At 31.0% G+C, this 72,089-nt stretch overlaps 4 protein-coding genes and 1 pseudogene across 4 annotated transcripts; 2 read left to right on the top strand and 3 right to left on the bottom strand.

The window, feature by feature from the left end:
- Nucleotides 1-26,329: 26,329 nt before the first annotated feature.
- LOC131849329 (macrophage migration inhibitory factor homolog) lies at nucleotides 26,330-27,859 on the top strand. Its single transcript, XM_059199368.1, has 3 exons — nucleotides 26,330-26,470; nucleotides 26,994-27,169; nucleotides 27,743-27,859. The coding sequence occupies exons 1-3, from the start codon at nucleotides 26,363-26,365 to the stop codon at nucleotides 27,807-27,809; spliced, it is 351 nt and encodes a 116-aa protein (XP_059055351.1). The 5' UTR covers nucleotides 26,330-26,362; the 3' UTR covers nucleotides 27,810-27,859.
- Nucleotides 27,860-28,254: 395 nt separating this feature from the next.
- Nucleotides 28,255-35,391, bottom strand: LOC131849144 (probable 3',5'-cyclic phosphodiesterase pde-5). Its single transcript, XM_059199141.1, has 14 exons — nucleotides 35,304-35,391; nucleotides 34,741-34,884; nucleotides 34,543-34,587; nucleotides 34,122-34,249; nucleotides 33,819-33,893; nucleotides 33,268-33,429; nucleotides 32,623-32,796; nucleotides 32,103-32,323; nucleotides 31,353-31,637; nucleotides 30,650-31,214; nucleotides 30,318-30,476; nucleotides 30,006-30,184; nucleotides 29,162-29,354; nucleotides 28,255-28,764 (listed from the first exon to the last, which is right to left on the bottom strand). Exons 1-14 carry the CDS (start codon nucleotides 35,389-35,391, stop codon nucleotides 28,306-28,308), a joined length of 2,877 nt encoding a protein of 958 aa, XP_059055124.1. The 3' UTR covers nucleotides 28,255-28,305.
- Nucleotides 35,392-41,240: 5,849 nt separating this feature from the next.
- LOC131849318 (mitochondrial thiamine pyrophosphate carrier-like) lies at nucleotides 41,241-46,132 on the top strand. Its single transcript, XM_059199357.1, has 5 exons — nucleotides 41,241-41,536; nucleotides 42,022-42,113; nucleotides 43,388-43,583; nucleotides 43,975-44,202; nucleotides 45,910-46,132. The coding sequence occupies exons 1-5, from the start codon at nucleotides 41,303-41,305 to the stop codon at nucleotides 46,129-46,131; spliced, it is 972 nt and encodes a 323-aa protein (XP_059055340.1). The 5' UTR covers nucleotides 41,241-41,302; the 3' UTR covers nucleotide 46,132.
- A 1,429-nt stretch (nucleotides 46,133-47,561) lies between these two features.
- LOC131849314 (mantle protein-like) lies at nucleotides 47,562-52,577 on the bottom strand. Its single transcript, XM_059199353.1, has 4 exons — nucleotides 52,518-52,577; nucleotides 52,264-52,328; nucleotides 47,943-48,260; nucleotides 47,562-47,685 (listed from the first exon to the last, which is right to left on the bottom strand). Exons 1-3 carry the CDS (start codon nucleotides 52,533-52,535, stop codon nucleotides 47,972-47,974), a joined length of 372 nt encoding a protein of 123 aa, XP_059055336.1. The 5' UTR covers nucleotides 52,536-52,577; the 3' UTR covers nucleotides 47,562-47,685; nucleotides 47,943-47,971.
- A 12,762-nt stretch (nucleotides 52,578-65,339) lies between these two features.
- Nucleotides 65,340-72,089, bottom strand: part of LOC131849303 (potassium/sodium hyperpolarization-activated cyclic nucleotide-gated channel 2-like) — a 10,157-nt pseudogene continuing 3,407 nt past the window's right edge.

The following is a 72,089-nucleotide window of genomic DNA, read 5'->3' as shown; positions in this document are numbered from 1 at the left end:
GTTGTGACTACGCGTGTACATACATCACTTGTCCTGTACTTTCATTGCCGAAAAACGGCCTGCAATCAACAAAGCTTTGTAACGTTTCAACGTTTGTAACGTTGCTGTTCTGGGGCTAAAATAGTTTAACCTAAAATACCCACTTAGACGACTTTTACAATTTTATAAAATTGTATTAATATTAGTATACATAGTTACAATTATGGTGCCGCTGCGGTCTCTTCGCTTATATCTTTTAAATTATGCAGCGGATTTTAATGTAGTTTTCGACAATAGATAGAGCGATTCAAGAGGAAAGTTGTATAAAACATGCGTTTGTAGTATAAAACAAAGGGACTCTTGACGACACTGACGATATGTCTTTGTAATGTATTTGACTTCGCTAAATCGCTAATTAGCTTAACGAAATTGTCAACTACCTGTACTACTAAAATCGATTATATTTAATTCTATAAAATTATAATTCTATAGTATTACAATTTTCAATTACTTATATCAAAATTGCAAAATATTAATACAAAATATAATGGTAAACACTATTGTGTATTCGAACTATTTCTGTAGTAGCCGCGGGTGGCCAGTTTTATACCATTTTTATGCCACCATTACGCATAACATTAAAATAAAAATGACAATTTATATAACATGGCGCCAGCGGCGTATTTTAACGTGTTCATGGTCTCATTTATTGACATTAAAAACTAAATTATTTATATTAAATAAAAACCGATTACATTGACCCAATGGCATATGGTAATTCAAATAAGATTTTTTAAAGATAAAAAATTAATATATAATATTTTGCCGAATTTGTAAATTTTTATGGGAATATATTTATTTATTGAGTAATCTTAGATATTCATTTAATTATTATAATGAGAATATTTTAATTAGATCTACATAATGTCTATTGCCATAGTAATTATATTCCATATATAAGGATTTCGTTAAAAAATCTAAATGTATTATTCTGGACTCAGGCATGATGTATGGCGAACCAACATTAAAAGATACATAATTAACATCTTGCTTAAAATCGCTCAATAAATCTATACAATCGTTAATTAATGTATAAAGGCTTTAATTTGCATTAATTGGAAATAAAATGTCGAGTTAATAATTGATTAACGAGAAATGCAATTCATATTGGTATTTAATGGGATAAAGCATTATAAGGTATTATTATATAATCGTAAGTACTGTATTTTACCATATTTTAAACATAGAGCGAATGTACCTACGAGTAAAGGTTATTTGCAACAAATTGTTAGAATGTGAGTTTGTATATGCACACTATTCAATTAAAATGAAAAGTATTATGAGATAAATTAGATGTCACACTAATAATATAAATGTAAAGTTGTGTAACTATCTGTCATTTTTGGCAATAAACGACTGAACCAATCATAACAAAACTTGACTTAAGTATATAATTAATTATAAAATTAAAATATATTTATTATAACATTTTGCAAAATTATTTTATAAAATGTACCCTACTCGTGTGTCGTTAATAATCTAGAATATTTAGTCAATTATGAGACTAAATGAAAGTAATATGAATATGCAGCTAAGTAAATAGGATTTTCTCTTATATGAGTAGTTATAAAATATCTGTCAGTCCTCTGGTCGAATTCTGTAGAATAGAATAGAATAGAAAATCATTTATTCAAATAAACTTACATTGAAGCACTTTTGAATAGTCATCACATTTTTTAATCTACCGCTCATTCGGAAAGCTGTCTCATTACAAGAAGGACAAATAAGAAATTTGCGTGTTGTTCTTTTAAATAATTTTATTCTTACTTTACATTTTTAAGTTTCAGTGTGTGAATACAAACTACCACAATTAGCACTAATTCTGTGAGGATAGAATGTAGTTTTTATGGTCAGAAAATGGTGCGTAAATAAAATCGACAGTATTTGTATGTGGTACTGTTGCAGTAAAATATTAACCCACAATAACTGAATTTTGTGTTCTCTTTTTGGGCATTATTTGTTTTTCTATTTCGCCATCCATATCCATTAGGTTTAATAATTGTTGTTAATCTATGTTTCAATAATTTATCACTTTAATACTGAGTCATATGAAAATGATAATGTTATAGAATTTTACATTGAAATAATATCATTTATATGTTATGTTTGGATTAAGATAGCATTCGGCACTCTCACCCTTAAAGGGTCCGGTGAAGCAAAGGCCTGATTCAGTGTATAGCATTACAATAGTTTAAAAAATTGCTGGAGTATATAAACAACAAAAATAGCCCTGTTGGTTTTCTAAAATGAACTAAGATATATATATCTTATATATTTTGTAGGGCATTTTGGCCAGTTTCACAAATACGTATCTACTACATATATTTTTTGATCGATTTGAGAAAGCTGTTTTGTTTGTTCGCCCTGTTTTATGCAATCTCATAATACGTAACTTTATAATTGCAAGCTTATATTATTACTTTATTTACGACATGTAGAAAATAAACACATATCTATTGTGTTGTGTAATTCATGAATTATACATGATTATTGTATAATATTTCGTCATTAACATGCAAATTTACGATATTGACCTCCTTATTATTATTAAAAATAATATTTATATTGCTTATGCAGTTTAAGGGCAAGTTCAAAACATGTATATATAAATTATGTACATCTTAGTTTACAGATAGTAAGTTAGAGGAGAAGTAAGCACGGTTGTTACGGTTCTTTGATTGTAGATGAATTCAATTGAAAAAGAAAGTGGGACAATATTATATATATTAGATATGTATAATTTTGTATTACATATTTTAATGTTATGCGTTAGAATGTTGTAAATGTTTCTATTGACACTCATCATCGCAAACAGGTCCCAATTTACTTTTTTCAGCACAACACTGAAATTCCGTGATTGAATCTTGATGTTTTAAGTATTAAACTTTTTTTTTAATACTTGCATTGCAACACAATACAAAAAATGACGGAATTAGATATGTTTACATTTTTAATTCTTCCACCGGCAGCTAAGTGCTATATTTTCGTAGGCACAATTAAGTATGCGAACAGTAAACATATTATACAAGTATTTCAAATTATGTTTTTAAGTATGTCGCGATAATTGTGATCGTAATTAGTCTACAATTTACATAATAAATTCAGAAATATTAATATAAGGATTGCAACTGATTTTGGTTATTAAGTCTGGATTTGCTATCGTATAACACCATTAGGATGATTCGTGGTCGTAATAAATTAAATATCGGAGGAAAAATTTATCAATATTAATATTTTACATCCGGCAACCTTACAAACGCAATATCTAGGACCCATCCCGCACAAAACAGAAAGAATTCTTGTTAAAATTATTGTATTGAGTTACACATGCACATTTAATGGGATTAACATATTATATTAATAACATATATATAACATATTATAGCATAACAGTATTTTATTTTAAAAGATCAATAATATATATATTTTATATAGAGTTAGAATGAAAGTTTAAATATATTAGGACTTAACCTTCGTGGTCTAGCGGCTTAGCACACCGCTTTCGATGGTCGCGGGTTCGATTTGCTCGTATAGTGCAAACATTTTATAATAATATAATATAACATAATTTTTGTGGAGAAAACGTAATATATTATTATTATTTTGTATCCATTTGTATGATTGTTTGTATCGGTCTGGTTGTTTTCTATGTATATTATGTATGTATTTAAAAAAAATGTAAGAATTTATATCAGTTGTGTTGTAGCACCTATAAAACAAGGTCTGCTTACCGTGGGTCCAAATGGCGCTGTGTCAATTGTCCAGGATTTTTTATTTACTATTTATTAATTATATATTAGAATGCTCGCATTAGAGAAACTTGGTTAATTATGAAACATATATTTTTAATTTTGTTATAATAACAGTACACTGACATAGTACTATTAGTCACATGGCTAATTATGAGGAAAAGTTAACAAAGTCAAATAAATACAATATCCAAAGTCTTTACACAATAATTTTGTTTAAAACTTATATGTAAACAAAATTTAATTAATGTTTTATTCAAAACATGCAAATTTTATTGCTGGGTGCGTCACAACACTAGACTATCTTTCAGCTAACGTGTGTGTCATATTGCTTAATTTGCATTTTAAGGTTAAACGTTAAAACAGTCTGTTACTTTTGTATCAATAATAATAGTTCGGTATATATGTATATATAAATTATTCGTTACATCCTTATTTTCTTATTTACTTACAATATTTTATTATTAACAGCAAATTATTCATGAATATGTTAATAATAAATGGAAAATAATACACCGTGGAAAGTTATGTGACACTTCAGATATGGTATAATTCTCTACTAGTTCAGATGGCACAATTATAAAACACAATCTAAGATTGCAATAAAATTATTATTATTTCCTATGTATTCATGAATTAAAACTACATTCTACATTCCCATTACTACTACATTCAGATTGTATGATAAAATTATCAAAGATCCATATACTTGATAGTTTTCTAATACATACTGAACCAATATAACAAGGTTATATCAAGCTATATTAATGAAAAGTTTCATCAAAATTCGTTCAATAGTTTTTGAGGGAGAGAATAAAAAATATCCATCCATCCATCTACCTACCTACTATATATATATATATTCAAATAATTATTACAAATCAGTTGATACGATTGCTCTTCTTAGACAACTTCATTGTTAATCTGCGCGAGTGCACTCGTTGCCAAACTAAATGCATTATAAAAGTATGATATAAGCACGTGGCTATGACAAAACCTTTCCACAATAGATACCCAGATACATTTATGGCCCATTTGTAACAAATTTCAAAATTACGTTACATGTCCACCAGTACATAACTAGGGGTCAATATGATTGTAATTGTTTGAAACATATTGAATGATGTATATCCCAGTAAGATTGTGAACTTCTTCAGTTTAAAATCTGTCTTGCGAGATAGTAAACCCTCAATCAATTGTGAACTACATAAAACGATAGGGATAGTAATAAAAAAATATGCATTAAAAATACATAAAGTGAATAAAAAAACATTACACACATTATCATGTATTTGACACACACACGAATGTAGGTATACTCTTTTGTTTATTCTTAACGTCTGTGATTAAATTGAGAATATATTAGTACGAGTATTATATCTCTTTAATATTAACTGTCTGCAGTCTTACTGAATGTCAAACATGACAATTATTAAAATTACTAATGGTCGAATTTCTAATGAGAAAGAAGTTACGATATAAGTACTTAAAATGACAAATCTTATTTCTACGAGTACGTTTTGTAAAAGGTTCGACGCTATGATTATAACATAATGCTGCCTGTATGTTAGTTTTCACCATTAATTGTGCTGTTAAGCAACTTGTTTGCATGCTATTTGCATTTGGGTGCACCTACGATGGTAAGGAAGTGACTCGTAAATCAGTAAAGTATAGCATAATTTTGGTTAGTAATTCTTCAATTTTGCAAAAATTTAAATAACCAGTTTATCTAACTTTCTCTAAGTATCATGATATAATGATATATAATAACATTAGGTATATAAATGGTGTGAGTAAGTATTGTATTATTATTTTGTGAAGATGAAATTTATATAATAATTATTAAATAAAAGTAATCTATTTTAATAACTTAATCAATTTTGGTACTTAAAAAAAGCAAATAATATATATATTTTTTATTTCCATTTTCCAATTTTCCATTTAGTAAACCATCTATGTCAATTTTCTACAGACTTGTTCTATTTTTCTTTCATTCTTCCTTTCTCTTGTACACTTCTCTCCTTTTCACATACCGTTTCACTTCACGTAACAATCGCAGGTGTAGCATTTTTTTTATTATTTTAAAGTGTGGGTTATATGCAAAATAATAAACTACTATCATTTCCCACTGAGCTGCAGTGACCCGACCCCTGAGGCCGCAATGCCGTAACGCCACCACGTGAGAAATTTAGCATTACAAATCGGACATTATAAAGTTGCATGATTTAGCGTTTATTAGATTATGCATGTGTTGTCTGTAAAAGCTTGCCAGTCTCTCGGCATCATTATCTTTGCTTTGTTAGACTATATGGGGTCAACACAGTAGGCATATTTTTCTCTTACATATTAAATTGTATTCTAACTTACGTAAAACTTCAATCCAATATAAGGTCTGAAAAGGCAAATTATGCAAGCTTATAATAGAATTAGGCACTACACAATCTGTGTAACTACTAGATAGCATACCGCCGATGGTGCCAGATTCGATTTTCATAAAGTCCAATCATTTTCGTATTAGTTTGATGTCTAGTTTTGCAGTAGATGTGTTATAGAGTGGATACCACGAATTGGCAAACGTAGCGTAGGACGCCCCGCAACAAGACGGAGCGACGATATACACAGGATTGTGTGTAAAAAGAGCTAGCTTTTCTTATGCACACCATCATTTTAAACTTACTGTGTATAACATATTGTATGTCTTTAAAATACAATTATACCTAAAAAATAACTTTCCTGTATAGGAAATTGTACTTGTTATGTTTAAACAAACCCTAGAAATATTAATTGATATGAAGTAATAATAGTTTATACAAAAGTGTACCTAATATATCTGTTCAAGTTTACTACAAGGTTGAAATAGGTACTATCAAGTAATAGGTAAACTCATACATCAATATTCGAGCAGGAGAAATTACGAATTTCATTGCTTTCGCATTAACTGATGCCAACGTCAGATGGCGTTGTACAAAACTGAAACTCGGTATATTTTCAGTTTGCGTGAAACATATAATACAATCCAATTTTACATCATGTACAGTATTAAATTATACCAAGCGGATCTATTTAAATTTTTGTAATTCGGCTTATTTATTAGTCGAATTCTATTGTACTTGTTATTACTCTAGGTATATACTATATACACAAATAAGTATATGTAGAGGTTTTCCAGTTATATTAATTGTGCCCACGTGTAAATGTGTTTGGTATTCTCTTACTTACACTAAGGTATATTTCGACTATCAAAAAACAAAATGGAGGTACTTGACATGCTAGTATACACCATATTCTAATGAGCTAGGTATTGAGACCCATCTGATCCGGAAGACTTATATAAAATACGTTTTGTTTAAACAGTTACTATAAATATTAAGTACATTACATCAAACTATAAGCTCTCAATATAACTTAGTGAAACATTAAATAATCAATTTATTTATACAAATTGAATTACTATGTCTCTTAGCCACGTTATAAGCTGACTGCGAATTAATCGATTTAATTTTTCTTATAATATAAAAGTTCGACAAGACAAAGTCTGTCGGATTATATAGGCTGAAAAAAAATTAAAGTAATATATTTTTATAACTCAAAGGTTTTTGAATTAAAAGCCTGCCTTTTGCTTTGCAAATTCTTTTAAAGTAAGCTTAGATATAGAAATTAATGTTTATTAATATTTAAGCTCACGTGAAGATAAAGATAATATAAATAGAAATAATCTTTATTCAGATAAACATAATATACACATTTTGGAAAAGTGTATATTTTTTTTATTCTACAACTTCAGCTAACATACTAGGTTTATTATAATATTTAAAAAAGTAAGCATATTATTTCAGTTTGTCACTGATATTTAATGAATAAAGTCTTCTTATCCTCATAATATACTAGTATTAAATAGATATAAAATTTAAAATCTTAAGTAACCTGCGATTGAAAATAATATAAATTACTAACCTATGAACCATCTACATATGGAATTATCTAGATGAGAAAGATCTCAATTCCGTTAGCTTTCAAACAAAAACTACCGCATCACAATCGGATCATTTCTTTAAGAGCTACGATGCCTATGTACAGGTACACTGACACGTTCAACAAACAAAATCTCTCTTCTTTTTATACCGGGAAGTAAAAATAAGTCCTGAGCTTCCTCCTCCTCCTTCTCCAATGTCCATGTATAGCTACAACATTTATTTATATTATACTGTTTTATTTGTGAATAAATTAAATATTTTTCTAACTTTTGAAGCCTTTCTTTATTTAATTATGCAACTTGAGGACTTCTATTTGGAAATACATATTATTTAGTATTGATAAATTATTCAAATTAGCTAATATTACATTACGAATTGTTTTAAATTGAATGTCAATGTAATGTAAGTACATACGAAAAATCGCGAGTTTTGTAGTGTTAGTTGCTGTTTTATGACAAATCGGTAGCTTGTACAAATGTTTTAATGGTTAAAATACACATCGAATATTTATCAACTTTCTACTGACTATAAATACACCATATTTATATAGTAATAGAGTGCAAAATTCTAACACCAATTGTTTGTTAGCCAAACCTTGGCCTAAATGACAGCACAAGATCCTGTTTAACTGAATGACATTTGAAATCTAAGCAAAGTATTAATTGGTAAAAGGCAATGAAGGTCATAGTGAAGAGGCTCTCACTGAAAGATTCTGCGCGTAATCACGTATATTATTATTTTATGTCTCAGTATCAAAAGGAGTGTAAAAAAAGTCACTAAACTGTCAATCATGCTGACATATTATTTTAACAGTCTTCATATAGTATTCCGTAATGTACTTTACCTGTTATTCAATGTATTTAATTAATTAATTAATATTTTAATAGTATATATAGGAATAGAAAAGTTTATAACAAATAAGTTAATTAATAAAGGTGACTCGATTTTTTAAGGATTCGAAAGGAAAATATTTTAGTAGGACGTTAATATAAACCAAGAAATTAAAATAAACTATGAAATTCATCATTTTTGTGTTCTCAAAATTGTTATCACTTTCGGTCACTTATGATTTAAATTTTTTATTACTATCCCCACGTCTTGTTCAGCTAATTATTTCGGTTGAGAAGAACTGACAAGAAATGAGGTGGTACAAGTGGTACATTTATTTACGTTATTATGTTATTTATTAAAATATAGATCCAAAATATCTTTTGGCGTCTTAATTTGTTGTAGAGTTTTCCATAAAAGAATTACGCTTATCTAAAAGCACTATGATAAGAAAACATCTAATATTCATCATTAATACAACAAACTACGTGTTGTGACCAATTTGTACGGTTTCACTGTAACGATAACTTATGTATTTCCTTACGATAAATGTAATGTTTCCAAGCTCTACATTTTTATTTAAAAACAGCAAAAATAAATGAAGTACTGGTATGATACATGATGTATGTATGTATATGTACCACACCACACACCTCCTTACTTCCGATGATAGCGGGATTGATTTATCGTATGGAACACACTTTTGAGTATATAATTACGATACAATGTATTTAGTACCATCTACTAGCATGTAATTAGACTTAACTAAATACCATTGTGAAAATTGTCCCGAGCTACCATTAGTATTGTTAATTATATATTTTTAATACCATTAATGTAGACATTGCCAATCTTATGACACGCGCATTCTTAACACCTTCACTGTAAATTTTTAAAGTTCCTAATTACAAACAGTTAAAGTGGGAGGTATATTTGCTAACGGCCGGCTCGACACTATCACTTAAATTCTCTCATTGACATTATGTCGACACCTGGCGTTACTCGACTTATGTTTGTTTATGCTGAACACATTAGCGCGCACATGCGAAATGTTTACTGACTTCCACAACCCAAACATACATACATACATCAATTTGCTTTATCAATAAAACATTCAAACAATGCTTTATTTCTAGAAATTGTATGTAGATTTTTCATAAAATGTACGTAATTCAGCGGTAATTATGACTGCCAAAGCAAAAAAATATATTAACAGTTTGCTTTGTCCATCTCTGCAGTGGCGCCGAGGCGGCATCACATTAGGCAACCAAAGATTTACTTAGGTAGCCCGTGTATTTATTTTTTATAAAACATGTATATTTTCATAACATTTACATATCTAACAGACATCTACGAATATAGTCCAGACAATAATAGACAGATAAAAAGCTTTATATTTCGAATTTTTACTTTATTTACAATACTGTTCTGCAAAACTTTTGTCAGGGTTTGTCTGCAGACATATAGTTCTCTCTTACCTACGTACTAAATAGGTACATATTTATATATATTATTTTAGACAGTATTTTAACGCACACATAATATAGTATTCCGTTTTACAATATTTATATGTACAGAGTATTATATTCAATTTGGAAAATATTTTTTATGTATGTTAAGTAATTAAATTTATACAATAAACAATATATTATATAGATTCTAAAAAAGCATGCTATTGTATTAATCGATTTCAGCAAGTATCGCCAATTGACTTACAAGTTAAGCACATTAACATTACAAACGCTTGCGTTTCATTACTTAGCATAACTTACTTAACTATTACATACTTTATGCATCGTGTTGTCGATCAGAATTAAGTAACATTCCAGTAAGTCTCCAATGTGCAATAAGAACTATATCATCAATGATCGCCATTGTACCCTTTGTATATTTATGAATACCTACGCAAGTTCGTCTATATGGAATTTGTAAGCAAAGACAAGAAGTTCAATCACGTTTTACATTTTTTTTTATGTAAATGAAAATTGATGGCCTTACTGATGATAATAGCACCTGATGGTAGAAAGTCGTACATGGACAGCACTACAAATATCTCGTTATACGAAGCCCGTGATACTACTTACGCGTTGACATTTTGGAGAACTAACATGTCATGTCTCTTAACATGGTATTTCACTGCCTGATCTCATTCTTCAACGGAAACATAGTTACAAAGCACGAATATACCTCGATAAAATGTGATGCTGACATACTGGATTGAAGGAACTATAAATTTCGAAATGGGCTATACAGTTGTGGATGTATTTCTATATCTGTAGTTAGACTGTAAAAAGTTGTAAACAGTCACCTTAGTCTCACATTTTTTAAATTTAAGGAAATCCGTCATGGAGATCCCGGGCGGATCTTCTCCGTCTAGCTCAACTTCGACAAATTGGGTCGGCAGAGATAACAATTTCGCGGTCTCTCTCTGTCGCCTCCTTTCTGGCCATCACCGACTTGCAGTATGCGACGACGAATATGTTACCTTTTATGTTTTATATATCTTTTAGTCCAAATAGACGTTATTTTATAATACGTTGGTGGCAAAATGGTCATCTGATGATATACGGCTACCGTAGTCTGTGACCGGGCGAAATTTTGGTCTCGATCGGTCAAGCCGTTTCGGAAGAGTATTAAAGTTACTAAAGATTTGCATTCGTTAATCATCTCTCAGATCGCGCCGAGCTTCACGCTCCGCTCAATAATGTGTACAATTTTAAACAACCATAAAAAAAGTTTAAAACCTTGTCAAAAAGTGCCTTATAATTGATATTATTGGAGGATTTTCCATGAATAACTTTTTTTAACATTTACAATGAACTACGTTATTCTATATCCTGTTCGTAATTAAAACAATATTACATAAAACTTAGACTTATTTGATAACTTATGCTCTAAGTTTTATATATTAACTTTCAATAGTTCCCAGGTAACATCCGAGTGTGAGAATATTTATTCTACGTGGTCGTATTGTTTATAACTGTATATCAAAATTAACATTATCTTAAAGTATAATAATAATTAATACGTCTGTTATCCGAAATGAGGTAATCAGACATAGTGTCATCTGTCAATAAAAAGGTAACAGCAAGCAGAGGTATCAGTATGCTCAGTCGGTACCTATATTGAAAATACAATGTACCTACCGCCGTCTCTTAGACTACTTTAGTTTGTTACCAGTGTTACCATCACCGGAGCGTCAGTCAAAAGCCTGACGCTCCGGTGATGTTATGATAAAAATGATTAACAAAGATTTTGAGTCGAGTGGCCTTTCAGTGTAAGCTGGGTCATTATCAACTAGGCCTCGACGACTCTCTCCCATTAATGACCGAGATATTTTGCAAGACAAAAAAGATTCGATTTACTATGAAAATTCATAAGAATATAACAATCCGAAATATAATGCAATACGCTTCTTACTACATATTCATACAAAATTAAAACATTCGTATCAATAATTTAGTCATACAATGCAGATATGACGCCACTAATAATTGAGTCCCCTCATCGGAACGTACTATAATCATCGAATTTCACATGATTTCATCCGACGATGGAAAAAAACCGGGTCAGATGAGATGTAGTTAATAAAAATAATCATTTTGTATTTAGCAATCGGCGTTACGTAACAGACATAGTCGTGAACTATGTGCTTGTTTGGCTATTGAAATAATTGTACAGGTCAGCCACAGCAGTAATTAAACTTACATATACTTTTAAGTAACATAAAGTAATCTTAGACGTCAATGTTTGCACGAATTTCAGGTTCATGAATCAGGAAATGCTATATAAAATTTAGAAAATTAATTTCAAATATTTTTGGTAAAAATAAATAAAACAAATAGAAATATAATGTAAACTTGATATATGTTAGCACATTTGAATTAACATTTTCTTTATATTATTATACACATATATATATAACATTACTCATTCGAAAAACTGATGTACTCATAGATACGAGGAATGAGCAAAAAATGAAAGAAACAAAGCCTAATAATGGTTTTTAAATAAATGTTGATCTATTACAAATATATAACACAAAAACTTAGTAATTAATGCTACTTGAGGGAAAGTAATGTACCAATGTAAATGACGTCCCACCTGGAAACTATCGTAGTTAGGTGCCGGCCAGTCATGATAATAATAACTGAACTGAATTAATACTCATTCTCTCATATTTTGTAGTGGATCCACTAATTATGATAGGAATATTATGCTACCTAAGTAATGTCCTGTCGGAGTATGCCGTTAGTGCAAGTACGTCAATTATTCTATTTATGATATATTAAAACATATAGGTACTTATTTTTTCTTTATCCGATAACAGATTTACATGCTTTTCACGCCAGCTAGTCATGCTTTTTTATTTATACATCGTTACAAAAAAGCATTTGGGCCATCTGATAATAAACGGTTACAATAGTTTGTTTATGAATAAAACACCAGGGATCTTTAGTGGGTGTTGCTGATCTTTAAGAAATCTGAATGTACCACATACCTTAATTACCTTGTCTAAGACCATGTTGTAGAGAATATCTCGGAGGTAGTTCATTCACAATCCGATGCGTGGTAATAAATATCTCTCTGAAATTCCTCTGTACTGATCACTTATGTTCCAAATTAAATCAAGTGCTATGGAAGAAATTAACTCTAGACTAGATATTATATGTCTAATAGTTACTTATTGCCTTCTATGTCTAATGTTATATGGCAAAATTGCACGAAAATCTATGGTAATTAACTATGGTTGCAACGGGTACTGTCAGTAGTAAAATACAATCGCATAGACAATTAGAATATTCTTAACTATTTTGAATATTACCGAAAGCTTGTTTGCTAATTATCTTCTATGGCTCCATACATACAAACAAAAAGTTGCCACACTATTAGCCTGGTTCCGTACAATTCTCACATGTTTTGGCAGTTCATACGTCCTTGACGCCTCCAGTGACATATTGGTTATTTACTATTAATTGTAAATTAACTATTAGAATAGGCATTGTAGTAATAATATATAACTAGTGAAGTGTATAGAAAAGAATAGTATGGAAAAATATATTTACAATGACAATTATTGCTATTTGTAATTATTACGTAATACTACAATATATGTACTATAACATTATCTACATTATAGTATGACACAATAATATTAATATTCTCCACTTTAAATTTTCGCCCACTAATTGTTATGAGTTATATATGAGAAGGTGGAAATATCTATCCATTGTAAAATCTGATAATACAAAACAAATTTCGGTCGAACGGTAGAAGTATAACATACATTTTATTAGTTTTAAAAAAATTAAAAGTCCTTATTAACTATTGAAATTTGATTTTGATTTGAACAAGGACCAAAGAAATTATAAAAAATGGTGATTCTGCTGTTATGTAGCAGATATATCTACCAAGAAGCCTACTGTATGCTATGTTTGAAGGATAACGTTTCTTCAGATAAGTAAGTAGTCGGTCTTGAGATCTCAGAAGAAGATATAGTGCAAATAATGCCTTTGTATTCTAAGCGATCATTAGCAACGGTGGTCGTTTGCTTGATTATTATCCTCGTTTTATGAAACAATAGAGTCATCAAACCTACTGCTAGACAACAAGATGCAACCACAATGCCTATAATTTAGGATGCTTTTCATTTTACATCATTATCATCAACATAAGAATCCTTTGTTGTAACTACTGCTGTTGTAGAATCATCAATCATACAAGGAAAATTTAGAATAGTTTAATAGTCACTAGTTGGCCAGGCGGCGTAAGGCTAGCTTTTATATCATGGTTTCATTCCGTTGCCCAATGTATGTGTGCCTGGTTACTCCAGTAACTTCTGACTGCTCCTTTTTGATGAAAAGAAGTGATGACACATACTAGTCTTTCTACGTCACCATAGACAACCATGTATGTAGCTATATATAAACGTAAGTAGGTGAAACAAATTTATCTCGATTTCCAAATCTCGCAATAATATAAGTTCATAAAAGAAACACGGAACGCATCTAATATTTTGTCGGTAATAACACAATTGAATTGAATTGCTTAACACTTGACCTAGTCGTACTGATGTGTCTATTTTATTTAAACTACTTGTATCATCTTTACTATTGCCACATGATGACATATGTATACAACATTTTGTAATAAATCTAAGTACGTAATATCAATCATATGAAATCAATAAATTGTTTACATAAACACTACCATGTCCTAATTGCATTTAGAAGGTGGTTCTGTCCTTGCAACGTACTTTGATATTATATACAAAGAATAACATAAGGTCTCCTATGTACAAATACGTTACTTATAAAGGCTTTTGTAACATCTTGCAAAAATATTAACATAGTAGATTTAATTTTATTATACCTAAGTTCAAAATATGAATTTATTATTTAATAACGATAGTTATTAATATTATGATTTATTTTAATATAAGAAATAGTTTAATAATAAGCAATTATAACAAATTTATATTACATTGATATATCATCAATAGGTGATTAAGTCCTGTTAATGACAAAATTTGTTCAATAAAAAAAGAATCTTTAATATACTTAATACATTATAGCAGGAATGAGCAACACGCGGCCCGCAATCCGCTTGCGACCCGTTAAACTTGTATATGTAGCCCGTCGAGCATTTCTAAAATTAATTTTATTCAATCGACTCTCTTTCGAAAAACACCATTGAATGAATGGTGCCGAATAGACTGTAAAAAATATACATTGACATAAATTTTTTTTTATTGTTCGTCAAATGAGAAATTTATTCCGTTTTTTTCAATGAATTATTTATTGGGAAAGGATTATTAATATTTTCGAAAATATATTATAAAATTTCTAAAGCAAGCTCACGTCACAATAAAGGTATCGTTTGAAACTGGCCTTTATAGACATAATGTCAGTTTCAACATTATATAATCCTGCTGCTTGTTTGCGCTCCACAATTAAACGCTGATTTAAACCTTAGTTCATAAAAATGACAAATGTCTCTTGAAATTACTTACTGTTTTTAGCAACAAACCTATTACCTACATTCATTGATATGTTTTATAATTTTCCTCCGTACTATTTTCTTAACGAGATTGAAAGTCGAGGCATCGTGTTAAGTTTACTTTCGACTGGCGCTAATTAAATTTTCTCACGATATTAATATTTGTATTCATGAGTATCATTGTTTGTACTGATCTGTGTGTTTTTATGTCTACTTATGTACCTAGATTATGTGTATAACATCATTCATAATAACAATAATGTATTGATATTCATTGTGTGGTACTCTGACATAAATAGTGTCTTGTCCTCCCCCTAGGAGGCTGCAGTTGTGTTAACTCTCGAACCCCTTTCCCCGGCAACAAACCTTCTGAGACCATAAAATTGACAATAATAAAAATTATTTACAGCATGTTACTAGTAGCTTGTCCACCATTATTTTTATAAACTTTGTATTTTTTATATCTGTTTTTTATATGTCACTTTAGACTTGTTACTTCTTTGCTATGAACCCAATGAATTAATTAACTCTGTTTAGTTGAGGAAGATAACTCGGTAAGAATTGCTGTTATTATTATTCACTATATGTTTCGTTACTACAGAATTTTTATGTTACATATATAATGTTTAGTTTGTAATTTTGTTATTGTCATTATTTATGTGTACCTACTTTTAACTCAAACCTTATCGTCGTTCTTGATTTGAGAAAAATACAAATAGGGTGGATACACTACCCCCTCTGAGTTATTTATATATATATATATACATATTTATATATATAATATATACTATTTAAGAGAAATAAAGATAATTGTTATTATTAGTATTATTTATTACACTATAACACTGTAAAAATTAAAATCATCTAATCATACTTTGAGAATAAGAGTGTTTGATTATTCTATAGCACAAATATGCGTATATTCGGATGCATTGACGATGCGTAGAGGGCATATAAAAATACAGCAAATACTCTGTTTTCCAACAAAACAAAAGGTTAGTAACCAGTGTGAACTATTTGTGTCACAATTACATAACAAAAGAACCACAACTCACCGCCAGTAACCGCAAGTGTTATGTCTAAAACCACTACCAGCTTACCGTAATAGCAGGTAATAGTCGTACTTCACGCATGCTTACTTAAACTCATGGAAAAATATTACTATATAGCCGTAATCCATGTCCAATTGTTTACAAACAGTGAATTGTTTACAAAAAGAAGTATTCGCTACACGAATTATACTTGCTAGCGATAAAAAAGTAAATAACTTTTTAATAATCTTTAGTTTTCATTTATAACAGGAATTAATTCTATTACCATTTTAATTGGGTAGTTAATTTCTCTTATTTTGTCATAATTAACTACTAAAAGTAGGCGTTAAAGATTAATTATGTTAATATAATTTTGTGTTAAGGAGATCAACCTTTAAATATTTTTTGTTATATCTAGATTGTCTACGTAATTAGATTAATCATTATCCTTCGTTAACTAACTGATAAACTCGTTCCCAAACACGCGATCTGCTTACGATGCGAACAAAAATAATAATTGCCTTGTCATTCGGGGCCGAATTCCATGCTTATATTGTATTACTTGTAAATACTTCAACAAATGTTAATAGCTACCGACAACTATATAACATAAGTTATATTAGTGACCATCCTAACCGCTAAACCATCTTGTTCAACTTGTCGTCAATAATTCACATTACAATACCAAAATAACTAGTCAGAATTTGATTTTAAATCTAATTACTTTCAGTGGTAGGTTTGCGCGTGGTTACCGCTTTTGTAGACCTCCAGAATGGTAGCGCATGGTATCAAGAGCGTCGTATGATAACGGGATACGGTGGTGTGCCGTTCATGTGTATAGGTGATGGTGACCACTCACAATCAGGCCCTGAATTTATTTTTCATTTACATAAAAATACATCACGCGGGTTTCTCTAAAAATACATGAATTAAGAAGATTTTAACATGTTGAAAATCCGTAATTGCTAATCCTTTCTTAATCTAAAAATAAATGTGCTCAAATAAAGACTGTATACAACCTTAAATAAAGATCTTACACAATCTTCATATTCGTGAAGCAAAGGTTAATTATCTGCCATAGCACAGGGAGATCACCTCAATACGTAAGGGCATCGAACCCAAGACATTTGAGAAGAAAGCGCGTTATGCAACATTATGAACATTTGTTATAAGACCATACAGTATGAATAATGATGGAGGTAATGTTAAATTACTCGTTTAATATGTATGCGACCTGGGCGACCATGCGTATTTTTATTTTATGTAGTATGACATTTACTAAATGTATACATTCTATCTACCGGATTACTTTTATAACTTACTATCTGACCCGCGTAATTTCGCCTGCGTCACATTACCATTGTTATTGCTACATTTTTCATTGCAGCTCCACTTCTATTCGTCGAAGCTCGATGATATATTTATACATTAAAATAAGTTATCAAAATTCTAATCTGCTTTGAAATTAGAGATTGTTTGATGGTATAAAAAACAGAGCACACGGTTCTTTTCTAAAAAATATATTCCCATAGGAAGGAAAATATTTATGTACTGTTAAATTAAATTGATAAAATTAATCGGTATTAGATGCCCTTTATGAACTGGATGCTAATTTAGTGCAATGTTATTTATGGATTTCAAATTTAATTATTCTTTTTTTAGGATATGAGAGTATGTTTGGAACCTTCCTGCTCTGTGCTGTGGTTTACGCTGGCTGGACACTAGTGGAGATCTAGGATGAGGATGAAGGCCTTTGTGAAAACTGTGTTTGATTATTATGTTCGACATCCCAACTGTAATTTCGGTGGGATGTAAATAACTAATCATCATACTTAACTATATGATCAATACGTTATTACAATTATGCAAGTCTTGTATCCATACTTGAATATTTCGTCAGATCATTTGCGTTTTATGCAATTGAATCCGCGACTGATCATAAAACCTACGGTGCATTACATAGGTGCCACCCAGACGCAAATAGTTGTGTGCCAACAACCTATAAGATGTCATTAGTCGATTTTGAAAACAAGATTTTGTATTATATAAAATACTAGTTTCAGCCCGCTGCTTAGTCGGCATTACATAATATTGATTGACTGGGATGAAACATAACTTTTGCCCTTCTCAGTCCCATACGTACATATGTCAAAGTTCATGACGGGTGGTTGAGCTGTTAAAGGTAACACAAACAAATTCATTTGATTTCAACCTATAGAATCCTGGGAGATACTACTTTTCTATATTTTGTATTACTGTCAACAAACTTTGTAAAATCTTCGTGAGTACCTTATCCTTACCTGTTTCACCCAAGCAGATGCTTGTGTTTTGGCACAGATAAGATAGTTTCGGTAAACAGTGAAATTATTGTATAAGAGACACAACATGTGTTCCGGAAAAGCAACGCTTGAATCAATCGCTGGCTTAACAAGATAGCGTGATGCCCGTAATGATGTTCACGTATATAAACGACGGTGATCGCTTACCAGGACTTGTTGATGTTGTTATTTTTTGCCCCAGTAATAGTCGCCTTTGTCCGTGATTTTTTTTTATTTATCAAACCTAATGAACAAGTTCAACAGAAAAAAATATAATGAATAAGAACCAATTACTAATACACGCTATAAAGACATAGGTCGCGCGGTTTTTCATAGATATTAGCGGTCAGTTCCTTTTTAAATTATTACAATCGGCTAATTTATCTGAGTTTGTCCTAATCCTTTTACACAAGTCTGATATGAAAAAATGAAACCTGAATAAATTCTCTTTGTTATTAACTTTTTTCACCTAAAAAGATTGGAATTTGGGAAATACCAATAATAGACTTAAGTAAACTAAGACAACGTGCACATCACAAAGTGGAAAGATATCTACCACTACTTTATACTATGCCTGCGGTTTCACTTGCGTGAAGGAGTACCAAACATCCAACTATCCATATCATAAGCTTCTGCATTTGTCTTTACTTATTCTGTACAGTAAAATCATAAAATCGTTACGATGCGAAAACTTCCTGTATGTCTGTTATTGTTTCAAATAAAGTCAACAAAACTAATTTTCACACAATGTATTGTTGTCAAGATAGAGGTTAAAGAAATTTTTGAAAAATACTCCCCTAGAGGATTAACTAATATTACCTATATGTTAATTATCTTATTAATATATTAATAGTTGGCGTTGCATAAGTACTTGACTTATTTTTGTTCTTCAATGGAGTTTACAAATGTAATCTCCCACGAAGCAGATTATTAATAACGTAGTAGATTGAGTCGTATAAATATTTAGTTTATTGATATTGTTTGATTGTCAACAAAACATGTCGTCTACAAAATAATGTAATAATGTAAATGCATACAAAGTCGCGGGCACAACTAGTTATACAATATATCTGATTGCAGACCAAGAAGTTAACTCTTTATGTTATTACCCGCGCATCTTTGTAACCCGGGAAGCGCAAGCCGGTCAAGTTATCCATCACACCACTATCATCTGCGCATCGACTTCCTACTTCTACATTCCCACAATTATGTTATTTCTGTCATAGATTAAGTACAGAACAAAACGGACACATTACCATAGGATTAAGACTTCACATGTCAGTTTTGATTAGTATCATTCAATCATTCGTATTTCGGATTTGGTTCCAAATCCAAAATCTGCAATAGATATCAAATATGCAATTCTGTGTGTTTGTAACAATAAATTGATTGTGCATCCAAATTTATTTAAACTTTGATTCAAATATATACTGTAAAAATAAATAACCATGTCAAATCAAATCAAAATATCTTTATTCATGTAGATCCAATATAGATTCTTGTAACTGTTGGCGTTGTGATAATTTTCTATTGATACATTATAGAGTAGACATTTAGAGCACATTCAAATAATACTCCAAGCAACACACGCAATACACAGAAACAATTTGAGTGCCTAGTTTGGCGCATCTGTCTGTTTGTGTCTCGTCTAGTCTAAGTGCGGTCCATGAGAACAGTACGTACTTGAACTTACATTGGGATTGTCACACAATGCTGAGAATAGAATCGTCTTTAGAGATCTGCAGAAAGCGTCAGTAATTGGAGTTATTCGAATTATTCCTGGACAATGGCGGCACAAGAAGTCATCACTTTGTAATGTATTTTAGCCAATTACGCCATTGTGTAATGCTTATCATTTTTTTGTATCTGATTATTGACTAGATTATGAAAATATGGGTATACAATACAAATATTTTGTTCCTGGACATACAGAATACAATGTCGATTATCATTAACATTATTTAAAACGTTTTGACGTTTACTTTTTCCTGGTTCATGGTTTTACAATGTGATGAAAACAAAAGTTTTGTTCAGAAATATATATATATTTACTTCTAAACTTACTCACACTCAGTCACTTCTAATTCATATAATCAAATACATGTAAATACAGACTTTGTACTTGTATAAATCGGATTACGAGCGTGTAGGGAGATGAAAAGCGTAAGAGCAGAGTTTCTTGTCAGTTCTTCTCATACATAAATACAGATATTGTGATTTGATTTGATATTTTCAATATGTTAATGAAGAGTGGTAAACCCCAAATTGTGTATGCTGCATAATGTTGAAAAATATATAAGCAAATTATGTTTTCACCATAAAAGTGTCAAAGATCATGTATGTACATATGTGTCCAATTAAGAATATTACTTAAAGCAATATCGTTATCCGGGCAAGTGCTAGTGTCGTTATCGCAATCGAACCGGTTACAATAACCGGTATATCGCGCCTCGATGCGGTAATAGGCCTGCCATTATTGACTGATTTGGGAGCATCGGGGGTACGCTGGGGCTGCGTGGGTGTGAAGACAATGAAGAAGATCTACACTAATAAAATAATATTAATATTTTCTTAATTTTGTCTATTCACGTACATTCTAACTACTCTACATCAAATATAAATATTTATATTATACCATCGGTCATCGTCATTGGAAAAGTCTATTCCTTTGTTTTAATAAAAATAGTCTCTTCGACACATAAACTAACTCCATGTCCTACTTCATTCAGATCGCTATTTATTCATGGAAAGTATATATAAACTGTCGGACACATTTCAATATTTACAAAATGAATATAGAAGTATGGAATCTGTTTTTTTATAGATTACATTAGCAGTGGCCTGTAAAATAAAAAGAATCTAGTATTGTGGCATTTTAGGATACCTACTCGACGGCTGATATTATTTGGCTACCGAATTATTATTTTTTTCTAAAACGCTCGCAACACACATTGCATAGGCCTACTACTCTTTTATTTCACCGTTTAAACTGGAAAACGGCTTACAAAACAAACTTCTGGTAGGCGGGAAAAACAAGGTGAGGGATACCCACGTAGACGACTGAGTACAGTCTGTCGATTTTTATTTACTAACTGGTTCTCGCAAGTTCACAGGTACACATGTTTTGTTATCTGTTACAATATTTACAAGTAGCCAATGTGAAGCTATCAATTTAAGGTAAGTTTTTACGAGAAATTCCAATGAAAACGTCATTGGAGTTTCTCGTAAAAACATACCTTAAATTTCCACAACATCTTTTCAAATGGAGAATTTAGATTCATGATTAGTTTTTAACATCTCAGTATCCGTATTTAATATTGAGGAGAAAACTTATACATTCTCACTTAAATTCACGATAGAATATTAAAATATAACACTCATATAATATAAATATAAAACACAATAATGGCTATAAAAGAAGATCGTAAATAAATAACTCTTGACAATTCACACAGCGCCATCTAGTACCTGGAGTAATTTCTATTAGTTGCATTAGACCACTAATAGAAATTGATATAGGGAACTAATAAAATAATAATTGTAATAATTACTATTAAGTAATACTTAAAAACTCTTATGCAAATACACGCATAGTGTATACTAATAAAGAAATCCTAGCTAATACGAACAGTGTATCTATATACACATATCGTGAGATAATCGGATCCGCGAACATCGAAAATGAGGCGATATGATAAATTGTTAGACTACTTAAGCCGTTAAATCAAATTTAGATTATGTATGTTCAAGCTAAATCACAAAATAACAAAAGTCAGATACTATTTAAAAAAATAAAACAGCATCGGGGATTTCTAATGACACTTACACTGCTGGTGTTTTAACACCCCCTGGTGTTTTAAGCATTTAATAGTTTAATTTCATCGCTTAGTATTACCATGTTTGATATATACACATATAAGCGAGCAACAAACACCTACCATCACTTCAAGCATTTACCATCTTCTTGATTATACAAAAAAGTTATGAAACTTAACCTTCTCTACTAATTTGCTCTTTTTATGGGTAATGCGATGGTTGTGATACAAAATAATACCCTATATATCTCTATATAGCTTACAAATTGACTAATTATTATTACCACATGTTTATATCTGACCCACAACACGTACGGTGTACGTATGTACGTACGTACACGTCCACTGGTGTTTTCTTCGTTTCCCTCATCAAGGTCCCCATCAGCTGTGATGAAATGGTCAGGCAATGGCGTTTACGTCACCAACGCAATGGAATTCCACGAGCTACTACATACTGGCTATTGGCCGCAATCTCATCCGCGTATTTGTAGCGTATAATTTCCAAGTGATAAAAATCGGATCATGTCTTCATAAAAACTCATGAGGATGATTGAACCTTTAAGACATTAAAAGATAAACAAACAATATATATTATCATTCAATCCATATCTGTAACGAGTATAGTTGTTACTGTTTAAGGTCGACTTTATTACCTTTCCCTTCTGATTATATATTTTTTTAATTAATTATGTAAATTTTGGGAAACACACTGAGAGACCAATTAAAATTTCCGTTACTAACACAGAATCTACATATTTGCATTACTTATAATATAATACTTTGTATTCTTAGATATGTTCATCTCAATTTATATAATACTTTTCCTTGTTATAGATACCTCAATAAAATATAATTTTAAGCGAAACTATTGACATATTTACTATTATATATATGGGGTACTGTTTTTTTATGGGTGACAACCCTCTAACCTTCAATCGATAAATAGTTGCGGAATAACGTGAGGAACAAGACTAGACTACTAAAAGTGTTACATATAAGTATGTCTATATTTGAAGGTCAATTTCTATATCGTGCACAGATAGTAGTACTATACATATTAAAAAATATAACTGAACACCGTATATACATGAAAGATACATAATCATGATCGTATACAATTTGTTTCAAACCACCAACGAATAGTTCTTTGTCTACTTCAGGACTAAAAGTAACCATATATTGAGGGTGATGCATCTGTAGTCGAGTTCTAATGCAAGTTTGAATACTTCTGTGGGTTCTCAATAATAAGCTGTCCATCTTTATTAAGGATGACTACTGTCCCTAGAGAATGTTGTAATAGCGCTGTCATGGCTGACAAAAGAAAATGTTATATATAAATTTACCTGAAATATTTAATTAATAATTAAAAAGAACAATCACCTTCCCTCCTCACTTCCCAATATTATGTATTAAGTAGTACTATTTTTAGTTCAACATAAAGCCGTGGAATTTTAGGCTCTACTATTATGGCATAACCAACATCGTCTATTGATGATGCCATAAAAGTGGACGGCCGATCAACAAACGATAATTTTATTATGTGTTGAGTGCCATGGAAGGCGAAGATGAGATATGCCATTCTATAATTTGTTATTAAAAAATAGGTGATGCTACAATGCATCCATTTAGGCACATAATTTGAAGATAAATTTAATTAATTTGATATATTTAATTATTCTATAAAATCGACGATTATTCTTTTATATTTGTACTTGATTATGTTAGGGCATACTAATGTGTTAATTCCGTGTAATATATGGGACATCTTTAATAATTATATATCGAAGGTTCAAAATAATATAAAATTATTTTTTATACTATTTTGAACCTTCACCTATCACGGTTTTTATACAGGTTTATGTAAAGTCACCGACTAATATCACTCAGGTATATCAACTATGCTCATCAAATACCATATCCATGTCAGCAAACAAATTATTCATTGTAATACAAACGCTTCTATTGAATTCCATATTTAAATATTCAATTACATAACTTCACCAAACTGAGAAATAATGCTTTAATAAATCTAAGAATCGAGCGCTGAAACGGTCAATGTATGTAGAAATCGATGTTTATGTCACATACAAAGTGATTAATACGCCATTATTCACATTGCCTACAACAAAATATTTCATATATATTAAATATATATGAAAGTGCAATAAGAAATTGATCCATACAATTTCAAAAATATCCTTAAAGGAAACAAAATGTTCAGGAAACTTAAACAATAAATTAGTTTTATCGAATAATTCGCCTCTAATAATGTCAAATTACCACTTAATAAGTTTTAATATACATTTCAGTTACAATTAATATTTTTTATATTGATACAGAACTTGGTTGTTTTCTGGAGTACGGAGTTATTTTGTTAAACTATCGAAGACCCAGGATGTTTAACATCAAATGTAAAGTAATAATGTAATGTAATTAGGAAATTTCTCAAAAGCCTTTTAGCAATGTTTATGATACTTAATATTGCCACTAATAATATTTGAATAATTATTAAAAGTTTCCTGACCTGCCGCAATGCCGCATAATTTGTCACTATTTATAGTGCCTGGTCATTATAAATATTGCCATCTTCAATCAATTTAACATATACATGCTTCGATACAAATGGGTACTATTCTTATTCATATCGATGAGAGTAGAGAAAATGAGTGTCTTAACATCGGTTATGTAACGTGTAAAGTTTTATCAGTTGTTTATCTATAGATTCGGTTGTCGATTATGATGGATGGTAAATACGTACGCATCATTGAATATAAGGTCACGATTGACATTTATTTACACAACGAGGACGTCATTCAACCATACGCCTTAACTGGAGAAAAATGATGTTGCATCGTAAAAACGCTTGAATTCAGGACGGATCGGCTTCTTTATTTTTTAAATGGGTGTTAACGGAACTATTTTGCACTTATTATTTGAATTATTTTGCACTATTGCATGATGATGGGGTGAACATGGAGTGTAGCAGCCTCTCGTAGCGAAATCACCAGGAATTGACCATAATAGCTTCCAGGGGAAACCCTGGGAAGTTAGACCTAACATGGTACATTGTTAGCAAGGGGGCCATTAGTGCTCATTACTTATTATACCCCTCGCTGCTTCCTTGCTTTCATAGACAGGATTAGCTTTTCTCGCAGTTTCACTCGCATGAAAATTATAGCTTATGTGTTATTCCGACACTGTGTCAGATTTTTATTGTAAAGTTTGATCAAAATCTGTTCAGTAGTTGAAGCATGAAAGAGTAAGAAACATCCATCAATCGATCTATCCATCCATACTCACAAAGTTTCGAGTTTATAATATTAGTAAGATACGTGTAAGTTGAATATTATATTAACAATCCTATTCCCTATATACACATAATAATGACGTTATATATAATAGTCGCCGAATAACGCCAAGTTATAACTCCACTGTTATCTATATTAACTATTACTTCTTAATGTTTTATTTTTATTATTTCACATTGAACATTTTCCAATACGATAACCCGCGTTAAACACTTGACAATTTGATTGTAGTTATCAATATATTGTATCATAATTGTGACTGCTCAAACGCATTCATATCTCAGTTTGCACCGAATACACAATGCCGTGTCTTAAGATTTTAACGAATCTACCAAAAAGCAAGATTCCGGCAGATTTTGTCGACAAAATCCTACCATTATTGTCAAGAGTCGTGAAAAAGCCTGTCGATGTGAGTAATTTTAATAACAATTCTTTATATTTACTAATTGCGTATTATTAATTGCGTACTATTACATAAACTAAAATGGTTATAAATACGTAACATTCTATGTATATAGTGTAAGTATTTACCTTAAAAAGTGTTTATGTTAGTCAGTATGAATACATGGGGCTGAAAAAATAAATAAAAATAATTTAATTAAAACGTAAACATAATATTATAAATTGAAGTAATATAAGAAGAATAAAGGCCCAATGGTCGTCGTTGGATAGGCTACAAAAAAGACTATCAGTGTTTATACAATCTTATGACAATATGGAAGTGAAGAAATAGAGGATGTTTTTCTGACTATGATGAAGCGAAAAGGAGTATTTTGAATATATAAATATTTTGAATTTGAAAAATGAAGAAGTGTTTGATTCGGCCGCTTGTAATAAATTTCTTAGTTTAAAAACTACTAAATACTATTTGAAAAATAAATTACTATAAATAATAATAATAATTTTGTACATAAATAATAAAACATTTGCAGAAATTCCTATGCATCATATCAGGAGACTGTCAGGTATCGTTCGGGGGCGAGTCTACATCTCCCGGTGCAGTGGCCACCTTGGAATCAATCGGGCATCTTGGACCAATAGAAAACAAAGTCATCATAAAGGAGGTGTCGGAATTTATTGAAAAGGAGTTGGGAATTTCACCCAATAGGTACGTTAGTTTTCTTTATAAACGCTCAGAGCTATCAAATTTTTTTTTATGTGACTTCAGCTCACCTGATGATATTTTTTCCTTACATCATATATAATAATACCACATCAGAGACACGTCATTATTTAGCGATTCCTGGCATAAATACGTGACCATTGCAGAGAACAAAGAGGTTATACCTCTGTTATTTAACTGCAATATCTCTCCTTCCATCATTCACAAGTTCTAGAATGCTTGGAGTATCCACACAACGTACACAAATCCACGATGAAATCGCTTCGTGAAGCCTGTGAAAAAACCAAGAGGCTTCTCTTTCTGGTGGAGCTTAGCTGTCTACTCTAGGCTCTACACGCATAACGGGCTGAACCAAAGGTTAAATGCGGAAATAAAGTCCAACGTACAATATATATACATATACAAAATTTACTTCTGGTAAAATTAAATCTAATGAATTATATACATAAATTTTATCTTACCAAAATTAGAATATATGTGAGTAAGTTCACATTATTTTATTATTATTGTTATTAACTATAAAAGTATGTAATTTAAAATTTCTGTTTTCTTTTCCAGATTTTTCTTATCCTTTTATGATATAAAAGGTTACAATATTGGCAAAGGTGGCGTTACTATAGAATAATATATATATTTATGAATCGATATTATTTATTACACTCTAACAAGAATATACTCTTATAATTTATTTTTCACTTATTAGTAAAAACAAAAGAAGTCAAATTTACTTTGAAACTATCGGGAATTTTAGAAAACTTTATATAGTCCAGAAAGCCAGTTTAACCATCATAATCTCTAGATATAGAGATTACCTCAAAAATTAGAGTTATGTCTCTAGAAGCAAAACCTATTTTATAATAAATATTAACACATGTAATTTTTCTCAATTTCAATGTTTTATTTTGCACTTTATATATGCCTACGTGATCTGTAGTATATATAAAATTTAGACTTAAATAAATTGTTAAAGATCCAAATAAATTGTTTACATATTAAAATATGTAATCAATTTATCAATGTTGTGAAAGAAATTTGACTGAAACTCAGAATTTCAGCGAAGTTATGTGCAATATAATATTTTATCTATCAACTTAATTACATTTTTCATACTGTAAACCTATTTAGGGATGTTGTCTTTTCACTACCACACTTTCTTCATCTGTGGTTTCCGCTATATATTTCCAAATACCTTTGCTTATTCTATTTTCATCTATTGCACTATCTTCTTCATCCCAAGTAGTAGGATTAGCTTGCCACGTGTCTTCTGCTTTACAGTTAACCTCTAATACACTATTATCGTTTTCTTCAGCATCTTCTTTCATATTATCTGACAAAGTTACTGCATCTTTTTTTAAATGTTCATCGAATATTGATTCTACGTCGTCTTCTGAATGTGAGTCTTCTATAGACATATCCTTTTTTTTATTTTCTCTATTTTCTAATTTTCTTGTAACTTTTTCAGCTCGTCCTTTCCATCTGATTAAGTTCTTCATAGCCATTAAGTACATTGGTTTCGTATTCGGTAATATTTTATACAGAATTGTGTAACATGGAATACAAATTTGGCTTAGAAAACCAACCTGAAAATATAAAAAATCATGTTATCGGCGTAAACAGAAATAATCCTTAATTTCTATCTAAAACTAAGCGAGTGAATGTAGACTGTGTGTATTATATGTTTTTCACATTTATCTTGTAACAATGGGGCAATTTCACTGGCGACTTTATACTTTTACATTTGGTAATTATATATATATATATAAATATTTATATATATATATAATTACCAATTGAAAAAAAAAGTCGTTCGTTTTTTCAATTGGTAATTATGAAGAGAATAAGAGAAGACCTTAAATAAAATAAAGGAATTGAATAAATATATTATTTAAAAAAATATTCTTAAATAAGTATAGTATTAGATGTCGAGACGCGAAAACGAGCTTCGCATATCGGAAAAGTAATAGTTTTTAAATTTACCTGACTTGCTGGCTGCTCTTCAGGTTTGTTCCTATCCATCATTGCAATGGGTACTCTTCCTGCTGCTAACTCCTTGTCACCTTGGTCATAGAACTCCTCAAAAATAACCTTTACAGTCTTGATTTGAACTTCCCAAGGTTTAGCTGATGCTGATAAATCTGATGCTGTCATCGATATAGCCAAGGCTAGATCTCTGGAATTAAAAGTATTTGAAATTTAACTATTACGACAAGGTACCTCTACCTCATGCGGAGACAGCTGCCGAAATAATAATGCATAATAGAAACCTTTTAATTATAATTCTCTTCCACACAATCTTTGTAAAGAAATACGACTTTAAAAATAAATAAATGGATTTAAGTAAAATATAACTAAAAACCAAAATGTATTTATCATATCTAATCAGGTGAATAAGCTCTAAAAGAACTTGTAATATAATAAAATTGATAATTTAGACCAAAGTTATTGAATCTGTCTATTACTTCTATCAAGAATTTCACATAATTCGCTAACATTAGCTTAGATTCTGTTTTAAAGTATTTCCTAATCATAACTCTAAAATGGAAATATGTAAAAACACGCGTTCTCATAATTCGCTGCAGCAAAACATCCGCACACTATTTTCGTGTCTATTATTCCAACAGGCGTTTTGTAATTTATATTATCGCTTAGCAAAACAAATGCTGCCTTTAACTTATACGGAAATTATAATTTTCAGTTACGTTACAGTAACAAAGTAAGTTTTAAATGAAGTCTTAGTGATATACTTAAATGGTTGGTCAATTAAAGCCAAAATATTAAGATAGGTATAAGAAATATCTGATAGCTAAAAGGACAATATTACCGATGACTTGGTATGTTCCAATTGAAATGAACACTGGCATTTTCTTTGTAGAGCTCCTTCATTTTCTCTAGATTTGGAAAAAAAGCTGCAAGATCAGTGGCCAATATCGCTTGTCGTATATAGCTCAAGATTTCTTTGTACTCCTCACTCGAGATATGAGAGAATATGTTATGTCCTTCCTATATGAACAAACCTTCAATTAAGCCATGTTCAATTTTGAGAATTAATTTAGACTTTTTACATTTTTTTATATATACTGCCATAGTTCTAAATTAGTTGTTTTCGTACAGTTTATATTAATAAAATAGTTACCTGCTGAAGAATGTTAACGGTAATATTAAAATGATGATGTTCCAGAGTAGATGTTGAGTATACAGCGGCCAAGGGTGAAGCGATTTCACTCATATATTTATTTGTGTACCCACGATGGTCCAGATCATGGCAGAGACATGCGACGAATAATGCTAATCTCTGTAGTAAAAAAATATAGTGATATTTTTAATGCCCAAGCAACGACATATAATGATCTGACAGATCACTTAATGAAAAATCTACGGAAATAGATAGAAAAAAGACCGCAGCATATTCAGATAACTTTATACATAACTGCTACTTTGCTGAGAATAAGTATGCAAGCCACTTACCATTTTATAATCAAAACGCTTCCTAATATCATTCTTCAAAATGACATACACAGAATGTGCTACAGCCCAACCATGATCGAAATTATGGTAGGGCACTGTCCTATAGTTCTTTTTCACAGTTAGGACAAACCTTGTAACGGTTACAATATCAAACTTGGATATGTTGAAAAGATCATTGAACATAGTAATAACAGATTTACACTTTTCAAATTCATTGAATTTGTAGGGATCTAAAGAAAAATCATTTAATTTTGTGTGGTGATGATCTTTGTCGCCAAGCATTGCCTGGACTTCATTTTCCCTGCACGTATTATGGTAACTCAGGACTTCTAATGCAACTCTGTACTTTTGTTCTTTCCTCATGATTCTATCATAAAGACGAGCATGGTGAAGTGCCAATCCAAAGAAAGTGGAGAAAATTTCAAAGGCCACTTCGTCGTCATGTCCGAAATTATCATCATTTCTTTTATTCACCATTTGGACGACTCCAATCACTTTACCTTCCACTTTGATTGGCATACAGAGGATACTTATAGTTTTATATCCAGTTGCTTCATCAACTTCTCTGAAAAATATTGTGATTTAATTTTTCCAATCTGATTAGGTCAAATTGTTAATATAGTCAATTTTTACTAACAAAGGATTTCCATAATGTCCATTGTTAACTACATAGCTAAATGTAATCTTTGGTATAAATAAATACCTGTTAAATCTATTGTCTAAATATGCATTAGGAATGTTCATAGTTTCTCCTGACAACGCTACATGGCCCGCTATACCTCTATTGATTGGCATTCTAATTTCCTTCTTCTCCATATCTCTATCCTGACCGGGTTCATATTTCAGATCAAAAACTGTCGAAACTAGTTCAAAGTTTCTATAGTCCACCAAAAACAGAGATGCACGATCAGCGTTTACCAATTTTTGAGCAAACTCTAAAATTCTTTTTATTAGCTGATCCAGTGATACCATCTCTTCAAATATAGCTCTGGAAACGATTATAAATTAAAATTATCTTAAAAATAAGCATATACTTTGGGTATGAATACATTTGGAAATATTTTGGGTATACAACAATAAGCTTATTGTTGTATGCCCAAAATATCGATATTGTATAATAGGACACAATTTATTCCCATATGCTTTGTATTCCTATTAATCCTCATTTGAAGTGGATATTATTGAATAAAATTTTAATTTTGTATTTATTGGCACAATATACTCGGATTGAAAACTCTTACTTATAAACTGAGTAAAAATAAAATATGATAAATTAAAATGAATTAATGTTTGTTATTGTTGTTTCCATCACCAGAGAGTCAGATATTTCAGTTGAAACAAAACCTGATTTTTTCACTATCAAATGTACAAACGCCATAATATATATTAGCACATAGAAACAAGCACAAATTAATATTTCTGACCCGTAACTTTGGCTTACTTATACTTTTACCTCACTACGTCCAATAAGAAATCCGACATGTTCCTCTCCCTCCTCTTCGCCAAGTACAGCCCACAATAGTGCATCGCCAGACTCCCCCACATTAAAAAACAAGTACTGATCTCTTCCTCCAAATCTGTAAATTGTTCCTTCAATCTCCACATTTCTATTAGATATCCTATTTCACCGGTGGATTTCAGAATTGGTTGATACATGACGTGATTAGCATCTTTCTAAAAATAATTTTAAAAAGGCAATACCAAATTATTTTTAAACATGGCATTAAATTACACTCAAGAAATTTCATGGATTGGATCTGAATTATAGATAGATGCATATTCGATTAAAGTTTAAGTCCATCGACAATTTAGGTGTATTTGTTGGATAGACACAGCCGGACTGAGCTTTAGATAGGGATATGTAAAGATAACCTAAGATAGTAGGAAAATGTAAAGACAACCCTATGCTTGGCAGTAGGAAATAAATAAGCTTCAGTGTTTAAAAAATATTGTTCTGTATCAATATTTCTTACCATGTTCTTCAATTTAGACATTCTGAAAAAAGAGTGTGGATCGTCCAGGCATACCATCGGTTTATTCTGGCCTGAGAGACGAGTGACTGTGCCAGTTTTGGCTATCTTCATAATTAAGGATACATCCATAGCTGCCCGTGTCAGACTGTAGTAGGGCCGCTGGCCTGCTTTGAACTGCGTTTATATCACATTTATTTATTTATTATTAAAATTCCTCTGAAGTAATTTTTTGGTAATATGTTAGTATGTTTGTCACTTAATACATCGGCAGTGAAATAGTAAACTGATTTTTATTATACTACTTAAGATAGAAACAGGCTTTTGTCTCATTTTAATTAAGTATGTATATGACTATATAAAGGTTTCCAGAACTATGAGAATTCAAGCGAGTAATAGGAGAAAGCAAAAACCAAACATACGTAGACCCATCCCAAAATTCTAAATCAATAAATCTAGTCTTGATATATAATCTGAAGATATGTATACATAATGATACAAGTTTTACATGTTAGTAACTAGTGAAATATTACATAATCTACTTATAGAATACATAATTAAGCAATCGTAAGTTTAAATGCAAAAATTAAAACTTATTTGAGAAAAACATGCAGATGTAAAAAGAGTCGTCTAAATAACTGCACTTACTTTGGTATGATCAAACACAAAGTACTGTACAGCATCTGAATGGTCGGACGACAGTTTGTAAATACGGTATGCATCAACACAGACAACATTAGCAATATTTCTTGCCAATTCTACCACTAAATCTTGTTCTGTAAGATCGATTTGAAGAATTTGCCGCAGTTCCTGAATTAAAAATACTGAAATGTTTTAAATATCTCAAAGGTTTGAAGGTAATTGATTCGCAATAATTGTAGAAGCAGTTGATATTAGCAGGTAATATTAAATTCAATTAAAATAAGAGAGGAGACAAGATACAACTGAAATAAGTTTAGACTGTGAGATAGTGAAATTGGAATTAATTTAGTTGTTCGTTTTATTTTAACACTATGTATAATTTAAATTATTTATATATCTATCATTACATATATAATATGTTAAAATTATCTTCCACAGACATAATAAGTAACACATAATACCAAATAATTTTCTCTATCTCTCATTTCCAATCTTTTTCATCTACATTTCCCTTAATTAGTTACTTTAAAATATTTAATTACTATAATATAACTTACCGCTATTATTTTCTGCTTCGAGATCGTTAATTTATGCTTGTGCTTAGATTTTGATCTATTTGTTAGTGTGTTAATCTGTAATAAAATATTTAGATATAATTGTTTATATAATTACATTTATCTAATCTAACATCTTAGACACTTTAGAAATTTAAAGAGCTACAAGTAGACCTTTAAATCATTTACACTCAAACCCACGATTATTATTCGATGTATATGTCGGAAGATAACTAAGCAACGACGACCATATCTGCACAACACTTTATTTGTTAACATCAATAATATATAGAATATAATACTTACTACAGACGATTTTAACTTTAGCTGGAGCCAAATTTCTATCTCGTCAACAGGAACACATTCAAGAACGTAATTTTCCAAAAACTGTTTGTTACGATTCAAATAATTTGTAACTGCGGCCTCTTCTTCGTCTAAACAGATAACAAAATAATTTATGAATTTGTTTACCGGTATCTGTACTTGTTCTGATTTGATTAAAATATTAAAAGAAAACTCTTCCGTCAGACAAATTAATCTATAATGAGATATATATCTAAGTCAATCGTAGTAGATTTTTGTAGAATAGTTTAACATCATAAATACGGTAGTATTAAATAAAAACTACGATAGACATTGTTTACTGGAAAACCGTATATCACTAGCAAAAATATTAGTGTATATTACATTATTATATTATATTGTTAGACAAGCAGTCAGTACTTACCTTTGTATGGATCTTTGCGAGCTCCCAAAGAAAGTTTATCCTTATCTAAAATAAGGAATAAAAATGGTATTAGGACATAATCTTAATATGTCTTGAATGCGTATCTTCCTAAAGCGAGTTAAGTTGAGTATTTTGAGCTTCGCAAAAGCAAATATAGGGCTTCATTTTTTTAAATATAGATTGAGATATTTAACTCACAATATGCTGCACCTTTCTTTTCCTGACTTTTGACAGCAGACCAATCCATAAAAGCAGAACTTTTGGCGACACATCCCCGATGATACCGAGACCATAATCTGCTTGAAGAAAGCCTCAGAGAATGATCTATTGGAGAGTGAACACCTGAAGGGCAAAATATTAAAAAATTAGTTCATTAAAATTAATTAATAAACACTGTTAACAAACTATTATTTTAAATCCATATAAAGGGAAGAGTAGATGTTCTGCATCGACATTGTATACTATATGTTCACTATGTTCTGTGTCAGGTCAATCTCCAAAACAAGGCTCCGTCATGGAAATCACCATGTATTTTACTACCATGAGCTAAATGAGTGAGTTAATATTTTTATGGAATTTTAGTTCAATGTTTCATTTACAAAATTGTTTATACTATTTAATACTTAATAAATTTAGTTTCTATATTAGAGTTAACATGCTGTTACCACACGTAATAAAAGACAAATAACGCCCTTTTCATACTGAAAGAGAGCTGTTTTTCGTAGTATCCAATCTAATCTATATGAAATGTACGTTCTAACCTGAAGAATAAGGTGCTGCTTCATTTAGAATTGGTGGCAAGAGTCTCGGGGACCGACATTCTGGCGAGGGAAATCCAGTCGACTGCATGTCACGGGTACTGCGTAAAGACTGTAAATTAAATGTTTCATAAGTAGGTAAAAAATAATATTTATGTATTCAGTGGGCATCTAAGATACGATATAAGAAATACATATATACTTCTTAGATGGCTACGTCCATCCTATAAATCTCTGTATTATCTAACATATAAACAAAACCTTTATCAAATTCAAGTATCCAACTTACACTTAGTATCCAAGGTATGCTTTTGAAAAACAAGGCTGCACTGATTGCACTTTATGTAAACTTTCATTAAAGGATTAATAGAATATTGTAGTACAAAATATTACAAATTACACGTATTAACTAAATGATATTATTATTGTCTCAATAAATATAATAGGAGCGTTCGTGGTGTAATGGTTTTCTACCACGACATACACCCAAATAGTAATAATATCAAATCTGGCCAATACCAAAATAAATGGATGTCAATTTAACTATCTGACTCTCCGGTGAAGAAGACACAGGTAAAAACAACAAACCGCCGTCTCCCGGATTAATATATGAGAAAGGGCAGTAGGTTCGCCCGTGACACGTTAAATTCAAATATTACGAGTAACGTATCTATATGTATAGGTACATAAATATAACGTGGGCATCTCAAGTGTTGCGTACATCACAACCGTCTATATTGACAGCGCCTCTGATTACCCCACTCAGGATAACAGTCTTGATGTTTTCATTGGTCGTATATCTGTATTCTGTTGTCCATAATAAATTATTATTTATTTATTAGATGACCCGTCTTACTTCGTCTGCGCCAAACTTTCGCCGTCTTTGCAACATTTTTTACTGCAGCTCTGCTCCTATTGGTTATAGCGTGATGTTAATAGCCAATACAGGGTGACACAGGAAGTGGTGGGTCACAGAAGTAAAAAGAATAACTAATAAAATGACAAGAGTAATTAATAAATGTAATAAATAATATTGCATTATTTTATTGATAGTTTCTAAGCGATTAAGTTATAACGAAAACTTATAAATTCCTTTTGTCTTATACGACCATCGTAAAACTTGTTGTTAGCCATGCGGTCATTAGGTGAGTACATAATGTAATCGAGCCACTAGTCTATACAAATATTTATTGGCGCTGCCCACTGTCCTTTTAATTCATTAGGTACCCACTTTGTACAGCCATTTTAATCGTCTAAAATCTTTGTTTATGTCAAATAAAGTAATATGGACGTCATTAATTGCAAACTTATCACGCGACGTTTCAATAAGAGTATGTATGTAGTATAGAAAAAGAAAAGACACACAGACAAACAATAACAAAAAGTCATACTGTATGATAAAACCACTATCCCACCGAGTATGTTTATTCTACGTACCTAAATATATAAGTAGGTATTGTGATTTACTAAAATATAATATAGGAGAGCAATATGAAAAATCACACCCGATCGAGATCAGGGGAAAAATATGACAGCCGACTATAATGGTACTAAGGCAATGAAGACAACATATTTTTGTATCCATTAGAATCACTGGCGTTCATTTCATTGCTGTTTCTATATTATATGATACTTATTTAAAGGATTGCTAAATATAGACTTTTGTGAAACAAAATCTTGAATTATCGTACACTACTTTTTTTATAGGATGATAATGGAATGGTGCTTTAGCCTGGCCTAACGTATTCCGCTGGCGAAGCACTATTGGAGTATGTTAAGATAAGTGTGGTCAGATCAATTCACCCATCATGGCAAATTCACCAAGAATTTATCACGATCATTTCCAAGGGAAATCGCGTGGAGGTCTATTTGACATGGTACATTGCTAGCACTGGTATCACTAGTCCACATTACTAACAATCAAATTCCCAAACACTACTACATATATGTATGTATAAACATATATGGTATACTACACTGCAGTACTATATATGTTTGTGTGTAGTATATTTCAAAAATCTATTTATGCTTTAAATCCTTGTATAGTACAGTATGAAGTATTTTTAATTTATAAATACTATTACAATAATATTAAAGTTTTAGTACTTATATTAATATGACAAACATTAAGAAGTTACTATGTATTTAGATGCTTATACCATGAAGAGATGATAATCTCGGAGACTTTTGAAGTACCTAACGTTTTATGAAAGGCAAAAAAATCACACACGCATAAATTTTTTTGTTTACATGGATGAATTGAGTATCTTTTTTTTGTAAATATTGTCTTCGTGCCATAGACAATTGTGTCAATGGTTACTATTACAATTCTCGAAGATATAAACAATACAATAAGCACGCGATGATTACAAATAATTCCATTGACAAATAGGGAACGAACAATAGTACCATTAATTCAAAATTAATAGTCCAAGACCACTTACAATCAATATTATTTAAGAATATTGCGTTGACTATTACTAGGTAACAACAAGGACTCTAGTTTTAAGGAATTCCAATCTACGAGTATGAGTGGTCTCATATCTCACATTCATCCATTCATCCATTGTATCCAATTGTATTAATCCATTGTAATATCTATTGTACTATTTTGCTATTTTTGATGTAATTGTAATGGCCCACCTAATGGTAACTAGTAACTGTCGCCTATATATAAGAATAGCATCAAGGACATCACGTTATCATATCACACCGTGATACCCACCCATGCGGTACAAGAGGAGTACCTACGCAGATGACTTTTTATAATCTACGTATACCTCTGATAATAATCAAGTAACTGTGACAAAGATTATATTTATATTTTTCAGCTTTTGTGAAATGCATAATTTATTACTTCATATCATATACTGGCATCACTTATTTTTAATTCCGTTCATTATTACATGTGAAATAACTGTGTAAAAAATTATGTAACATTAAATATTGACCTATCATTTACCAGTAAGTTAATGATTATTGCCATTCGGCAATGTTCTCTTTACAATTTCAGCGACATTATGCCCGGCCAAGTATTTAATATTGCAGCAATCGATCACATTGAATGTCAAAATGCATAATATTTAATTTTACGGGGAACGCTGCCAGTGTCTTCAGAACCTTTTAATAATATATTTTAGTTTTTATATTTTTTTTATTGCTTTTTCAGGTAATATTCCAAATATATTATAACTGTTATTACTCAAATATACATAGTAGTTATTTACACTAGTATAAATGACGATTCTCTGTAATTGTGTAATTAAGATATCCTACCTTAATTTTGTCCGGTTCTGACATCACGACACCCGGGTCAACGCGTCCAATACTGCGACACAACGTTTATATTATAACCGTCCGTCAGTCCATCGGTTCGATATCCGACGTACCTGCCGATGTATATGTCGTGACCAGATTGCAGAAATTCATCACAAAGTAATCGACCTTTTGGTGAAATTGTTGCATTTCATGATATACACATGTATATCATGAAATGCAACTGTTATGGGCAATGTCACTTAATGTTCAACTTTCGTTAATCTGATTACCGACTTATGTCCGTACTAGATAATAAGTATTTGTAACAAATGTACTTCTATAGTAATAACTACAATTATTAATTGGTACATTATATATTTTACAGTTATTATGTATCTTTTTTAATTACAATGAACTTTCTTTGGCAAGTTTCGTTCTCATTTTTTTTAATATACAACATAAGAACATTTCGATAAATATTGGCTGCTCTAGATGTCAGATCTCATAAAAATTGACGATATTTGTATGCATTTGTTTGTTTATTTGTTAATATATCAAACCTGACAATGTTTGGTTTATTTAGTGAGGCCATATCATGTTATGTGCTCAAACATGTAAAATGGTGACACATTTTACGAAATGTTTACTTTCGAGAATTAAGATCGAATCTACGATTTAATCACGACATATATCGGTAATTAAAGAAAAAGCACTCATCATTTGTTCTACACAACAGAATAATGTACTCACTACAGTATCTATCTTCACGGTCAGCTCCGTCCAGATAGACAGAAAGAAGCATTTGCCAAAACAATTTCTCCTGTGGCCATACACAGATGTTCCTCTGTATGTACCTAATTATTATTATTTATTTATTTAATTTCGGGTTACTTATAGCTCAAATTATAGACTATCATTATAATTATTAACTGTAAATATTTGTGAGTATTACTACAACGTTTGGTATTGTCAATGTTTCTGCAAAGTTCAAGAGTTTTTACTATTGTCACTAGAGCTGCTAGGTACAGTATACTATATGAACTATGGAAGCCTTTTGAGGACATTGAGTCCTGCTATATGTAATAGTTGCTATAATTAATAGAAGCAGTACAGTGCGTAGGTCTGTTTAAGTTTAATACACAAACTCAAATCACAAAGTAAATTATTGTACAGAATCGCAGGACTTTCTCAGAGTTTTCCTGTAACAGTGGATAATTGTTGACAATAAAGTAATTCAGGTTAGTTTGTATGACTCTGTTGTGAATAATTAAAGGTATAATAGGCCTGTCCGAATTCGACGAATTTTAAAACAACAACAATGAAAGACCCAAAATTCTTGTCAGTACGAAGCGATCATGGCCGTCAATTAACTTTTTATCACATTTCATTATAAGCTTGCGTAGATATATGTATAGTTCATATATGGGCAATACCCACATTCGTATTTCCTTATCTGATATAAAATTCTGTCTCTAGTGGAGTGCCGGTACGGCGCGACAATCTGTTAATTAAAATATTCGAGTATCCACTGGACGAATCGAGATCAAATACATATATATACTAGATACGTAATTGATACCAATCCAAAACGACCTTTTATTGCTTTCGTTTATGGCTATCTTTATGTCTGTTTATTAGTGTATTGTAATGTAACTACAAATACTCACGAATTTCATAGAATAACCCATATTAAAAGGACATAACTGTACCTTTTTTAACTACTATATTGTTTTTCTTTACAGATTCACCACATGAAAAAGGAGGCCATTGCAAAAGATCAGCTAAAACTGCAGAAGGATTTATAGAGCGGCTAGAAACCAATTTCCGCCCCACCGATACAACTTTAATCTAGCACCGCTTGAGGTTCGAACATACATGAAGTCATAGTTTAACTAGTTGGCACAGTGATAGGTTACCTCAATAATTTTGGCATAAGCTAAAAACATGTAGGATTTAAAATAAATGAAAATCAGTTAATATGAAAATAAGATTTTTTTAATACATATATTTTTCCTTTATTGTAATTTGTTCCATTCATGTATTGCTTCCATGTCTATTCTCATATATTGTTCGATAGTTATTTCCTGTTATTATTGGTTCCTAAATAATGAACATGTTAAGTATATGTCGTACCTTTTCTTATGTTCGAACAAATATGTTTAGTTCATAGGCTATAGAAAATATGAATGTAACGTAAATATATATAAAAACAAATTTTTGTAGGTCACTTGTAGTGCTTGTAGACTAGGCAGAAAGTACACTCATATATCTGATATCTTAAACTTTATCCGCTGTCATAAGTTGCTTAATTCTTTCTTCTCTTCCTTTTCCTCACGGAAGAATTGTATGAATTCTTATATTATTGAATTAAATTTAAGGTAATTTGAAAATATAAAAGTACAGTTATTTTATATTTATGATACATTTTTATAAGTTATGATTATCAATAATAGTTATCTTATCTTTTAGTATCAATTCGTAGTGGTTATTTCCTTAGTGGTTTCATTTTTGCAATGTAATATAACCTTATTATTTCAATAGCCTACAAAAATTGATAGTTGACAGCAGAATACCCGCCGTGTCACATCTATCATAGACTTTAATCTAAAATGAATTAAATGGCTGTATGGGCTTAGATTCTTTGCCTTTCCTATAAAGGATAAATAAAACAAAAAAAATGAACTATCAAATTTATGAGCTTAAAAAATACTGCTCTGTGAACGAAGAAGAGCAGCCATGTGTCAATGGTTGGTTATCACAAGGACGACATAATGACCCCTAATCAGAAACTCATAGCAGGTTGCATATCTGGAATGGCGACTAGGTTCATAACTCAGCCTCTTGATATAATAAAATTAAGAACACAACTACAGAAAATGCAAGCACTGGACAAAAAAAAGATTTGGTTTCGTACTACCAGGAAGATATTGAAAGAGGAAGGCGTTACAGCTTTCTGGGCTGGTCATAATCTTGGACAGGTTGGATATTCATACAATAATAATACCTATACAAAGAGCTCACGGAAAATGACAATAACGATTATGATGTTACAATATCTATTTACCAATTGTGTACCCTATTTTTATAGTCTATTTACCTTCTTATTAGTAAATGATTATGCCCGTGAATCCATCCGCGTGAAATTTATAGCCTATATGTATTCTGATGTATAAGCTATATTAAAGTTTCATCAAAAAATAGTTTTTAAATGAAAGAGTAACAAATATCCATCCGTACTCACACACTTTCGCGTATATAATATTAATAATCAGATATTTCTATGTTGGTTTTCTACTAATTTCCTCTTATTTAAATATCTATTTGGTTAGTAATGCCTATTGTATACCAGACTTTTGAAAATACTTGGGTCAGCAATTGGCTTTCAGCTTTAATTATCTTTATAAGGTATTTTTGTATAAAATTATCTATTTGATACTTTTCTAAAGAGGCGTAATAATTTCAGATTCACTCGATATTATCAGTAAGTTCTCAGTTCTATATGTACGAACTGACAACTAAATACGTTGCTGGTCTATCCCACGACAGAGACAAACAGTAAGCTTGAATTTATGGTGATATTTATTAAATAATAATAATAGGTAATATATATAGATAGTAATTAATTAAGTATTGTATTGAGCATAAATTAATTTATAAACGCTAATGCCTAATGTATAGAAATAGCAATATTTCATAGAATCATAATTGCTTCAGATTATCAGAGTAGGCAACAAAAGAATAAAATAAAACAATATTCCTCATAAATAATAATACTACATTACACTATCGAAAGTGATAATTAAGATGACATAATTATTTTCAATTTGCCAGTTCTTCTCCACTGAATTAGGCCACCGTACTGGATGGTATAGATAGTTATAAACAATATAACGAGCATAAGTGGCCACAAATGTCCTTATGTCATTAATGTCCTATTAACATCACATTTTCATAGAACAAACATGAGTTTCTCCTCATTGGGCGGAATATTAAGATGTGAGGTAAATTTAGTACACTAGTGTGTTACTAGATGACGCTACTTCAAAAGTAGAGCGCGCTAGTATTTGCCTTTGCTCGGAATGTATATAGTCGCTTTGATTTACTAATGTGTTTTTATTTTATTTGATTTTTTTTTCTAATTACTCTAATATGGCATATAAGATTAGATTAGTTGGAAAAAAAAATTCATAATCAAATTACATAATTCCATGTACTGAACTGGGTACTTAGGTAGGTTCTAAAAACAAACTCAAATTTCATGTCTCGTGTACTGTATTGTATAGTGTCTGTTCTGCCTGTAAACTAAAGGATGCCAATAAAAGAACTATGCCAGATAGTACTATCCGGATTTTTATTGGCAACTTTATATGCGTTTTTCGCTCGCTTGCTCGTATATCACTCTGGACCTGGAGCATATCTAAAAATGTAAGGGCAGTTTTGTGCTGTTTAGTATAAATATTTACCATGAACTGATACACCACCTAAAATTAATAATAATAATATATCATACGTCATATATATATATTCTTCGGGGAGACTGATAGTTTTATCTGTGCAATGTAAATCGAGTAAACAACCTCACAGCCAGCTGTGCCCCTGATTGAGAAGAATCATCGCCACTCTTATGGAGGAATCATTTTCTACAAGGATAATTATTAATCGTATAAAACATTCTCCCATTTTGAAGTTAATAATAACACTACAGTCAACATACACAAATGAATAGGCTTTTTAAGTCTCTATTATGCCTTTATAATATAAATATCTCTATTGTTAGTGTGTGTGAGGGGTTGCTTCAATGTTATTCATATTATAATATTAAATTGCAGACCGTATCTATTTTTCTTTTGCGGTGTATTCTCTGGATGCTGTTGTGCCACCCTGGTAATTCCGATTGAGGTGATACGAGTCAGGCAGATGATAGTCAAGGATCAATATCGAGGTCTGCTCAATGGTGTCCGTGAGGTGTATAACTATGGAGGTATCCTCGGTTTTTATGAGGGCCTTAGTGCATCATTACTGCAGGTGAATATAAGTTAATTCGAGCATATTACATGAAATATTATATGTAGATCCTGTTTTGTCCGACAAAGCAGTTAAAAGTGTTTATACATATGTACTATAAAACAATTATTAAGTAAGGTTTCATTAATTACAGTTATGTTCACTAGACAGTTCTTTATTTTATAAAAGGAAAGTTCGTCTTTTTTCGATACGTTAACGATAAATTCCTAAAACACTCTTTTATTAACAATAACAGATTTGACCATTAATTTTTATTTTTAAGGCTGGCGCTGCTTATATATTTCCATATAAACATCAAATTCTGATTTGTAATTATTTATTTATATATGGTTATGTCGTGTTCTGAAAAGTACCTATATTAAAAGAACTTTATTGCCACTACTCATTCCAGATGGGCCCGTCTGTTGGTATTTCATTCGGTGTATTCCGTTTCCTCCAGCCCAGAATACTAAAGTATTTTCATGACTGCACCACCGAAAACTGCATTCATAGAAGCAAAAACACAAACAAACCAGAGCACCTTCTCCTGGCCAGCACTGTTGCTGGTTCTATAGCCGGTTTTGTTTCCAAAACTATCACGTACCCATTTGATTTGGCTAAACGGAGGCTTCAAATCGCTGTAAGTTACTGTTATTTTAATTAAAAGCAAATGTTCTCAAGTTATTAAATTATATTATACTTGTTGCATTAACTGATTTTAAAAAGTAGTCCTTCCTTTAACTATAGCTTCAAAATTAGAAGAAATTACTGACAGCTCCGTCTGCTTTTTGTGATAAAAGATTACGTATGTCATATCTCTATCTTTATTAAGATCCATCCACCCAATACATTTACTAATGAACAGGCAGCATTAGATGACTTTCAATATCTTCACGACACTACACTTCACATAAAATTCTCTCATATTCTTAACCAGAATACAATAATAGCATTTTACTATTCATAATATTTCATTTCAATCTGTGCTATCATACCTCCGCAACTGGAATCATGTAAACAGTGCCAGTGACATTTCTTTCTAACTGTCCTAAATTCATTGACTATATCCTTCTTCAATGCAGTTAGAGCAAGTGGATGCATCATTATATCAATAATCTATATACAAATATAAAAACTACTTCAACGGCTTCTTAATGAATGGAATCAAAAACATCATCGAGTTCAATACTACACTTGATTACTGGATTATTGGACTGGAATAATATAAACTTTCAAATGATGAAATAGTTTTCGTATATAATCATTCAGTGTTTCCGAACATATATAAGATATAAACATGAAATTCGCATTTTCTCTTAAGTAAGTTCTGCATAGTCACGATTCGCAATGATGGAAATAATTTTAATGTTTATATTATTAAAAACTCGATTACTATTGAATAATAGCATTACCACATACGTGCCCTGTACGTAATGGACATATCGGGCGACCAATGATTTGTTACAAATGCCATCATTATACTTATTACAGAGTATGACTACCGGTTTTATGTAAGCCTTTAGGTACATATAACTTTGAGCATTCATATCTACTTAGCAGTTCCGTAAAAGTGATTGTGATAATGAGGGTTTTATATCAATTTCTCATTGATCTCCACCTTTCTTAGAAATATAGTAACGACTGAACTAGTATTTAGCGCATTGTAACAGTTTTCAATTGTTTCGTCTTTGCAAAATGAAGATGTTTTTCATTTATAATCACGACTGTTTATATGACTCTAGATTTATTTTTATGCATGTAACTATGCTCTAAATAGAGTAAAGATAACATAATTTTATCTATCAGTTATCTACCATAATCATAGTAAAAGCTTGCTTAGATTGGGACTGTAATGTCCCTGCGATTACAGTATTTTCATAATGGCCTTTTTTATCCCACATAGAGACCCGTCCATCTCAGAGGTTACTCCTGATCCGTTCGTGTCTACAACAGGCAGAATCACGCGATGCTTAAAGGCCGGAACAGGCTCAACCCAGACCCTTAGTCATTATTGAGACATTATTATCCATTGCTCTGAATGTACCAACTCCAATCATTCTCAAACCGCCATTCCCGTGAACGGTACCACGAATATAAGCGTTCCAGGAATGGCTGGAACCAACGTCCGCTTTACTCTCCGAATTTAATGGACGAAACTAATAAGTTTTTTAAGTCGTAAAAAATATTTAATTCAAAATACTTAAGTACTACATTAGTTAATGTTTTACTTTAACTGTATTGGCTTTGGATTTGTATTTACTGTAGTCCCCAAAGTACCTAAGTTCTCGTATGCTAAATATTGTGCATGCATTCAAAAGCCCTATAAATATTAATTACTTCTATACAGAGTCATAAAGAAGACCTCAGGTACCAAATACCAAGCACGTCTAGGAACCTGGCTAAATGCTCAAACCTACCTGACTGTATCATCAATACACTGAAGACGGAAGGGCTTCGTGGCCTATATAGAGGATGGAAGGTGACCATTTATAAAGCGCAGGTGACCAGCGTAATGGCATTCACTACTTACGAACTTGTATGCTATGCCATAAGGGAGGTGGAATCTTAAATTGGCGATATTTAAAGCTGTTAAATAAAAAGGATAAAAGTAATAACTAACAGTCATGTTATTCATAGACATCTACGAATAATATGACTGTTAGTTATTACCTTTATCCTTTTTATTTAACAGCTATACTGATAACCAATTATCAGTATAATAGCGAACAGTAGCTTCATTATTATTAGCACAGTGTCTACTCGTCTTCTCATCATTGTCTGCCATCATATCATGGAATAAAATGGAAAGAGGAATACAGGAGCTTTCTCTTTCCTTTACATTCCATGCAGTGATATATTGAAAAAAATATTATTTTGTTTTTTAGAATTCATCAAATATGAGATATTTGATGAATTCTAAAAGAAACAGAGCTCTGAGCGATTTGTGAGTAAAATTGCTGTTACGCGATGTGACGTAACAACAAATTGATAAACAATACACAATCCGAAGCGGAAGTCATACATAATTTACGCGTGTACAACATCTCTAAGCTCACGTCGTATTTTGAATACATTGCGAAAATAAATGGTGCAGTTTATTTCGTATATAAAACAAGCGCATATATGTCTAATAAATGAGTGATTGTTTTGAATAAGTTTGTAATAATAAATGAAATATTAAAAAATATATTTTTTGTCTTTAGCGATATTGTATTTAATACAAGGACTAATATGTACGTACTTACTACTATGTACTTAGATCAATCTTAATAATTCATGAATATTAAGATGCGGCGAATGAAATCTTGATTAAGTCTATATGACATAAAATCGCAGGTAATCGATATTATAATATATGTGCCCCGTGTGCCAGTATATGCAGTTACAGTACGCGCATTACGACAATAATAGATTATACCATTGTCAATTATAAAAAAATATCGATTTTTGCTCATTGACTTGGTCAAGTCACAATACATATAAAACACTGTAGCATTCAATGAACTGTCACCATTTCACAAAACGCTCTACATCATGCTATGATCAATTTGTGTTCGACACCAGAACTGTAAGTTATGTCGTAACTGCGCACACGCATCACTTGTACTACGAGGCCAAGATTGCATACTTCCTATCTTGTTTCACTCCCAATTTGTACCAGTTTATATTTCTAGGACCGTCTCTGAATGTTTAATTATCGAAACTAATACTAAAAGTGGAAATGTCGTCACAAACATAAATACTTCAGTATTCGTATATTATGATTATACATTGTAAATAAAATCTACTATGATTTTCATCATTTATTTAAACTTTATTGAAATTATGTACAATACAATGCTATTAGTATTCTCTATCAGCCAACGTTTGGGAGTACTGAAGTACTTTCTCAAAGGTTTAGTGTAGGTAATAATAATATAAAATAATATCGTACATAGTATTAAAACAAACATATTTAAAAAAATCATGTATTTCTCTCTTTGGTACTTATAACTATAACAGGTTCAACAACAATGGTCGTGGTAACTTTTTTTTCACGATGATTAGATGACTGCGGTGATGATGAACTGATGACTGAACGTCGACTACTATCATCTTCAATGTTGTTTGTACTTATTTATATCTGTTAAAAGAATAAAAATATGTTACTATTTTCATTCAAATTATATATGCACAAAAAAAGAGTAAAACAAAATTGTAAGTATGATTGAACGAAAATGTAAAATAGAAATATAAAATTCTGTTATTTTGCATTTTCATATAATCTACATACTATTTGTTTGTTTTATATTGTATTTTTAAATGAGAGAGTAGAGACAAAACGTCTTACTCCAACGACATACGGTTTTATATTTAGAAAAAAAAAACTTACTAACTCACCTTAATCTAAATTTTTCGCAACGAAATAATCAGTTCCAGCCGTGCGACAGAGACTCGCCTTCCCATCCGTGTTCCTCCTGAACGTGGTGCTCATGATGATGTACTGGCACGTACACCTTCTTCTCCACCTCCACTTTCTTGATCACTGGCACTGGCACGTGTTTCACCACTGGTACTGGCACGTGCTTCACTATTGGCACTTCTTTTACTACCTGTACCTCTTTGACAACCGGTACATGGACCGGATATGGCACCTTAGAGACGTGGTGGTGGTGAATAGTGTGGACCTTGTAAGGTACGTGGATTTTTACGTGCTTACTGTAACAAAAAGAAATAATTATGAATATATGGTAATTCTTCATATATTTTGATTAGGCTTTTTTTTTATTGGGGGGCTTGAGATATTGCCAGGTGCTTGAACCGTATGCACTGCGACGTACATACATCTTGTGCTAGCCCTGTTTCAGAGTGCGCTCCTAGACCTGATAGGGACAGGAATTGAAGGATATCCTTAGGAGCGATAGTTTTTATCACCTTAGGTAGGTAGGTATAGGTAAATAGTTAAAGTCGTGAATCCATATACCAATATTCATGGTGAAGTTAATAAGAAAGGACATAATTACTGGTCGAGTCCTAAAAGACTGATACAAGAATAGTACAAGGTGATTGACTTGTATATTTTTTACTGTATAAATAAGTCTTTAATAATGCATATATACATTATTAAAGACAAAATCATTTATTAGGAACTAATCCAAAATGCAAATTTGTATGAAACATTAAAATTATCAACGCTTTCTAGAACATATTAACATGCGTCTCATTATGATCATGAACAGTGTTACGCAGTATTTTTATGGGATAACAACAAATTAATTCATTAATGCCAATTAGAACAAAACACTATCTTCTTGTGACGTCATAATTCCGTTTGCTGTCCCACATAATTAAATTTCCAATTTCATTGTAATTTGTGCATGTGATACAATACGTGGATGAAATACGATTAAGCACAAATGCCCACTTTCACTTGAGTACTTCATACGGGAAATAAGTTATTTTCATGCAAACGTCTCATTTAATGGACGAAGCGAATGTGCTTTCTATCTGTCATCATTTAAGACACAGTTAAATGCACATTAGGGTAACAAAAAAATTGCGTGGGAAGTGAAATGTAATTAATGTTGGATGCTAAATCTTTTGGGTAGTATATACATCCCTTCTACATTTAATTCATTACTTAAGTTTGAGACAATTCTATTAATAGGGTTTTTTATATATCGTAAGGATGCACATCCAAAAACCAACAAAAAAAAGAAAATTACTATTGATATTGAATTAATATATGGAGGTTACTATTATTATATAGACGAGTCATTTTAATTTATACTAAATTATTTATTTGCTCTGTACGGTTATTCGTGACATAAAATTTTGGGGAAAATGCACATTCAAATTATTTGGTCTATTTAAAGGTATATATATAATTATCAAAATATGTAACAGACACTGTTATTTATTATATATATCAATAATTAATTTAACGATTATTACAAACTCTTAGGATGTCACATCTTATGAAACTATGACTGAAAATTGAAAGAAAAATTCTAAACGTTCTACTTCCTTTGTTTTTAATATTGTAGAAGACATAGGGTAGCGAGATACGTTAATTTAGTTTTCATCAAAATGGCGGAAGTGCGGTTCGCTTGTTCTTGGTATGTTAATAATGATTTTGTAAGTGAACTACCTATTTATTCCGAGTGCGTAATTCTGCACCAGAATGGATTGTTTCAAGACGTGACCCGGATCCGTTAGAGTAGTATAATTGCAACACGGTTTTATGACTTCACATCTATTTCATTCGTTTGTCAAATATATATTTTTTTCTGTAACCTCTAATTAGGAAGAGTAAGTTATATAGTTTTGAAGGGTCGTCGAAACTTTTTCGGAGTTCGACTATAATGTGTTTTTTTTTAATGGTACATTTACATATAATAGTACTGTGGTCACCTATGTACATTGTCTTTAACATTATTTAGTGCATTTCTACAATTATCTAAAACACCATATTTTCCGGTTGCCGCCCAACTAGCAGAAATACTTATCATAAAAATAATTATTGCTGAGATAATAATGTTATTGAAATTTTATATAACATAAAAATGATTGCTCGTACAAAAGAACCGACATTGTGATTAATGTCACTGTTGATTATTGTCAGTTTCACATTAATTTTGATACTTTTTGTGAGTAATATTTCTTTGATAGAAAATAATAATTACGTAATATACTTGTAAAAAATGCACTTCCGTTCGGATCCTCGAATAATATTTCTAACGATAGTAATTGAAAACAGCATATTTGACTTCCATCGAAAAATAAAATAAATAATATTTGAATGCAACAGGTGTAGTAATGCAACAGTATTTAGTCTTAGATATAAAAAAATATATCTCTATATATGTTGTAACACCAACACGCAATACAGGTGAACCGAGACTCTAAAACTAACCTTATCGTTAATTATAAAGAGTAACCGTTAATTATTTAATTACATAATACCTCTATGATTGAAATGAAGTGAATAATGATGTGCGTCAATATTAAACCACTATAATTTATATGAAATCTAGGATTTTAATGACATCGAGGGGTTCTATAGGTAGCATAAACAGAACCATAACACCACTGTGTCAATGCGTAAACCAAAGAGCTAATTAATTGGCAATATAAAGACGGCATTCTGAATGTAATTATCATAGGGTTGAAATGGTTCTAAAACCCTTAATATGAGACAGGTATATCACAATAAAACTTTTGTGAGTGTGTGCTTTTAGTGGAAAACCCCTGATTTTTTCCAACTTAATAGCAAGAAACGCGGTAGTCCTATCCTATAAAAAATGTGAAGACGAATTTTCTTAACCAGTGTGACTTACCACTGACGTCTAATGATCCCGAGACATAGTCTTACACTGCTGGCCTACTAGCCCGAAGGACGAGCAAATGCAGTTAGGACGACCTTTCACTAGATGCAAATGGCTGATGCATTTCGTATGAGGGATTTAACAAGTTATGTTGTTTTGATTTCAATTGTAGATAAATAATCATAGATACAATAATGTGTCAATAGGTATATAGATGTGGACTAAATAATCGCATTTAAATAACAAAAAACCGTTCGTTCAACATCAATATAAGTAAACCAACTACTTTTATTTGGAATAGAGATTTGAAAAATATAAGATATAAAATCCAATGAAAAGTTTAACAATGTTAAAACATTTTACTTATATTATGTCGTTATTCATTGCTCATATGTTGTTAAATATCAAATAATCAGGTACATTAAATAAATATATCTAAATGAAATCGCGACTGAGATAATTATGCAAACATGAGAGGAAACGCTTTAATTTTGAGTAAACATTCTTAATCTTTATGAAAATAACATTATAACGTAATGAGGAAGCTGTTTTGCAATATTTATCATATGTTTAATATATACTATATATTTACAAAACGGCGCTATTATTACTATTACTTATTTTTATGTTATTGTAGATATGTAATAGCATTTGTTATCGTTTATATGTAAATTTGATCAAAATAAATTACTTTTAATATAAACGCTTAAATATACTTATTGCATTTTTATACTAGGACTTAAGATTATAAAATTTTATTGTATAAATTTGTATCAATAAGATTTCTTATTTTGAGAATCAAATACATTCATTAATTGGGGTAATATTAGTGATAATCAAGTAAATTAATATTTCTATTCATATAATAAAAATAATCTTTATTCAATGAAACTTAGATTTGAGCACTTTGAATAGTTAAACGTTTTCTAAATCTAACACCTCATCGAAAATATACAGTGTTTCTAAAATATTATTGAAGAGTGTATTAAATTGAATGTTAGTATTCACGCTCTGTTCAGATAAGTCTACGTAACCCGTTTCATTTTAACAGGTTTTTTATTCGACCTTGAATAAGTTGCATAATGTTATTTTATTCATTAGCTGCACTATTTTTACTTTTTTCAGAGTGAGCATACTCAATGCGGTTTCTTTGAATGAACGTGTATTTTTTGTAGCAATAAAAATGTATAGTATTTGAAGTAAGGTCAGTGTCACTCGTTTTCGTTGTCTTATTTTTATTATTGCGTGTAACGGTAGTTCAATAGCATTTCTTTTTTAAATATTTTCTTACGGAACATAAGATGAAGTTGTGAATTCTTTATAAGATTCAAATTTAGTCAGATTATAAATACTATAATGTAAACAATATGTGTAATAAGTGAAATAATACTTACTGATGGCCGCCGTGACCCCCGGGAGTAGGAGAAGCAACCACTACGACAACAAAGAGACCGACGAGCTGTAAACAAAGTTAAACATTGTCAAATTTAATTAATTGAATAAAAAAATACAGCATTATTCCATCATTAAATTATATTTTCCTAATTTGTAATTTGAACAATATTTGAAAAAAGAAATATCATTTTAACGTTTCAGCGTTAAAATTATATTTCGTTTTTCAAAAATTGTTCCTTTTTGCCAAACTTACGGCGAGTTTCGTGTACATCTTGCTATTGGTTTGCTGGACTGATTTTAATGATACACCTGGTCTGTGGACACTGGTTTGCTTTCTACTGTTTCCGAACGATCCACAAGCTTATATACTGAACGGTTTCAAGTCCAAGAGTTGCATAATGGAGCCCCTTGGTTCATCCCTACTAGCCCGTTTTATCCGGCTAAATTAGAAAGGTGCAAGGTGTTTTTGCATTTGAGGTAGAAAGGCGCCACTTGAAGTTGGTGGGGCTCGATCAGGTGGGGTAGGACTGTCCGAAGAGGCAGTCTCACACGCGCATACCATATTTTTGTAATCTGTATCAAGTGCTCACATAGTGTTGTGATACTTGTGATTGAATTTACTTTTTTTGTCAACAATAATCTAAACTTGGTTGAGGTAAATAAACTTCCGACGTAGATGTCTGCACTGGAAACGGTGTAAAACATCATAAATTATTTGGTTTCTTGTCATAATGTGATTTAGCGCTACAGTAATAGATATATTTTCAGATAATGTTACTAACGTAACGTAACTTAATTGATTTGCTCTTTGAAAACACGTTGCCGGTGTATGTTGAAATATGTTTATAAACTGCAGTTTTCGTAATTGTTAAGAAACGAATCATTTAGTAATATAATAGTTTTTGTGTAATTATCTGTTGTTCAAGATCAAGTCAAATGTTATTACGTTACAATGTAGTTTTTTTTATTTTCTTTATGAATGATATTCTTCACTAATTTCAATTATATTTTTGGGTACAATAATAATAATCCATGCTTTGCGAATTTTAACTATATATGCAATGCGAACCATCACTGTAATATTTTATCAGAGATTCTTTGTCACAGATTTAATTTTTGATAAAAGATATATGTAATATAAAATACATAGTAGTGTAAAATACTTGCTATCCAGAAAGTTATTTACACAGATATTGCAACGACTGATACATATCGTCTATGTTCAATAACAACAACAAATATACAAATTTAATTTACCAAGTGTATCTCATTTATCCTCACTAATATTATAAATGCTAAATGAACTCTATCTATCTCTCGTGCTTTCACACTAAAACTACTGAACCGATTTAAATATTTTTTATTTGGTACACAGATAGTTTAGTCCCTGAGAAAGAACCTAGGCTACTTTTTAATGCGAAAAAGGGGTTGTAAGGGTAGGGGGTAATGAAAGGATGTATGGATGTATCGTCCTTTTTAAAGCTAGCTTGAAACTTATTTTTTAGACTATTGATTAAATATATATTACATTGAAACTTTGTAAACATTTTATCCTTAAGAGAGTAAAATAGACCTAGAGAATGAAAGTTTGTATAGAATATCTTAAATTTTTAAGAATGGTGGTACTTTAACTTAACTTTTTGTGTTAGATTATTATATATTTTATGATATACAAGGTACAACTATACCACGCGAATGAAGTCGCGGGAGCAGCCAGTTAAAAATAAATTGTTACCTAGCCAACTTTGGCATCATAACACAGAATTCTGAGTTTTCTGACAAGACAAGTTTTATAAAAGCTAAACGACTAAATCTGTATTAAATTACTTGTCTTATTGTTATAAAATATATTTATCGATATCGAACTTATTTATTAAAATGTTTATATAGATTTACTGTATTTTTCAGTACCTTTAACATTTCGAAGTAATGTTAGTATTACAGTATAGTAAAAAAGTGACCAATCAGAATCAATGCGAATTTACTCACGAGACTTACTATTCTAAATATTAACACCGAGAGTATATACAGTCCGGTACCCCATTAAATCTAAATCTGTATAAATGAGCTAGTAGAGAAATAGCTAGATGAACACAAACAAAGATACAACACCATTACAGATACTGGTAAAGATTACCTAACAACAGAATCCCCATGAGCACAATCAACTTACATTAAACCTTGAATTTTATTTCATTACTTTCTTTTTCACCAAACCGTAACAAAAACAAAGCACGCGTTATTACTACATTACACATTATTTCTTGTTAAATTCATGACACAAAGAATAGTCTGCAACCAAATACTATGAAGATTAAAGGATGATATTTCAGTGTAACTATCTGTTAGCTTACTAATTTGTTATATTTATTATAACAAATTATTTTATTAGGTATACGAAAAATCTTCTTTAAATTATGTATCTTTTGAATATAGTGACAGACACTTAATTTAATTGGGATAAACTTTGTAGTACAAAGTTACTAGTAACTCCGTCTCAGCTAGTTTTCAAATTAGCTATACTGCTTACTTCAATAATAAGTTAAGTTCCGGAATATAAGACAGTGATAATAGTTTTGTGTAATTTTCAAATAATTAGGTTCATCGTGTAAATATGAGCATATATGAATATAATATACAGGTTGTCAATCGGCTATTTATTTCCGTTTCCTTATCTGTGTTACTTCATAACTTTTTCTAAGTGAACATAAAATTGTTTGTTTTTTATTTATAACGGCCTCGCTGGTCTAGCGGTATAGCGTTGTACCGCCTTACTTCCAATGGTCGCAAGCTCGATTCCTCGCACGGTACAAACATTTGTATACATAAGAATTATTGTTTGTATCGATCTGGGTATTTTCTGTGTATATTATATATGTATATTTATATCAATTGTACAATAACTATAACACAGTCTCTGCTTACCTTGGGACTAGCTGACGTTGTATGAATTGTCCAGGTGTATTATTTTTTTTAGAAGCTGGTAACATTGTTTGATTTGTGAATAAAATTTTAGTTATCCATAATATTGCAATAGAAAGCTTCAAAATGTTACTATTACTATTGTTATTAATCGCCATAGGCATCGATTGCTACACTTTAAGCTAACCATCGTTTGCAATATGAGAGTAAAATGTTAAATCTAATTATCCAATCTGCAATACACTAACTATAGTTGCAAAACTATCGCTCACATTTATATTTATTATACTAGCTTTAGGCCGCGATATTGTTCATTCATTATATGTATAGTTAATATCACTGGTATATAAATATTACATATATGCCTTATTTTATGACGGTTGATTAAAGTTTAACATAAAGACAAGCTGACTGATTTGTTTATTACCAGAACACTTCACCGAACCATGCAGAATAACTCACCAAAGAGTCATCATAACTAGCCGAATGATTTAAAAACAAATCTATAGATGACAAAAATTCGAACATCTATTTTTATATACATATAGAGACTAGTTAGCGCGCTTGCAACTGAGCCTTCCACGTGTTGTCAATTGGATCGCTACATTCACCATTATCGTAACTCCAATTAGACTTAATTGCAGATGTATTTATTAATTATTTAAAATAAGTTTAACTTCACAACTATTTATTTCTAGTAATAAACCTATGTTAAATAGCAAGAATTTATATATACAAATAAACTTCATATAATTTTTTTTAATGGCAAATAATTGTTTTTTTTTATCATATTTACATGCATTTACATGAATTTTGAATAAGAAAAAGGCTAACATATAAGATTGTTGGCTCTTATAAACAGATGTTATACAACTTTACATGTTAATGTTTTTAGTTGGATATGTGCTAATAAATGCAAATAAATCATATATATCAAACGTTAGAGTAAGTAGAGTGGGCAATTATTATCTTACTAATATTATAAATATAAAAGTTTGCGAGTATGGATGGATGTTTGTTGCTCTTTCACGTAAAAACTACTGAACGGATTTTGATGAAGCTTTACAGCAATGTACCTAATACATCAGAATAACACATAGCTGATAATTTAAAAAGATATCATGTAAATTGGCTGAAATATAATTATAAATGTCAAGTAAGTGGGCTCAGACAAAGTTGCTCAGGTCAGCTTGTTGAGTAATAAAATAAACCGTTCTTATTATCTTCGACTTCAAACCTATAGAAATTATAGCAATAACATATCTAGAGTAAACTGACCACGTTAACGAGCATAACAGACAAAACACCTACGTATTGTATTCCGAATCCACGCGGGCTAAGTCGAATGTAGTATATCCTTATCTACTAATAATACAAATCCGAAAGTAACTCCGTCTGTCCGTCTGTCTCAATTTTACGCCAAACTACTGGACTGATTTAAATGAAATTTTGTACACAGATAGTCTAGACCCTGAGGACATATGCTACTTTTTAATGCAATAAAAAAGTTGTAGGGAAGATGAAAGTTTGTAAGGAAGTATGATAATATTGAATATAAATAAATATGACATTTAAACGAACTATTTACAATAGATATATACAAGAAGGCGATTCGGTCTCGAATGACAGGCCTGTTATTATATTGTTCTGTTGTAACTAGGCGGTGTTGCCGCGCTATAATAGTTAATTCCCCACAATTTGTCATGGTCACTATAGCACACGGACGAAACCGTGGGCACAGTATAGTATAGTTTGAAACACGGTATGAGACAACGACTGAATGTTTAATTTGCGTAGGAGTCATTTTATGTAATACTTACGTACACATTGTAAATTTTTTACGACTTTTTACCAATGTACCGATTTGTAAATAGGTCAGTTTTTTTGATGCTGAATTTTCTCCTCACCTGATTTAAATAAATATATTATATTTATGTAACAGTACATAATTCTTGTTAGCACTGCAAGCAATAGTTGTAAAGATTAATTTTGAATGCTTCGTCTCATAAGCGGGTTCGCGTTTCTAAGATCAACTCAATTTATATCTGTAACATGCAAGCAATTATTTTATAATACTATTATTGTATTTCAACACTACAATTGCACAGAGATTCAAATTAAGAGTTTAGTCTCATATGAAAAACCTCTACCTCATAAAACGTAGTATTAAGTTTAATACTTTTTTAATAAGATACACTGAATTAGTTTATAAATTCGTTCCTTATTTTCGTACATAGTTTAGTCACATATGACATATTATTATGATGAACAGCTGATAAACAGAGTATCTATATCTCTCAATATACATACATGCCAATCGCGTAGTCGGCTTAATTTTGTGCTACCAAATATTTTTGATATTGGTCATAATATTACAAAATGCTAATCAATTTATTCAATGCATATAAATGTGTGACAAACCTATTAATATTCCATCGTAACGATAATAGCAAATGACTAATAGAAACAATACAGACCACGAGGGGTCTGAGAGGACGAAGTGTACGTTTTGGCGACATCGGTGCAGTCACAAAGGAAAGTAGGTACATTAGCGTCGATTCTACTAAGTACTTTATTATTCTTATGGTTTCAGTGTAAAACTACAATTTTTAAAATAATTATTGCGTCTGTATGAGTTGTGCCGCAGAAAGTTTCGATATATGTTTTTCGATAACTGCCTACAATCATAATCCTTGAGTTCCTTAAGGTCTACTCTATCTTTACAGAGATGCACCCAACAAATAGGTAGAAAATAGGTTACTGCGTTATTACCATGCTGCCTAAAATAGTGTCTAAATATCAACGTGTTTAAATAAATAAATAATCTAAGTAAGAACCTGTTTATTATACATATTGTAGGTATAAAGACAGTTAATAAATTGCTCTCCTTTCTTTGGCAATTGGGTAAGAAGTTCACAAGTAAATGTCTGGACAGCCATGAGCCTATTGGGATTGCATAAGTGAAGTAATGAGATACCAAGACCTCCTTATTGCACTTTATATTTCACTTCTCCGTGAATCCAATAACGCGAAATATCATTAACCGACTCCCGACAAAATTATTTAGTATTATGTAGCAAATAAAATCCATTCAACAAATGTTCCAATAATGCAATCACAGAATATAAAATTGCACAAACAAAGAAATGAAACAAAACAAGCAACGACTTTTTTCTTCGGCCAATATAACATGGTGTTAGTTTAGTTTACCTTTAAGTTAACTTGATTTAGCAGTATATGCATTTATTTTCATTTTTCTAAAGTACCTATCGTAAAAACCATCTCAATATATATTAAAACAAAATATCTCAGGGGTAAGATGCATATCTAAAACATTTTGGCTTACAGTCATTAGCCAGACGAATAGAGCCTGTTCGCTTAAATTGAAATGAATAGATAATAAAAAACAGATTGTTTATCAATCTGTCTTTGATCGGCCACTCCGTCAGTAATAAATTCTTGCAAATATCAATGTATTTTAATCAAGATTTATTTCAATACAAGATATATCGTCACCCTTCGTAGATGTATATGACGTTATTATACTTCCTATATCATTTTATTCCCAATTCTCCTAATCTTGCACTGCTGTTCTTAGCTCGTGTGCTAGTGCCACTAGTCGCCTCTTACGACATCCTGCGGATGTATGTGAATGGTGACATTCGAACTATCTACCCAAGCGAATTACCCAAGATGATTTAGCTAATGTTAGATAATGCTAAGTGAATTTAAAAAAACAGTTGGTATATTAAGAACACCGTTTAATGAATCCAAAGTCATTAACTAAATATTGAAACATTGACTAGACATACACTGGGCATTTTAAGCAATAAGATCGATTTGTCTTAGTCAAATAAATAACAATTTATTTGTTCACTAAAGAGCAGCTTCCGTTGACTTGTAATTGCATAATTGTCCTACAGGTAATGAGTACCTACTTCTTGTGTTGTTTAAAATTTACATTATTTTAACGCATTTTTACTTGAAAGAATGCTAATAAATAATTTAATATTTAATTAATTTTGATACTATATTATTTAAATAATATAACATGAAACACTAATTAAATATCTTTGAGCGTAACGTAACGCCATCAGCAATGTAAGCAGAGCTCAAGTGTAAACGAAGAATAATGGACACTACATACAGAATCTCATTTATGCATACTGACGTTCTTAATTACCGTATCACAGGTGTAATAAAATTATTTTCAATACAGAATAACATGATCATTATTATCAACGTGAGCACGCATCTTAATAATATTACAAATGCGGAAGTTTGCGTGGATATATCAACGAATTAACGATTATAAATCATAACAAATTCCTAGAGGTGGCGGTTGGCTCGCCCTCTGTCATATTGAGATAAGTTGTATGTAGTCGTATAAATATTGTCAGTTGTAGTATATACTGTCAAATAGGTATATCCAGTGTAATGTAAACAGGTCAGTTAGCCCCTCGTGACAAATTGCAACTAACTTATCAGGACCTTCACGATGATTCCCCCTGGAAACCCCAGGGGGAATCATCGTGAAGGTCAAACTGACACATTGCTAGCAATGTACCGTATCGCTAGCAATGGGTTCCTCAATCCATATTACTATATATGGCTAATTACTCTATATACGAATACTTGGGAGAAGACAAGAAATTCTATATTTTAGACATATTAGTTATACTATTTGAATGTGTACTATAATATTGAAACATAAAAAAATGTATCAGTTGAGTTTCTTAGCCAGTATTTCTCATTATTTCTATATATATTTCTCCCTAGAGTCCAGTTCGGCTAGCTAGTTCAGTAACTAGCTATCCGAACTGGTAGTAACTCTAGGGTAGTGATATTCAAAAAGATAATGTAAAAATATGGCATACACAAAGGATCAAAAGGTTTTATTTGAATAAATAATTTTATTGAGTATTTTGACATTTTTAAATTTTAACTTTCACAGTGACGGGTTTTGTTTATATCATGTATAAACATCATATCCTTCCCAATATGCTAGTTTTACGTAATTATCATAATATTATTGACACCAATTTACACAGAAGCAACTATTTTCTTTTTTTAAGAACAATCTTTCAAACTTGTTAAGTTAATCTATCATATTATATATTTATATATTCAATTGGATCATTTTAGATTATTGAAAATTTATTTATGCAAATTGTAAAACATTTACATAATAGCCAATTTCATGTTCCGTTAAATAGTGCATTCAAATACATTAATGTTTGCATCAATGACAAATTAATTATAGTATTTGACCACACTATTCCCTAAGCATAGATAAGTGTACTTATCTCTGCTTTTATACTTATTATATACTACCAAAATGAACATTTTTTTTTATGTTTGATGATAAAGTGGCTAAACTCTGAATATAGTCCACTCATCGCTGATTCTTTCTTGAATATATAGTACTACCGATATTGAGCGCTTTTAAAAGCGGTAATGGGATGTATAAGGGATGAGTGGAATCATAAATGAACCAGGATAGTCATTTAAAATTTTACATTTCAGTAAAAAATAATTGATAAAATAGAAATAATCTTTATTCAAATAAACATAATACAAGCACTTTTGAATTTCCATATATTTTTATTTAATAACTCATATGAAATGACTCAAGTCTCAGCAAAAAAAATGAACAAGAAACTTATGACTAACGTATACAATAAATAAGTGTATTTAAGAAATTAAGTCTTATTTAAATGTATTTGTAATATATTTTCTATACGTAAGTGTAATTTATAAAAATGTACCAGATGTGTCAAAAATAATTAAATCCGTGTGACGTTAATTTGTAGGCGTCCCGTTATTATTACATCAGTATTTTTTTATTATAGATAGATATGGCGTGTTGGTACTACTTAACCTAAGAACGCAGACGGATTGAATGTACAAAAAGTTGAACATACTGGAACGGACGTTGAACCAGTTACCTAGATCGCCGAAAGCTGACCCACTACCACATTTCACAGATGATGTAATAAGATAGGATTATTCACTCGCTGTAATGTCAACGTGATAATAAGTAAATACCTATCGACACAGTTATATTATAATAACTACTCATCTCCTCTTATATAAAGAGACATGTCCTGGCTAATTTATCATCATAGATAAAATATCTACAGCGGGTGCTTTGCACATATATGTTTACTTTGAATTCGATATTGAGATAATATCTTAACGCAAATATAATAATCAAAATGGACTCACGATGGAATGGAATGAATCGTACACAACTAATTACAATACCCAATCTTGTATGATGGTTTTTTTTTCTCGTCGCGACAACTATACAGACGGCAATATTAAAGAGGCATAAGTACGCGATTCTGAAGGGGTATTATTATTTGTCGTGGAGACGTTAGGATTATGAAGCCAAGAAGCCGAAATGTTTTTAACTGATATTACAGCAGGACTTATCGAGATTACTAGTGACCTGAGAGCCTGTAGCTACTTTGAGTGATTCAGTGAGAGAACGAATTGTAACGCCAGTATCTGGCGTGACAATGATGAGCTTTAAATTAGAATACATGCAATTGTTTGTAATAAAATAAATAAATATCTTGTACTGTTTTATAGAAATGTCATTAAAAGTATATAAAAGCAAGTAGACTAAAGTTTTTAAAATGTTACACAAATACAAAATTATATTTTTTAGCCTGCGGCTTTGACTGCGTGGATTGTAATAAAAAATTTCGATACGATATTATGTGTAACAAATTTCATTCAAGTCCGTCTGGCCGTTTAAAAACAGACGTCCAAACATATAAATACATTTAAGGAAAATTTAAAAAAAATTATGTTAATGGATTATGTATTCTATGATGAAATAGCAATTAAAAAATAATATTACATTTTTTAACCTACTTTGCACATCTTTACTCTTAAAATGATTACGTAGCGTATATAACTGTTCATTATATTGGTAAGTTAAGGGGATCTTTGTTAGAGGCTAACTTGAATTAAAGTTTATATAAACATTATCTATCAATACAGATAACAACATACATAACAGTAAGAATATGTCTGTCAGTCAGCCTTTATAGTTCAGTTAACTAGTGTAATGCGGAAGGAGTGTTAAGTAATCAATGTGTCTTTAAATTTACATTAGAAGGTTTAAAACGGTCACTTTAGTGATTTGTAGGATCTCAACAAATAGACGGACACATTAACATTTTTAATACCAAAAAGTACTAAGAAAATTAACAGAGATAGGTAGACTGTGTAAAAATTACGTGGATGTCAGTCTCATTTAGGTACATACTTAGTTCTTTCTCTGTAAGAAGTGTCAACCAAAGTGCATGACACATTATCCCTCTGGAATGGCAATGAATAAGTATTGTAACAACTGTCAGATAATAAAATGATGTCTATTAATGCTGTTTATGTATAAAGGCGATGGTTGCAACTTCCAATTAGGCGGGCACATATGCTTGTTTGCTATTACAATTATATGTAAAAAGTGTGTTACTTCAGAACATTACGATTATTATTTTTAATTATTTAAAACCAGTACTTCTCGTCTGGTACCGTATACGTATGATCAAGATCAGACGAGTACGTTTCGAGTTATGATGTCAATAATGCTATTAAAGTAGGTTTTTCCCCAGCACTGTACGTTTTCCGCACTGTTTTATTTTATAATACAGTCCTGTGCAAGCCAAAGTAATAATGTTGAACGTCGATACATCCACAAATGCGGCTGGTTATGTAAAGAATAAGCAACTGTGTTTATTAACGTTTCGAACGAAACTTCCTTTCGAAAAAAACGACGTCATTACATCGGAAGTTAACAAGAAAAGGGTTCATATAGACTTTTCTTACCAGGAAGTATAATCTATACTAATATTATAAATGCAATAGTGTGTCTGTCTGATTGTCATATTTTCACGGCTTTTAAACCATAATTAAATGTTATAGGCTGTTTTTTATTTATAAAAAGTACCTCCGATATCTAATTAATAAAACGGTCAGTGTTTGCTTATAGCAACAATGTTTAGACTGTCGTTGAAAACAGTAGTATTCACATACAAGATACGTTTTATATCCTTAGCTACTTATTTATTAAAACCAACCTGGAATGTACATAAATCTTAATGAATATCCAGTATTTAATTAGGTGCTTAAATAAATATTGTCTGTAACAAAGTAACCTCAAGCATTGTCTTACTTTTCCGATACGAATCCTTTTTGTTTTTCATTTCAGACTACACTAATGCTGTTACCGCTGCTAGCCTTTACAGCTTCACCGGACAATAGGGCACGAGTGCAGATGGCACTCCAAACCCGCGGAAGGACTTAAGAGCGGCTGAAAGCCAACCCAAGCCTGAGGGACACGATTTTAGTCTGTGAGCACCGCTAGGGATCGGAATCCATTGAGTTTAACAAGGCGTATTTTTTACCTTCTTTTGTATAATTATTTTACAAAAGATTGCGTATAATATATTGAACACATGTGTGACTAATAAAAATTGTATAACTACGTTACGCCAATTCACCACTTCAGTTGGAAAGTAATGATGTTTTGTTATATTTTTCAGATAGACAGCTGTCTACTATATTATTGTTTCCCCGAAATACAAATGGCTTCATAATTCCAGAATGTTATTACTTATGTAAATTACATGCACTGTTTTTTTCAACCTTATTCGCATGTTAAAAGCAAATGTAGGAAGGATACAGTATGAGTATGTGATGTGGCACAATATTGAGCAAATTATTCTATAAATAAGTTTATAAATACGAAAGCGGATGTGTTACTCGGTTTGTGATATTTCAAAACTACACGAATTTACATGAAATTTTGTAAATCGCGTCGCACCCAAGTGTCTTAATAACTTCAATTATTATATTTAATTTGTAGCATACATTTCGCACAAAACTTAAATGCGGTTGCGTGAAGCTAGCTCCTTGACTTTGCGCAAGTACAGTCGAAGTGAATAAGTATTCGTACCTAACAGTTTCCCAATTTCTTTATATAATAACAAAATACCTACCATCTTTAATTTAGTGGAACTATTGTATAAATACTTATTAAGTATATTTAAAGGAAATAATTGCTATTTTATATACATATACTATACCTAACTAATATTATTGAAATTTTCACCTGAACATGAGGGTTTTGTAGCTTCTTTTCTAAAATAATGAACAAAAAAACTATTATTCAAATCCGACAATTAACAGGATACCCGTAACAAGTTTTAGCTAGACTAATGAAAAATAAACCGTTATATATATTTATATGTATTTTATAATCAACAAAGATTAGACCCATGTCAAGATGTACCTAATTTTTTTTATATGTATGTATATGTATTTCATTAAAAGTAACAATAAAACATATTTTTAGGTTTCAGAGTTGTTTTCTCCCATATACATTTAGACTGTGGAAAATGGAACTACCTGCCAATGTTTTCTCCAGTTACTGCAGGATGGGGTTCTCCAAGAAGGTTTGTTAAGGGTCAGTAACACACATTGTTAATATCGTTATGATTCATTTGAATACCTTTAAATTATATTTTGACAAAAACTCTTCGAACTGTAATTATATCAGGCCGTTAATATATTTTTTATCAGTTTTGAATCGCCTGTACATGATAGTGGTCAATTCTCCGGCATATGATGTAACACGTAAGTAACACACACTTCTACATGTACATATAATGAAATTTAAAAAAGTCACTTGACATGCTACGCGTGTGGCAGACATATTGAATCACCATGATTATATAGGTATGGTGAGGAGTGATCGAATCAACTAGTTTTAGTAATATAACACAAAATAAGATAACTTAGATGACATAGATAAATATATCCTAGCTTTTTGATATACTATATTGTGATTTGTACTCTTTTCTTTGTATATGAATTAAAAAAAATAGTTTGTTAAAACGACTGTATTTTTTTAGCGTATGTGTACTGACTGATAATAATTTTTTTTTATACTAAGTGTTCATCGTGTGGACCCAAATCAATTTAATCAAGATCTGTTCAGTAGTTTTAGAGTTATATTAAATTAGTTTCTTCGGCATTGAACACTTATATTTATCTTTAAATATCTAATTATTTCAGTACTTTGTATTTTTTTAGCCATTCTCTCAATATAAAAGTCACAAAAGTAAAGACAGATAAATTAAATCAATAAGGCAGTTGGTATTAATTTATTCTTTACGTAAATTTACATAAGATATCATTATAAACTATACCTAGTAGTAAGGAGAGTTCATGACGTGTTTATTTGTTTAAACTTATTAAATACACGCTGTTCATCTTCACCATTGTTGTTAGATCGTTGCAACTCCGTGACATACTTCTTCCGTAGCTCTCTCTTCATATCGAAGAACAATATTGGATATAATCGCATAAATTTTCTAAACTGTCCTTTCTCTAGGACCAAAACCTGAAAGACAATGATTGAATTAAAACAGCCGGAAGAGCATTAAGATTTTTTTATGCAGTTAGAATGGCAAACAATCAGACGGCTAACCTGACGGTAACCGGTAACACCTATACACAATTATATGTATATGAACTACGGACTCATGGGACAGACCTGACCACTCATGCGTTGCCATTCAGCAGGACTAAGACATTACGCTTCTTATCCTGTGATTTCATTACATGTTACAACTGTATATTACCACATTACATTCCAATTTTTCCATACAAATGTGAAAGCACTTGCTTGACCTTCAGTTTAATTTTAACTCGGGGTTTTTCCTACGTTAAATTGTTATACACAATTGTTTAGACGCCTGAGAGATTTTTACATGTTGTACACACGATGCAAATTGTTACTGGTGACCTAGACGACTTCGTCTAGGTCACCAGTAACAATTGAAAACTTAGTTAAGGGTTCTGCTTTTGCACTTGCAAAAGCAGAACCCTTAAGAGATGACACTCTTCTGTATATGAAAAACCGTAACAATTCCTAACTATATGTTATAATATTCATGTGATCTGTGCATAAGTGTACTAATATGTCATTATCGTCATTACATAGTATAAAACAAAGTCGCTTAAATCTTGAAATGTTTTTTTTAATAGATAGAGTGATTCTAGAGGAAGCTTTATATATATTGCTTTATTATACATGTACACCGGTCCGAAGCCAGGGCGAGTAGCTAGTAGTTAATAAAAAACAAACTAAAATCATCAAAACATTTTACTATTGTATTATTAGACAATTAATAGTCACAATTTACTATTTTACCATTTATTGTTTTATACGTTTTGTAACCGTTACACATTCTTCTAACAATCTTATCCAAACTCCTTTATGACAGCTTGTGTCATTTGTCTTTTGACACTGACTTATTTATACAACATAGATTATATATCATTATTACTACTACATCTTCCCCTTTAAAGAAATTAAATAACAAAACTAAAATTCACAATCATAGTCCTTAAGATAACTAGGAGCATTAATTTTCCTTTTAACCAAACAGTATTTTTCAAATAAACTATATCCTGACCTATGTAAAATTTATCATTACTTGTTAAAGCACATTTATCATAATTACATTTATTAGCATTGTCCCTTTTAGCTTGATAGTCATTAAAATCGTTTACAACTTTAGGAAGTAACAGTTTGTCATGAATAGATATCTTAGACCTAATTAATCTACTGAATAACAATTGTGATGGTGAATATGGTGAACCCAAAACAGGAGTATTTCTATATTCTAACAATAAATAATGTATGTCTAATTTATTTTCAGAACACTTCTTTAACATATTTTTAGCAATGCCCACAAACCTTTCAAATCCAAAATCTAATGGTTTTACCATTCGATTTTGGATATAATGGACTGGATGTTATTATTACAAATTGCCATAATTTTGCAAAATTTTGAAATTCCCAGGAATTAAATGGCATATTATCAGCTCGTATTACTTTAGGAATGCCATGTATTGAAAAAATACTTTTTAATATTTTTATTACTGTGGAAGCAGACAATGATGATACTTTAACCAATTCAAACCATTTTGAATAGTAATCAGCTACAATAAGATAATTTTCTCCAGAGTAATTAAAAAAATCACAACCTATTTTCTCAAAAGGTAAATTAGCTCTTATATCCAAAATCATGGGTTCCTTTGCCTTCCTAGCACTATACTTCTCACACAATGCACATTTTGACACAACATTCATGATATCCTGTTTAATGCCTGGCCAATAAAACAAAGAAGCAGCTCTAGATTGTGTTTTTGTTATACCAAAGTGTGAACTGTGCACTTCATTGATAATTTTATTCCTTAATATTGCTGGAACTATTATCTTATGATCTACATATACTACCGAGTTTTCATAATAAATGTTATTTTAAAATTTATAAAATGACTTTACATGATCTGGCACTTTACTTATCTTATTTGGCCAACCATCTCTACACAATATTATTAGACTTTGTAATATTATGTCATTCTTAGTTTCCGAAATTATCTCCTTCATATATGCATTAGAAACATTTACTGTATGAACTACTTTATCAATAGACAATTCAAAGTTTTCAATACTGGCTGTACTCGACGCCCTACTTAATGCATCAGCAATCAACATTTGAGATCCCCTAATAAACTGCAATTCTAAATCATATATAGCAAATTTAATTCTAATTTTCCTTAATCTCTGTGAATTTATCTCATGCAATTCTTTGTTAATTAAAGCTATGAACGGCTGATGGTCAGTCTGTACAGTGATGTGTCTACCATAAATATAATAATGAAATTTACGACAAGCAAATAACACAGCTAAGAATTCTTTGTCTATTTGCCCATATTCACATTCAATTCTACTAAGACTTTTTGATGCAAATGCTATAGGATGCTTATTTTGTAACAGTACACATCCCATGGCATTCTTGGAGCTGTCTGTCTGTATTACAATTGGTAATGAGGGATCAAAATTTTGAAGTACTGGTGGGGACATTATGAGCTGTTTTACTTTCTCAACACATTTTGTGTGATTTTCATTCCACTGAAAAACTATATTCTTTTTTAGCAGTTCACGAAGAGGAGTTATTATTTCAGACAAGTTGAGAATAAAATCTCTCAAATAATTAACAAATCCTAGAAATCTCTGTAAGCTCTGTTTATCATTAGGCATATCATAATTAATTATTGCTTTTATTTTGTTACTATCTGGCCTCAGGCATCCATCTACAATTTCATGACCAAAATAGTGCACTATGTTTGGTAAATATCGAAACTTATTTATATTAAATTTAATATTCAATTCCCTAGCTCGCAATAGCACTTTTTTTAATGCTACATCATGTTCCTCTTTAGTGTTACCAAATACTAAGAAATCATCAATATATATGAAAAGATTATCTATATCATTAAAGCATTTTTCACAATTTTCTTGGAATATTTCAGCAGATACATCTAACCCAAATGGTAAGACATTAAAAGAATAAGTGCCAAACACTGTAGAAAATGTACACAACTTTGTACTCTCCTCTGACAACCCTATCTGCCAAAATGATTCTTTTAAATCTAGAACAGAAAAATATTTAGCGTTACCTATTTTCGTTTTCAAATCATTAATTGTAGGAATCTGATATTTTTTTAGTATACATTTATTTAAGGACTTAGGATCTAAACATATACGTATAGAATCTTCATCTTTTTCTACTATTACAATCCTATTTATCCACTCTGTGGGTTCCTTTTGTTTCTTAATTATTCCCTGGTTACATAAGCGATCTAACTCTACTTTTAGCTTCTCTTTTAATTTTATAGTTACTCTATGTGGAGGTTTAGATACAGCTTCAGATCCTGGTTTCAATTTAATTCCATACCTCTTAGGAAATCTCCCGGACCCTGTAAATACATCCATATAATCATTGATAATGTTACTTCTGTTTGTGTTTCCTTTAAGGGGGTCTTCCTATGTGACGGCCTGTTTTTTAGGGATATTTTAGGATTTTTTTCTACGACCAGTAAATATTTAGAGCTTCAAGTTTTTTATCATTTATTAACACATATTTGGACAGTATAAATATAAAATTTCAGCTAAAAATATTCAGTCAAACTAGAGTTACAGCGCTCTGAACACCCCCGCCTCGAAAAAAAGAGCTCCCACTTCCTCCACGATTCCGGCTGATCGGCTTATCTGAAAAAAAAAAAAAACGGCGTTTTAATTTGTAGGCTTAAAAGCACGGAATGACCTATAATCAAATGAATATAAAAAAAATTGGATTTTTGATAGACATTTGAAATAAAAGTTGCAAATTAGGCGTTTTTTTTTTTTTTTTTTTTGCTATAAAAAAATCGAAGTTTTGAAAATTTTCGATTGATAATAGTTCATTCCATGCGTTTATATATATTGAGTGTGCCCTGTAAATTTCAAGTAATTCGGTCCAGCCGTTTCTGAGATACAATGGAGGAAAGTTTGAAAAACACAGTTTTGAGAAAAACGCGTTTAAAGTTTCAAGTCCGTTAAAAACTATTAAAATATCAACTTACTCTCAATCGGCGATGCCTGGTCCATAGAGTATTCCTTCCTCTTCCTCGTGAAACTCTTTTAAAGCAGATTGTTCAGCTCTTGAGTCAATCCTGGCTTGTTTAACGACATCACTTACGCGCCGCTCAGAGCGTAAGATTCGCTTTTCATCCCGTTTCTCAACATACGCTTGGACTTCACGACCAACAGGGCATCCCATAATCGACATAACTTTTAAAATACCTTGAAAACCTTCATTAAAGATAATAACTGCTAAGTAGCTAGCAATTTCAACAACTTTGGGACCAGAATGAAGATGTTTAGGAGCGAAAGTCCAAATCAAAGAATTCAAAGATTCGTTATTGTTTTGTGTCTCTGCTCCTAAACAACAAATTAATAATTCGTCTTTCGATAAATCTTCGAAAACCGGTTTGATAGCTTCTTGGACTTGCGGAATTAGAGGTGGTTTATCGTGATGAAATTGGTCCAGTTCATTATTAGCTTCAGCCTTACGCCATTTACACCAACTGTCTTCGCCTTCTGGACAAAATTGATGCTGAGGGTTTTCATCAGAAGAACATTTGTGATAGTACGTTGCCCAAACTTCCTTTCTCATATCTTCAAGCGAATCTGGATGGCGTCGAATTGCTAATCCGTAGAATTTTGTAATTTCTTGGATAACTTTATCAGTAAGTTTACCTGCTCCTTTTCTGTTTAAGTCTGTAGAAACATGTCTAAACTTGTATAAACAAATATATTAATAAAAGGGAGGCCAGGTATAAAGCCGACGGTACACAATAGGCCCGGTCTCTAACTGCCAACTCACCGCTCCGAACCGCTCTTTCTTTTACCTGCTGTATCTTTAAAACGACTTCGAATTTTCTAAAATCGCTTTACTACCGTATTCTAGACATGTTAAGGGAGCAATTTATGAAAAAAAAAAAAATCGATTTTTTCAACCCATCACATAGGAAGACCCCCTTAATATCCTTAACTCCATTTACATCCTTTCTTAGCACTAGACCAATCAATTCACATGTATATCTTCCTAATGTGGGTTGAAGACCTGATTCTGTGACTATAAATTCAAATTTAATTTGACTTCTAACAATACAAGCCCATGCACTTTAATACCAGATTTATTATAAGCATGTAACGTAATTCTACATTTATTTAACAAAATCTTTTTGCTCTTCAAAAGGTTTTCATATATATTGTATGGAATTAAATCTACCTCTGAACCTGTATCCAGTTTGAACTTAATATATATGTTATTTTCTACTAATAATTTTTGCACCCATTTATCATTATTGCTATTGTATACTGACCCACAGTAGTACTCTCCTTCAGAGCCTTGTGGCTCCTGTTTTTCTACAGCTTTTACATTCTGCTTCAATCTCGTACGACAAACAGATCCAAAATGGTTAAGTTTCTTGCATCTGGAACATTCCTTTCCTCTTGCTGGACACTTTTCCATTTTTGCCACATGTATTTGACCACACCATTTACAGTTGATTGTCCTTTCACTGTGATGTTTTTGCAATACCTGATCCACATGGTTATCTTTTTTCTGAATCTCCTCCACTTGCCTCTTATCCATCTCTGATATTCTCAATCTTTTTATGACTTCTTCTAATTCCATGTCTCCTTCTACCAACAATTTCCTTTGACATTTTAAATCTGACGTGCCCAAAACTAATCTATCGCGTATTGCTTCTTGTTCAGATTGAAATCCACAGTCTTTCACTAATTTATTTATATCCGTCAGGAAATTAACAATGGCTCACCTTCAGACTGACACCTTTGATAAAATAAGAATCTACAATACAACTTATTCTTCTTAGGCTCACAATATGCTTCGAATTCTTGTAATATTCTAACATAAGTTTTCTCTTCATTTTTCAAGTTGAAATTGTTATAAATTTTTATACCTTCTTCTCCCACTAAATTCAACAATATAGCTACCTTTCTTGCGTCTGGTATTTTTTCCAAGCCCTTGCTTGAAAGCCCTCCATTTCTCGGCCAAATTTCCCGAGAGTACAAGTTTTTCCGGAAAATAACACTGCATCTTTTTATATGGTTTCGTTTCGTCTCGACTGCGCCATGTATTATTAGACAATTAATAGTCACAATTTACTGTTTTACCATTTATTGTTTTATACGTTTTGTAACCGTTACACATTCTTCTAACAATCTTATCCAAATTCCTTTATGACAGCTTGTGTCATTTGTCTTTTGACACTGACTTATTTATACAACATAGATTATATATCATTATTACTACTACAACTACAGACAGCAATATATTGTAACTCGTTTAAATAAAACTAAAGAAAATTAATGAGAAATACAGAAGAAAAAATATTTAATTTTGATTAACGACGACGAATAATGAAACTTAAATAAATATACAATTAGATTGGAAACAAA

Source organism: Achroia grisella, unplaced genomic scaffold, assembly GCF_030625045.1.
Source record: "Achroia grisella isolate CSIRO2021 unplaced genomic scaffold, CSIRO_AGI_Agris_v1 utg640, whole genome shotgun sequence".
In the NCBI taxonomy this organism is placed as follows: Eukaryota; Metazoa; Arthropoda; class Insecta; order Lepidoptera; family Pyralidae; genus Achroia; species Achroia grisella.
Note: the sequence above shows the minus strand (reverse complement) of the source record. Positions and strands in the feature narration are given on the sequence as shown.

What these genes read in the sequence shown, in the direction of transcription:
- LOC131849329 (XM_059199368.1), top strand. Translation starts at nt 26,363, where the DNA reads ATGCCGTGTCTTAAGATTTTAACGAATCTACCAAAAAGCAAGATTCCG. An exon ending in TCGTGAAAAAGCCTGTCGAT is followed by an intron (nt 26,471 to 26,993) that starts GTGAGTAATTTT and finishes AAACATTTGCAG; the next exon opens with AAATTCCTATGCATCATATC. An exon ending in TTGGGAATTTCACCCAATAG is followed by an intron (nt 27,170 to 27,742) that starts GTACGTTAGTTT and finishes TTTCTTTTCCAG; the next exon opens with ATTTTTCTTATCCTTTTATG.
- LOC131849144 (XM_059199141.1), bottom strand. Translation starts at nt 35,391, where the DNA reads ATGCAGTCGACTGGATTTCCCTCGCCAGAATGTCGGTCCCCGAGACTC. An exon ending in TGTCTAAATTGAAGAACATG is followed by an intron (nt 32,324 to 32,622) that starts GTAAGAAATATT and finishes AATTATTTTTAG; the next exon opens with AAAGATGCTAATCACGTCAT. An exon ending in TGGAACATACCAAGTCATCG is followed by an intron (nt 29,355 to 30,005) that starts GTAATATTGTCC and finishes TTTTAATTCCAG; the next exon opens with AGATCTAGCCTTGGCTATAT.
- LOC131849318 (XM_059199357.1), top strand. Translation starts at nt 41,303, where the DNA reads ATGGTTGGTTATCACAAGGACGACATAATGACCCCTAATCAGAAACTC. An exon ending in CTGGTCATAATCTTGGACAG is followed by an intron (nt 41,537 to 42,021) that starts GTTGGATATTCA and finishes TAATAATTTCAG; the next exon opens with ATTCACTCGATATTATCAGT. An exon ending in TTAGTGCATCATTACTGCAG is followed by an intron (nt 43,584 to 43,974) that starts GTGAATATAAGT and finishes TACTCATTCCAG; the next exon opens with ATGGGCCCGTCTGTTGGTAT.
- LOC131849314 (XM_059199353.1), bottom strand. An exon ending in GGGGGTCACGGCGGCCATCA is followed by an intron (nt 48,261 to 52,263) that starts GTAAGTATTATT and finishes TTTTTGTTACAG; the next exon opens with TAAGCACGTAAAAATCCACG.